Here is a 59,225-nt window from a genome sequence, read left to right as displayed (position 1 = left end):
GTCTTTGAAAGACGTGGAAGAGGATGCTGAACGGGAGGACAAGAACATCACTCCGGGAAGATGGGGTCTGCTGCCTTGGGAACCCAGGCAGAGGAGAGGGGAGCAGCTCCTCACTGGGGCTGGGGCTGGAGGAGGGCAGTGCAGGGAGTGGGTTCAGGTCCCACGAAGCCCAGCCACCGGGTCAGGGTTGAGTGCACATGGCTGGCTGAGCTCCCTGGACAGGGGACAGAGGCAGGTGCACTGGGACAAAGCCTTGGAGAGAAGAGCATAAGAGAAAAGGCAGAAAGGCAGGAGTAGTGCGGGACTCTGGGGGACAAGACAGTGGGGCCAGCAAAGGCCCTGAGTGCTGACCTCACCCCTGGCATGCCAAGAGTAACATGCCATCTGCTGCGCTTGGCCCTGGGGTAGGAGCCAAGAAGCCCACCCCAGGAACTTTCCAGAAAAGGCAAGGCTGCCCTTGATTCACAGCCATCAGAGAACCTGTTGTAGGTTCTGCACATTGCTCCCTGCAGTCCTTACAGGGATGTTTATGAGGCGCTGCCCAGTGCCGGGGTCCTGCGTGGGTCTCCCCTTCCCAAACTTGGGCTAAGTGGTCTGGGTTCCTCCTCCCAGGACTCAGGCTACTTCTACATCCCACCTGCTCCGCAGGCCCCGTTCAAGCCTCCGGCTGTGAACCCCCACTCTCTCCTGGGCCTGCCCGCCACGGCCCGCACCCACCGCCCCATTCCTGGTGTAAATCCTACTCTCTGTGGAAATCCCATGCAACCACAGAGGAAAGGAGAGACCCGTGAATAAATCTGTCTGAGGGCAGCCAGATCAGTCCTTTCATGGGAAACCGTCTCCAAGTGTGGGTGTGTAACGTTTCCACATCTATAGCCCTACAAGAAACCCGCGCGTGCATGGTTTCTATACAGACACATCTTGTTTACCTAGCCCGAGGAGAATTTCTTTGTGAGCATGAAGCTATGATACTATTTTGTGCCTCGCACAGCATCAAATCTGGAACAGGTTCTCAATGTGTGTTTGACTGATTCGTTCAAAGACCTTTCAGGGCCCGTAGTCTAGACCTGGTGGGCGGGCTCCCCTGCAGGGGGAGAGCTGGATGAGGAGAGGGAGCTTCACGCTTTACCTTAAGTGCATTTAAAATGTCTGCATTTAGGCGCCTGAGGGGCTCGGTTGGTCAAGCTACTGCCAGCTCAGGTCGTGATCCTGGGGTCCTGGGATGGAGTCCGGTGTGGAGCTCCCTGCTCAGCAGGGAGTCTGCTTCTCCCTCTGACCTTCTCCCCTCTCATGCTCTCTCTCACTCTCTCAAATAAATAAGATCTTTTTAAAAAATAAAATAAAATATCTGTATTTCAGGACGTCTGGGGGCTCAGTAGGTTAGGTGTCTGCCTTCGGCTCAGGTCATGATCCCGGGGCTCCCTGCTCAGCGGGGAGTCTGCTTCTCCCTCTGCCTCCCCCCTGCTTGTGTTTTCTCTCTCTCTCTGACAACTGTGTGAATAAAATCTTTTTTAAAAAATCTATCTATCTATTTATATCTGTATTTCTTGGGGCGCCTGGGTGGTTCAGTCTGCTAAGCATCTGCCTTCGGCTCAGGTCATGATCCCAGGGTCCTGGAATCGAGTCCCGCAGCAGGCTCTCTGCTCAGCGGGCGGCCTGCTTCTCCCTCTGCCTCTGCCCCTCTCCCACTGTCTCTCCCTCAAATGAATAAATAAAATCTTAAATAATAATAAATAAATAAAATTGCTAAAAATAAAGAAAACATCTGTATTTCTCATACAGCAGTGACTCAAACTCTCATAATCTCGCGTGTGTTCTCAGTGTGGGAGGACTGGGGCCACGTGCGGGATGCCCCAGGGGAAAACCCTGGGTGCCCCCAGGTGCTCCCGTGCGGGGAACGCCCTGCTGGACTAAAACCAACCAGCTCTGCAGATGGGCTCGGAATGGGCTGCCCTTCAGACAGGGCCTGGGAGTCTAAGCTGGGGCCTTGGGGCCGGCCTGTGTCTTAGTTCCAAGATGTTCCAAAAGCCCTTACGGCCAGAGAGGATCTGAACCTTGAACCTTCTGAGTGGAGGAGGGCTCGCTTCGCTGACGAGCCGACATCTTTTACTCGGGATCCATGAGACCCCCGGAATCTGAGGGCTGGGAGTGGCGTCCAGAGCTGGCTGAGGAGGGGCCAGCTGGGCTGTTAGACCAGCCTCATCTTGCACTCCAGAAGCCCTCTCCCTGCTTCGGCCGCACACCGGAGTCTGTTCAGGAACGGTACTGAGCTGTTTGTTCCGCAGCCTGGGGCCGGACAGAGGGGCCTCCACCTGAGCATAGCCTCACCCAAGGGACACCCATCCACCCCTGGGTCACGGTCGCCAAAGCTCCTGGCCTGGGATGGACGGTTTGGGGTTCCGTCCCACACGGAAGCATGGCTGCCCAACAGGAGTCCTGGCCCCAAGGCCGGGTCAGGGTCTTCTGCAGGCAGGGGTGGGGTTGGGTGGAAAGGACCTCTCCCAGCCCCCCTGCCTGCGCGCCCCCCTCCCCTAACTGCCTTCCCTCCGGACTGGCAGCAGCTGGGTCTGGCTTGTCCTGCACCCCCCACATCAGTCCAGTGACTGGTGCATCACCGAGGCTCAGGGAACATTTCCTTCTGAATAAGCACTCAGGGGCCAGGGTGCCCCTGCTCCTGCCATGCTCCATGAGCTCGGGCTGACCGCCCCTCCAAGCCCCACACCAGGAAGGGTTCAGACGGTCACACGGGTCTTCCCTCTAGTCCCTTCTCCATTGTCAGAGTGCAGGCAGGTCCCCTAACCTCTCTGAACTTTGCTTTTCTCTTCTGCTAAATGAGTCTCTGAGGAGCACAGGGGCTTCCCTAAGAGGGAGCTTGCCTGGCCGGGTAGTCAGACCAAGTGCACAGTGTGGCTGACCTGTGCATGGGAATGAAGGCTCTCCAGAATGCGGCCCCAGGGCTGCCCCCCACAACCCTCTCCCCGGACCTTGGCATTGGGGATGCTGCACATCGGGTGAGGGTGAGGGGTCCCGGACATGCTCTTTAGCTCTGCCCATGCGCCCTCCCACCCTCCGTGGCCTGGCCTGGCTGGGCTCCCCGGGGCCCACCCTGTGTGTGTGTCACACCTCCCTGGCAGCTTTGCAGTGTTTTTCCAGGTGGGCCCATCTGGGCGCTCACCTGGCCTGCGAGCTCCCGGGGGAGGGGGGCTGGTGGCCAGGGCCCCAGGGGTGGGCAGAACTCTGGGACCCACTCAAAGGGTGCATGAGGGCCGCGGGCTCCTGGGGGTGCCGGGGTAAGGCGCATAGCCCCCATGCAGGGTGCTGAGACAGCGGACACGGGAGGGTGTCTGTGCAAGAGCAGCCCCCGGCTTCACCGGCTCTTTCTGGAAGACTCAGTGGGGTGTCTGTGAGTCCCTGCAGATTTCTGTCAACTGCTGTATTCAAGAGGAACTGGGGGTGGGGGGCTCAGCGGGGGCGACTGACAGCTTCCCCCCAGAGCCTCAGTTTTGCCGGCAGGGAAATGGGCAAAGTGGTACCTGCCTCCCACCTTCTTCCGGGAGGTTCTCTGAGAGTTGAAGCTTTTCACGGCACTTTAAAAGGCTCAGATGAAAGGCATGGATGGGATGAAAGCTTCTTGGGGCCATATTAAGTTTCTCACAGTTTTGAAGCCCAGGAGGAGGCTGGAGGAAGTGGTCAGCTGCCGGGTACTTGTGAAGCCCCAGAGGGTGATGGGTGGGGAATTAGCATGCCAATCAGCCACACCTAGGGCAAGAGGGGGTGGGGGAGCTGGGGGCCCTTATCTGGGGCCAAAACCTGTCATTTCTCGGAGGAAGGGCCTTAAGGTAAGGTGCTGAGGACACTGGGCCCAGGAGCGGAGGCTGGAAAGGCAGGGCCTTGGACGAGGACTTCCCCTCCCCTGTGCCTCAGTTTCCCCATGTGGGAAAGGAGAAAGCCACGCAGAGGGATAGTCCCCCAACTAGGCTGCACACCCCAACCACCTAGCAAGATTTTATTTCTTTCTTTCACCTAGGAAGATTTTAAAACCTCAACTCCCAGCTGCACCCCCGACGGAATAAAGCTGAGCCTCAAGGGTGGGGGTTAGACCTTGGCATCAGAAGATTTTAAAGTTCCCTGGAGGATTCCAGTGTGTGGGCTGGTGGAGGGCTCGACCAGATTTCTAGAATTATGCCATTCACTAATCGTAAGGCACTTTTGCACCACGTGAGGAGTCTCAGGTGAGGGCCGTAAGGAGAGGGGTTCGGAAACTGAACCTGTGTGTCTGAGTGCCCTCTCAGCCGCCTATGGGAAGGCAGACCAGGACCACCCTGAAATCCCCCCAAAATCCCTCCAGCTCTCTTGTCGGCTGAGTTTCATTCTCCTCCTTGACCAATTCCTTTTTTTTTTTTTCCCAAAGATTTTATTTATTTATTTGACAGAGAGAAATCACAAGAGAGGCAGGCAGAGAGAGAGGAAGGGAAGCAGGCTCTCCGCCGAGCAGAGAGCCCGATGTGGGACTCGATCCCAGGACCCTGAGATCATGACCCGAGCGGAAGGCAGCAGCTTAACCCACTGAGCCACCCAGGCGCCCCGACCAATTCCTTTTTTAAAACAGGGCTGCAAGGAAATGATCCCATCAGGCCATGTTGGGTCCTCCGTTGCTTCTTTTCTACTGACCCTCCTTGGTGGGAACCCCGATGGGCCGTGAAAGGGGACCCCAAACCAGCGGCCAGGAGGGAGGAGGTGCAGGAACGCATCATGGCGCAGGTGGTCCACTGTAGAAGGGCCTGGCTCCTCTCCTCTCTCTGCCTGGGAGACGCCACGTCAGACCTCCTTCCTGGCCCAGCACAAGCTTGGAGGGGCACTGGCATCAGAGTCTCACCGCCTCCCACCAGGGGCTCTGGACCTGCCCCTGTGTACAGAAAGAGAACAGCAACAAGGATTCTCTGGTTGGCCAGACTTAAGTCAGGCTCCTGAAACTTCTCCCAAGTCCATCTGTGCACTTCTGTGTAAAATCCAGTTTTAGGGGACTCCTGGGTGGCTCAGTCGGTAAAGCGTCTGCCTTCAGCTCAGGTCATGATCTGAGGGTCCTGGGATCGAGCCCTGCATCAGGTTCTCAGTTCAGTGGGGAACCTGCTTCTCCCTCTCTCTCTGCCTGCCGCTCCCTCTGCTTGTGCTCTCTCTCTCTCTCTGTCAAATCGATAAATAAAATCTTTAATAAAGGGGCGCCTGGGTGGCTCAGTTGCTGGGTGTCTGCCTTCAGCTCAGGTCGTGATCCCAGGGTCCTGGGATCAAGCCCTGCATCAGGCTCCCTGCTCAACGGGAAGCCTGCTTCTCTCTCTCCTACTCCCCGAGCTTGTGTTCCCTCTCTTGCTGTGTCTCTCTCTGTCAAATAAATAAATAAAATCTTTTTTAAAAATAATAAAATAACATCCAGATTTGGCAAGGACCCTGCTGGGGTGGTTCGGCAAGAACACGCCCTCCCCCTCATCCGACCCCAACATTCTCCACTGTCCCTAGGTGATGTCCGACCCGCTTGACCTGTCTTCAGTGAGGAGCCTGTTGGGTTGATTCAGCCAGAATCCCTGCCTCACTCCATCTCACCCCCGCCAAACGTAATGGAATGTAATTTTATTTTATTCTTTTTAAAGATTTTATTTATTTATTTGACAGACAGAGATTACAAGGAGGCAGAGAGGCAGGCAGAGAGAGAGGAGGAAGCAGGCTCCCTGCTGAGCAGAGAGCCCGATGCGGGGCTCAATCCCAGGACCCTGAGATCATGACCTGAGCCGAAGGCAGAGGCCCAACCCACTGAGCCACCCAGGTGCCCCGGAATGTAATTTTAGTATTGACTTCTTAGTGATCTCCCAGGCGCTGCCCCACTTGCTCCTTGGCTGTACCCCTCACTTGCCCTTGCTGTGCTCACAGCAGAGACCAATCTCTGCCTTCCCGTGCAAAATGCAGATTGTCCCGATCATCCTGAATAAGTTCTGCCTCTCCACTTTTTTTTTTTTTAAAGATTTTATTTATTTATTTGACAGACAGAGATCACAGGTAGGCAGAGAGGCAGCCAGAGAGAGAGGAAGGGAAGCAGGCTCCCCGCTGAGCAGAGAGCCAGATGCGGGGCTGGATCCCAGGACCCTGGGATCATGACCTGAGCCAAAAGCAGAGGCTTTAACGCACTGAGCCCCCCAGGTGCCCTTGCTCTCCACTTTTAACACGTGTCAAGCATCATTTTTCTCTTTAAGGTTTATTTATTTATTTTAGAGAGAGAGCGAGAGGGTGGAGGGAGGGGCAGAGGGAGAAAGAATGTCAAGCAGACCCCATGCGGGGCTGGATCCCATGACCCTGAGATCATGACCTGAGCTGAAACCAAGAGTCAGACACTTTCCGGACGGAGCCACCCAGGCGCCCCCATCATTTTTTCTTTAACACAGAGGTCACTTTTGAGAGTCTGGCCATTTTGAGCACATGGTGCAGGGACCTCCTGACCCAGAGCGGCCCTCAGGCTGTCTGGCCCCACGGCTAAGGGACACGGGAAAAGAGTGAGTGCTATGTCTGGAGTTGCAGGGACAGAGGGAGAAGAGCAGCAGTAGCCCAGTACCCTGTGGGCTTTTCTTTCCTACCAAGTTCTTTGGCCCCTGGTCCCTCCTATTGCTACGATCACTGCCCCTCCAGGCTATTCCAGAATCTACTCCCCCTCCACGTGTGAGGCTCTATAGCAGGCCCTGGGGGACATCCCAAACCTGTGTCACATCATGCAACAAGGCTCTGATGGACTGAAGCTGGCCCTCGGCTGTCTGGGCAGCTCCCTCCTTGCCCCCTCTCTTGGGAGATGCAGCCACTTTGCCGACTGCTAAAAACCCCTACCGTGTCAGACGTGAAGCTTTTACTCTAAGATCTGCTGAGCTCTGACCAATAGCATGGGTCACCGCAGACCCAGATACAAACCTTAGGGCCCTGCACACGCACCTCGAAACCAGGCCAAAGCCCCTCCCACTGCGGACCACCTGCGCCTCCTCCCCCCTGCCGCCGGTTTGGGATCCCCTCTCAGGGGCCATCAAGGTTCCCACCAAGGAGGGTCAGTAGAAAAGAAGCAACGGAGGACCCAACACGGCCTGATGGGATCATTTCCTTGTAGCCCTGTTTTAAAAAAGGAATTGGTCAAGGAAGAGAATGAAACAAGGCAAGCTCTGCCTCTCCCTTCTCGAAACTCCTGCGGGTTTCTATCTACCCTACCCCTAAGCACACCTGGTCTCCTGCACTTGGTCTGCATTTGCAGCCAGTTGGCTTCCCTTGGCCACTCTTGCCCTCGTTCAGCTTGCCCTGGACCCAGCAACAGCTGCGCGGGAGACATGCGATCCTGGGGAACTGCAGCCTGTCGCTGATTTGGTCATAAGCCAGCCCCAGGAGACTGGCTGGGCAAATTAGGGTACATTCATAAGATAGAATATTATGCAACCATTAACTCGTTGACTGGGTGGCTCGGTCAGTTAAGCATCTGCCTTCGGCTCATGTCACGATCCCCGGGTCCTGGAATCGAGTCCCAGGTCCACTTCCTTGTTCAGCGGGGACCCTGCTTCTCCCTCTGCCTGCTTCTCCCCCCCGCTCATGCTCTCTCTCTGTGATAAATAAATAAAGTCTTAAATAATAAAAAAATAAAGTTAAAAAAATTCATCTGTTAGATGGATTCCTTCCCAAAGAAGCGACCTCAAAGGCTGCTTGCCATCCCACCTACCTTTCTCCTTGGGGCACAGGAGCCCCGCTTCCCCAATGGTTTCAAACCTTTCCCCAGGGCAGAGAATCCTCTGAGGGAAGGTTGGGATGCTGAGGCGTCAGGTTGGGGGGGGGGAGGGGGGAGGATGATGCCACAGGGAGGGTCGGTGGGTCCACGGGGCTGTTTGGACTTTGGATCCAGGATGGTGCCTCTAGTAGCTGGCAGTGACTTCACCAACCCTTAGCCCCAGGTTTCCCATCCCTGTAATTTGGGCTCTGGGCCCCCAGGTCCCTTCTAACTCCATGACTCAAACCCTTACCTAGGTTGCATGGGGAGAACAGATAACTACGCAGCAGGACCTCCTGAAACGTGGCCCCCCTGCCCTTCCCCAGGTGTGCTGGAGAGACACCTGCACACATGAGTTCAACCTGTGGGGTTTGCTATGCCCTGCACCCCCCAAAGTTCCAGAGCGTGCCTGCTTCCTGGTTAAATAGATGGGGATGCATTGGTTCGAAGGAAATCTAGACCCAGCCAAAAGGAATCCGTAGCTCTAAGTTGGAAAGAGTCATGGAAAGAAGTCCTCCTGGATATTGTGAAATGCAGAAAGCAAATTACCAAACAGGATGTACATTAGGAACACATCTGTGTTTTTTAAAAGACTCTGTGCTATATATACATGTGGATATTTGCATATGCACAGAAAAAATTTCAGGGAGGGTTGCACGAGAAGCTCTAAGCTCTGGGAAGTGGAACTGGGGCTTTTAGGGGTGGGGGAGGGGAATTTTACTTTTCACCTTCTATGGTGCCGTGTGAATATATTTTTACTCCAAATATGCACTATTTTGTGATTTCTTAAAAAGTAAATATACTACAGCGAAGTGAATAAGGAATAATGGTTATTCCTTTAGTAAGGGTGCATATTATTATTGATATTTGTAGAATTAACCCTTATCTCATAGGTATACATTTTATATTTGTAGAATTTCATTAATGCTTATCTCATTGGTATACACTTTATATCTGTTGAAATACAACATAAATGGAGATGTACAGATGATAATTAATGTTAGGAAAGATTAACAAAATTTATAAGGAGTAAAAAGAATAAGAAAATAATGCCTGCTCCCACCGCCTGGGTTTGACTGATATGCGGTCTGGCGCTCTCTCCCCTGTTCCACACCCAGACGCAAGAGCTTCATAGCCTCGCTTTCCAGGCAGCTTAAAAAAAAAAATTTTTTTTTTTTTTAAATAACTAGATATAGCCTGGCACACAGCCCTATGCCATGGGGAGGCCATAGTTATTTTAAGGTCCTTTATAAGGGAGATTTTTATTCGATTATCACCTTGATGTCTGCTTCAGCCGGGATCCTGCTGTCTGACACCTGGAAAGCCAGGCTCCTAGTCCCCACTCTGGAGCTCGTACACCACAGTTTTTCCTAGGGGTCAGGACTTCCTGCTGCTGTCTGAAGATATGCAGTGTGATGGGGCTGTCCCGATTCATCAGAGGTCCTGCCCCTGAGACCTCCCAGCAGCTGGCCACCCTGGATCCAGGGCTCCTAACGGGCAGTGCCTCCCCTCCAGGCAGTTCTGTTTTTGTCAGCCTTGGCGACAGTGATGAGCTGATCCATCTGTGGGCGGGGCAGAGGACACTGGAGGTCTGTCCTGCAAGGTTCCAAGTCTTCACCCAACCTCCCACTTCTGCTGGATTGTCCTGGAGACAAAGAGCCAGCCTGTAAGGATCTGAGTGCAAAACCCCAATTTTACAAATAAACGGTGAATTTTTTGCATGGTTTTATTTTTTATTTTTATTTATTTCTAATTTATTTTTAAGATTTCATTTATTCATTTGAGAGAGACAGAGAGAATGCAAGCAGGGGGAGCAGCAGGCAGAGGGAGAAGCAGACTCCCCAACACCGGGCTTGATCCCAGGACCCTGAGATCATGACCTGAGCTGAAGGCGGAGGCTTTAACCCCCTGAACCACCCAGGTGCCTGGCACAGTTTTAACACACGCTGATATTTCCAGGGAAGGATCTACGCATAAAGTGATTTTTTTTAGGGACGCCTGGGTGGCTCAGTGGGTTAAAGCCACTACCTTCAGCTCAGGTCTTGATCCCAGGGGATCAAGTCCCACATTGGGCTCCTTGCTCATTGGGGAGCCTGCTTCTCTCTCTGCCTCTGCCTGCCACTCTGCCTGCTTGTACTCTCTGTCTCTCTCTCTGACAAATAAATAAATAAAATCTTTTTTTTTTTAGTGGTTTTTTAGAGTTGTTCAGGATTTCGAAAATCTTATCACCCACAGCAACCCCTTTATCCATCTGCATTTGCAGCCAATGATCTCAAGGTGGTCCCACGAATGGGTGAAGCTTTGGAGTTCTTCACTAATATCCTGGAGGTCATGTCCAAATGCACACACCTTTGTTGCTTTACCTGCATTTCCACTTAATGCTACATTTAGGACGTTTAAGAAAATGATGGTGTAGCTATGCTCTTTTATTTGTGGACTGTCTTTTGGACAGCAAAAGGGATACTAAAAATGATCCGATTTATGAAGAGGCTTTGGGTCCAATAGGGTTGAGATCAACAGCACCAGAAAATATGGTACGTGCTCAAGAAATATTTGTCCAATGACTAACTTAACTATGAAAATAATCCAAGGAAGCTGACACCAGCTCCTTGCTCTGTCCTGTGCATATAGTAAGGGGCCAATGATGTATCTCCAATAAACGTGTGAAAATGATTGAGTTTTGGGAAGAAGAAGATTGCTGTACAGGTTCCATTTAAGATAAACTTGTTCAGGGTGCCTGGATGGCTCAGTCGGTTTAATGTCTGCCTTCGGCTCAGGTCGTGATCCCAGGGTTGTGCTATTGAGCCCAAGTGCCGCAGAAGATTATTTTTAATATAAAAATAGAAGATTCACATATTTTTTACAAGAATATACAATAGGAAGATTTTTTAAAGTAGCCATCATCTTCCTTCCCAGATAATCCTCCATGACGTTGAAAAAAAATTGTGTCCTGGGGACACCCGGCCGGCTCAGTTGGTGGAGCACAGGACTCCTGATCTCAGAGTCCCAAGTTCGAGCCCCATGCTGGGTGTAGTGATGACTGAACGAAATTTAACAAAATAATGCCCTGCATAAGATTAGAAAATTCAGGGATGCCTGGGTGGCTCAATGGGTTAAAGCCTCTGCCTTCGGGTCAGGTCATGATCCTGGGGTCCTGAGATCAAGCCCGGCGTCGGGCTCTCTGCTTGGCGGGGAGCCTGCTTCCTCCTCTCTCTCTCTGCCTGCCTCTCTGCTTACTTGTGATCACTGTCTGTCAAATAAATAAAACAAAAATCTTTAAAAAAAAAAAAGATTAGAAAATTCATACGGGTAGAAAATGAAGGGTTAAAGCCTCCCTCACATATCCCATATATGTTGATTTCTGTACTATATAGATATCCTAACCTGGAAGAACCATACTGTGACCATGATTCTACCCTTTGCCTTTGTAACATAGTAACACTCTTTTTTTTTTTTAAGATTATTTATTTATTTATTTATTTGACAGACAAGAGATCACAAGTAGGCAGAGAGGCAAGCAGAGAGAGAGGAGGAAGCTGACTCTCTGCTGAGCAGAGAGCCCAAAGGGGGCTCGATCCCAGGACCCTGGGATCATGACCTGAGCCGAAGATAGAGGCTTTAACCCACTGAGCCACCCAGGCGCCCCCATAGTAACATTCTTGAGCTCTTTCCATATTGGGGCATCTTTTCTTTTTTTCCTTCATTTTATTTTTAAGTGAGCTCTATACCCAACATGGGGCTCGAACTCACACCCCCGAGATCAGTAGTTGCGTGCTCTACAGACTGAGCTGGCTGGGTGCCCCCATACCAGGACATCTTTATGAGCAGGAGGTACCATTTGTGGACCGCCTGTCTCTTATTGCTGGGCAATTTGGTTACTATTAATTTTTTTCCTCTTAAAACACGGTTGGGGTGCCTGGGTGGCTGAGTGGGTTCAGTGTCTGCCTACGCTCGGTTCATGATCCCGAGGTCCTGGAATCGAGCCCTGCGTCGGGCTCTCTGCTCCATGGGGAGCCTGCTTCTCCCTCTCCCTCCACCCCTCCACCTGCTTGTGCTCCCTCTCTTGACTTCAAATAAATTAAAAAATAATAATAAAATAGATCTTTAAAAAATTGAAACTGCTGTAATAAATATTCCTGTGCCTATATCTTGGCACCCTCTTGAGGGACTGTCTGCACCCCTTTGCCAAGAGACTGGAATCAAATGTCCTCCCCTGTCAAGCCCCAGGCAAAGCCAGGGGAATGGGAGGGGGACTTTGTCTCTCCAATAGCAACCTCTGCTGGGCTTGGCCAGGAGAGCACACACTTAGAAACAACCAGATATGACTAATAGGACCCGTATCAACACGGCTCTCTGGGAGGCAGAATTCTGTGTGACTGGTTTTCTCTACGTTATTCTGTATTGATGAAATTTTCTATAACAAACGGGTATTTTTACACTTAGAAAAAAAAAGCAACCTAGACTTTGTCTTTTTTTTAACCTAGAGTTTATCTTAAATCATTTTGTTTAAAGATTTTATTTATTTATTTGACAGACAGAGATCACAAGTAGGCAGAGAGGCAGGCAGAGAGAGAAGGGGAAGCAGGCTCCCTGCTGAGCAGAGAAGATCTTCGGACCCTGGGATCATGACCTGAGCCGAAAGGCAGAGGCTTTAACCCACTGAGCCACCCAGGTGCCCCTTAAATCATTTTTTAAAAGATTTTATTTAGGACACCTGCGTGGCTCAGTCTGTTAGGCGTCTGCCTTCGGCTCAGGTCATGATCTCAGAGTCCTGGGATCGAGCATCTGGGTCCCTGCTCAGTGGGAAGCCTGCTGCTCCCTCTCCCTCTGCTGCTCCTCCTTTATAATAATACAAATTATTTTATCATTTGCAGCTGTAGAAACTAAAGCACAGAATGGTTGCGTAGCACACTCAAGATCACACAGCTGGGTTGGTGGGAGAACAGGTCCCAAAATTGTGCAGACTGGCTCTAGAGTCTTGCGTGCTTATACTATACTCCCTCCCCTTTGTTAAATAATGTTCCATTATTATAGATCTCCATGACCCTCTGTTTCTTCTGTAAAATGGGTTCATAATACCTACTTAATGTGATTTTGAGAAATGAATGAGATAAAGCATGTGAAGTGTTTGGGGGCATCATGCGTGTGAAACAAATTAACTGACCATCATTAATATTGTGGGGGGCCCTTTTTACCAGGATGGGGGTTCCAGAGGTGGGTTGTCTGTGGACCCAGTCTTACAAGGACACATTCCCTTGAGGAATGTTCTTGATCTGCCCTGCAGAGGGAGGGTGACGGCTCCAGGGGGCTTCGGCTCTGTGGCAGCAATATTCAGAGCACAGAGAAGCTGGGTTTGTGATGTCCAAACTATCCATTCGTGACACAGGCTGGCCTTGCCTGACAGCACCACTTTGAACCTATTCTGTATAGGAAATGCAAGGGCCCTGCAGAGTCAGTGAGACTCAGAGGCCCCAGGCCAGCAGGGCCAGAGGCACCTGCAGGCCTTTAGGGTGAAGTCTGATGGAGCTTCGGAGCCAGACAGACCTGGCTGCCCGCGGAGGCCCCTCCACCAGCTCTGGGTGAGGACCTGACAGGTGCTTCACCTCTGTGATTTGGTTTCCTCATCTTTAAATAAGGACAATAATGCTTATTTCAAACAGCTACTCTGAGGCTTAAATAAGACAATGTATAGAAGGGGGTTGGCCTAGCTCTTCGCACGTCCATGTTCAGGAGCCACTAGTGGCCTCTTCAAGGATCAGTTCGATCCTTCTTCCTCTGTGAGTTGCAGTTGGTCTCCTGAAACCCTTGCATTTGCTGTGAAATGTGCATGCCCTTTCAGTCAGCAAATATAGAGTGGGCACCTTCTGTCTGTGCTAGGGTCAGGCCAGGCCTGTGAGCACATCCAGAATTCGTGGGGCTTGAAGCTTCGTCAATGATGGGAGGAAGGGGAGTTCTTTAAGACAAAGAAGAGAAAAGTAGGTACAGAAATGAATATTAAGAACACAAAATGGAACCCCAATGAATCACAGATGTTGAGAAAGCTGACTGGTATGACAAAATTCAAAGGACACAGTAATACTGTGAATAATACCGATAATTATGACTGAATAGTATCCTCCTCTGGAAGGGCTGATTGAGTTTGGGTTTTACATCCATCATTTAGAGAAGTGTCATGGTGCTCACTGTCAGATCCTCCCAGAGCCCCAGCCTTTGTTCTGGCTCTGCAGGTCCCAGTCCGGGCCACAGAGGCTGTTCCCCGCCTACCGATGCCCCCACCCCCTGCTCCACCTTGGAGGTTGGCGGGGGGGGGGGGGGGGGGGGGGGGGGCGGCGGCGAGGGGGTAGGTGGAGGGAGCAGGTGTTCACCTGCGGCACTTCCGCCTCAGACCACCAGGTGGCGCCAAGGACTCCGAAGCTTAAGCATTTGTCTTCACATCCTTGGAACAGATCCTTGGAATCACGGGCCTTTCTTTTCCAGTTCGCCTCGTCCTACTGTCAGAGGAGGATACTATTCAGTCATAATTATCGGTATTATTCTGTGGATATTAGCATTTGCAAACAGGAGAATGGAAGGTTGGTCCCCATGTGGCTAATGTTGGTTACATCTCAGTAATGGGATTACTGGAGGATTGTTTTTATGAGACTGACGCGCTACCTACTGCGCTAACGAGGCACCTGGAGGATTGTTTTTAAAAATACATATTTTTGGAGCACCTGAGTGGCTCAGTGGGTTAAAGCCTCTGCCTTTGGCTCAGGTCATGTTTCAGGGTCCTGGGATCGAGCTCCGCATCAGGATCTCTGCTCAGCGGAGAGCCTGCTTCCCCTCTCTCTCTCTGACTGCCTCTCTGCCTACTTGTGATCTCTGTCTGTCAAATAAATAAAAAAATCTTTTGAAAAAGCTTATCAAAGGCATTCTTTTTTTTTCTTAAAGATTTTATTTATTTATTTGACAGAGAAAGATCACAAGTAGATAGAGAGGCAGGCAGCAAGAGAGAGAGAGAGAGAGGGAAGCAGGCTCCCTGCTGAGCAGAGAGCCTGACGTGGGGCTTGATCCCAGGACCCTGAGATCATGACCTGAGCGGAAGGCAGAGGCTTTAACCCACTGAGCCACCCAGGCGGCCGGGTTAAGAGTGTCTTGAATGTGAAGGTCAGAAAGGCGTGGTAACAGCAGCTACTGGAATCATATCTTATCTTTCCAGGTATTTAAAGCACTTTCACAGATTACAATTATTTTAGGGCCATTCCTATATTAAAATCTTGTGATGGAACCAGGGCAGAAACAATACCTACTTCTTACAGATAAAGATACAGGAAGCCAGAAAGTGGGCCTAAGGTCATGACGCCTAAAAGGTGCCAGATTCAGTCCCTCTCCCTTCCCCCACCCTGGCTGGCTCTGTGAGTTCTGGGGCACATCTTTTGGAAATCCATTTCTTTTTTTTTTTAAACATTTTGTTTATTTATTTGACAGAGAGAGAGAGATTACAAGTAGAAAGAGAGGCAGGCAGAGAGAGAGAGGGAAGCAGGCTCTCCGCTGAGCAGAGAGCCCGATGCGGAGCTCGATCCCAGGATCCTGAGATCATGACCTGAGCGGAATGCAGAGGCTTTAACCCACTGAGCCACCCAGGTGCCCCCTGGAAATCCATTTCTTCCTTGTCATGTCCTTACGCTACCCCTTCTCAGGATCTCATCATCTTGGGCTAACAGCAGCTTCCATCCTGAGCTCCCTACTGCCCGCCCCTCATCTGGGTTCTCCTTCTACTGCCTGAGGCTCACCCCGTGCCACTCCTCCCCTTGCAGCTTCTGCTCAGGCCAAGGCTAAGCAAGCATGCCAGGTTCTCATGACCCACAGGGTGTTCGCGACGGTACTCACTCTCCCTCCAAGGTCATTTCTACCTTCTTCAAATATAAACATGCATAGGGATCCACAGAAGGACCTCCTCAAACCTACTGGGCAAGATACCATTATCTCCTATGTTAGGGAGTCACAACACAAATGCCTACAGCGGCGGCAGGTGGCGCTAGCAATAGATGGCCTAGGTGTCCAATGACCCCAGCACCTCCTACAGGGTCCAGGATAAAGAGCAAGGACCGTGTCTGTCACAATGGGCGGGGGGGGGGGGGGGGGGGGGGGGGGGGAGGGGGGCAGGGCAGGGCTGGGGCTATTGTTGCAAACTTGAGACCACATGTCCCTTCTGGAGGTGGCAGCCTCCCCCTCATTGTTGTCCAGCTCCAAGGCCAGGCCGAGATCTTAAAATGCCAACCACCAGTTCCCATGCAAAACACTGTAGGTGCCCACTCTTGCAAGCCAAGGAGAAGACACTAAGTTGGCCAGCTTCCTCCTGTGAGCCTCTGGAGTGTATGCAGCCTTTCCTCTGTGTTTTAATGGAATATGGCGCACAGCAGTGGCCTGAATTTCTGAAAAGCTTACCTACTGCATGCCAGACGGGTCCTTTTCTTAGTGCTTTACGTGGATTCACACATCCCGTCTTCTCAATGGCCTAAGAGGTGGGTGCTGCCCTTACCCCCAATTTACAGAACAGGAGGCAGAAGTGAAGTCAAATGCCCAAGGTCACGCCTAAAAGAGGGCTTCTCACCGATCCCACCACTGTCCCTGGCTTCGCACACCAAGCACAGCCCCTCACCTTTGTACCTCCCCCAGCATGCCGTGTAGGAGTCACTCCTTAACCGCACGTTGAGCTGAACTGGTGTTGTACGGGTGTAATTAGACCTTAATTCATTCAGTTCAAAGTTCTGAGTGCCTACCCCTTTTCCCATCCTGTGTTAGGGACTGTGGAAGGTCAGAGGCCTAGCCTTTGCCCTCCAGGGGCTTGCAGTCCAGGGGCACAGAATGATAACCACTACGAAGGCATTCTACATTACTAAGACAGATGGCAAAACATGTATCAAGTACCGACTATCACTAGAGAAAGCAGGACATTGAACTCCATCTCTGGAAATCTAATAATATGTCACAGAGAAGATGAACATAATGTGGAGGGAACAGAGGGAAGCAGTCACCCTAGGGGGGGAAACTTCCGAAAGCATTTCAGAAAGGGTGATACGTACCTGGCAAGTGTTTGAATGAACGGAGCTCCACTGAAATCCACGGCAAAGAGGGTTGGTTGAAAAGTACCCTGGAGACCTGGGATAGAGTCCCAGTGCAGGGCTTCTGCTCAGCGGGGAGCCTGATTCTCCCTCTCCCTCTGCCCCTCTCCCCATTCATCCTCCCTCTTTCTCAAATAAATAAATCTTAAAAAAAAAAAAAAAAAGGAAGGGAAAGGGAAAGGGAAAAGGAAAAAAGAAGAGGGCTCCTGGCTGGCTCGTCAGTAGAGCACGCAACTCTTGATCTTGAAGTTGTGGGTTTGAGGCCAACGTTGGATGTAGAGATGACTTAAAAATGAAATCTTTTAAAAAAGAAGAAAAGTACACTCTTTTGTATAGGAACAGACTGGGAAAGATATTTGAAAGGTTTCGGGGAAACACCATTTGTTAATTCTCTGTCTTTACATATGAAAGAGAGAAGCATGCGAAATACAGATGGTTTCTCTGAATTGTTTTCTACTAGTCAGATTCTACTGTGACAAGGACATTAGAACAAACATCTATTGAAAAGTCTAGAAAGAGTGATGGATATGTTATCTTGATCGTGGTGAGTGGTCTTATAGGTAGATGTGTCTGTCGAAACACATCATGTTGTAGACTTGGAGTATTTGCAGTTTATTGGGCATCAATTATATCTCAATAAAACTGTGCAAAAAAGTGTCCTAGACTTTTGCTATTCCAAATGTCTACAGACAGCTGCAGCCCAGGAAGCTTATTAGAAATGCCTCCCTTCTGACTCCCTTCTCAGTTTAACAAGCCACTCAGGTGATTCGTGTGCACGGTAAAGTTTGATCTCTTGTTATAGCAAATGTCTGGAACTCACTTCCCATAATGAGTAGTTAAAGGGAAGTTATATTGCCTAATCTTTTTTAGCTCACTAAGAGCAACTAACTACCTGCAAGATAGTTCTCCATGGCTCTAGTAGGAAGAGGTGTAAATGTTTGTTACAAAGGATATGCTGATTTTTCAAGCCCCCTACAACTAGAAGCAGGTTTACCATAAATTAATGAAACTCCTTCCAGAGCTCTCGTGTACATAGCTCCTTCCAAGGACTTTGGAGGAGCCCAGCAGTATATTTACCTGGTCCAAAGTTTCTGTAAGAGTTTCTAGAGTAAGATGTTTAAGACCACTGTCCCTATGCATTCTGACTTCTGTGACTCCTCTGTGTTTGACGCTTAAGGAATGGCCAAGGGCTTCTTTGGGATCTTGCTAAAGGGACAATAAATCAATTAAGGAATACTTTTTTTTTTTTAAGATTTTATTTACTTATTTTGGAGAGAGAGAGAGAGAGTGAGCATGGGGTGGGGGGTGGGGGAGAGTTCCAAGTCAACTCAGCACACAGCGCTGAGCGCGGAGCCCAACACGGGGCTCCCACAACTCCCAACCCACGCCTCTGCGATCAGAACCTGAGCTGAAAGTGGGAGTTGGATGCTTAACCAACTGCGTCACGCAGGCGCCCAGAGTAAGGGACATGTTTAACTGGGGTTTAGTGGCATTTCTGTGCTTTGCGGTCATTTCCCCATACTGTTAAATCATCGCCGTCCGTGGGTGTAGGAATGCTTTCTGAGGTACACCTGCTGCCCATTATGCCAACTCAGCACTCCCTATGTCACAAAGGTGCAGGGCCAGAGGGCAAAAGAGCTCTGTGGTGCTCAGCCCAGAAAATATGTGAGTAGTGGTGGGGGAGACAGGATGTGAAAGCAAAGAAGAAACTAGTCCATAGAAAATCCTTCCAACCATCAAGAGTAGAGTCAGTGTGTCTGTCTGTAGGTGAAGTCACTTGTTTTATTCACCCTAACGGATCAGAACCTGTTTTAAGGGAGCAGACCAATCTTGTTCTGAAAACCACTAGGGATCAAGTAAAAGCCATACAGGAAATTGCCACCAAAGCAGCCCCAAAATACCACAGCTCATCTGTGAAAGCAACCTGATACTGGTTTTTCCAAATTTGACAATAATCTTTAAAAAGTACACACGAGGGGCGCCTGGGTGGCTCAGTGGGTTGAGCCTCTGCCTTCGGCTTGGGTCATGATCTCAGGGTCCTGGGATCGAGCCCCACATCGGGCTCCCTGCTCAGCGGGGAGCCTGCTTCCCCCTCTCTCTCTCTGCCTGCTTGTGATCTCTGTCTGTCAAATAAATAAATAAATCTTTAAAAAAAAATAAAAAGTACACACTAATAACAATGAGTTATGAAGCTGAAACATAAGCAATAATAAAATATTTTTGAGCACCATGCTGAAAAGAGCACTGACCTTTCTAATTTTTTTCTTTTAAGATTTTATTTATTTATTTGACAGAGAGAGATACAGCGAGAGAGGGAACAGAAGCAGGGGGAGTGGGAGAGGGAAAAACAGGCTCCCCACAGAGCTGCGAACCTGAGGGGTGGGGGATGGAGGGGATCCCAGGACCCTGGAGACCCTGACCTGAGTTGAAGGTATACACTTAACAACTGAGCCACCCAGGCCCCCCTCTATTTTCTTTATAGAAAATTATCACAAAATGTTGTAGGAAGAGGTGATTAAAAGTATGCAGCCAAAAAGCATGGGAAAAATTATCATAAATGGTGCCCATAAAGTCTAGACAGGTACATATATGCAATGCTGTCAAGGGTATTTTCTATCTTCTAAAAAATAAAACAATTACGTTTCTGGACTTTTGGACACCCTGTAGGAGTGTGTCAGGAAGTTAATGAATGCTTTACGGTTGTGTGTGTGATGCTTGTGGCTTAATTATTTATTTTAATTTTTAAAAGATTTTATTTATCTAAGAGAGAGATCATGAGCAGGGGCGAGGTGCAGAGGGAGAAGCAGACTCTCTGCTGAGCAGGGAGCCCAATGCAGACTCCATCCCAGGACAACAAAATCAACGAAGTGAGCCAAATGAGCTACTCAGGCGCCCGGCCTGTGGCTTTTTAAAAACTTTTCAAAGTGTCATTTGTGATTTCTCATTCTAAGTATATTTATGCACATAATTTGGGATATTTTTCTTTTTTTAAGATTTTGAGGGGCGCCTGGGTGGCTCAGTGGGTTAAAGATTTTGACAGAGAGAGAGATCACAAGTAGGCAGAGAGGCAGGCAGAGAGAGGGAGGAAGCAGGCTTCCCACTGAGCAGAGAGCCCAATGCGGGGCTCAATCCCAGGACCCTAAGACCATGACCTGAGCCGAAGGCAGAGGTTTTAACCCACTGAGCCACCCAGGCACCGGGTATTTTTCTTTTTCAAGTAGGCTCCCATGTGGAGGCTTGAACTCAGGACACTGAGACCAAGACCGGAACTGAGTTCAAGAGTCAAGAGTCGGTAGCTTAACCAACTAAGCCACCAGGTACTCCTGGGGAAAAAAATACCGGGTGAAAAAAACTCCGGGGAAAAAAAATACTGGGGTCCCCCAAATTGTACGGTTCCCACAAAACCAGGGTCTGCTGAATTAAAACAGCCGCAGAGAAGCCATTGATTTCTCTAAAGCCTCAGCTTCCTCCTAAAAACAGTCATTCGCCCAGCATTTCCTCAGCGTTGCAGTGAAGACCGAGTCAAAGTTGGGGGCAGGTTCCGGGAAATCCACGACCCTACAGGCGGGAAAGGTCTCGGCCTGGAGCGTAGGGGCGTCAGCCCACAGTCACCCCGGCCCGCCCCTCGGTGACCCCCACCCCGAGGGCCCTGCCCGCCGGCGATCCCCAGCCACGCGAGCCCTGCCTCTCCGCGACCCCCAGGCCCGCCGGCCCCGCCCCGACCGCCACTGGCCGAGGACGCGGGAGGGGAAAAGGCGGGAGAACGAAGCTCGAGGGCGGACGCGGGCAGGAGGGGCGGGGCCCTCGGGGCGGTGGGGTCGCTGAGGGGCGGGGCACGAGCCTCAGCCCCTCTCCCGGAGCCGGAGATCCTTCTCAGCGGCGGAAGTTCCGGCGTCCGTAACTGGAGGTCAGAGGTCAGCAGGAAGTCGATACGTGGCCGCCGCCTGTCCCCGCCGAGGAGGCGCAGCAGCCGGAGATGGCGGCGGTGCTGAACGCAGAGCGACTCGAGGTCTCCGTTGACGGCCTCACGCTGAGCCCGGACCCGGAGGAGCGGCCCGGCGCAGAGGGCGCTCCTCTGCTGCCGCCACCGTTGCCGCCGCCCTCGCCTCCGGGGGCAGGCCGGGGACCGGGCGCCGCCGGGGAGCCGCCGGAGCTCGGGGAGGCGGCGGCCGGGGGCGCGGCGGAGGAGGCGCGGCGGCTGGAGCAGCGCTGGGGCTTCGGCCTGGAGGAGCTGTACGGCCTGGCGCTGCGCTTCTTCAAAGGTGAGACGGCCCGGCCCCACCCCCGCCTCGGCCGCCCTGGCGAATCTGACGCGGGGCTGTGGCCAAAGCGTGACCGGGCCAGTCCCCGCCTCGCTCGCCCGGGCCGCGGCGACCGGAGCAAGTTCCGTCCTTGGGGGTCCCCGAAGTTTGTCACCGACCGCTGGGTCACACCCCTGAAAGGCCTGGAACCTCAGTGTAGCAGTCCGAGCCCTGCCTCCCGGAGGTTACGGGACGTTATATCCAATTGAGCTTCTCGGGTTTCCATGGCCGGGGTGAAGAATGAGCCTTTTCTCTTGCAGAGGATCCCGTTCTGGGATGATTTTCTGTATGGTTTTCTTCTTCTTCTTCTTTTTCCTGTCGCATTCCTTTTCTTGTTTCCTATGGTAGGCACATCAGACTCCACCGATTTTTACCCCTTTCCGGGGCAGGAAGAAATCTTCCCACAGGTTCTTTCCAGTCATTCTGCGGAACCGTAAACTCGGGATAGGACTTGCTCACCTGGCAGTTTTGATGTGGTAGAGAGGAGGAGATATTAAGCTAATAGATCCCCTCTGGCTAATCAGCCTCTAAAGGGAAGGGATGCCCACTATGTTCTAGTAACTTCTAGATGGTTAAATTGTACCTTGGAAACAGTGTGCAAGAGTCAATTCTCACTTAAGGCCTAAAAGTACCCTCTCTTGTTTCTTGCAGAATTAACTGTAAAATGTCTCTTGTCTTAGAGCACGAGTGTGTGTGTGTGTTTTAATCGGTGATTCACTGGCGGTCATACCAGTCACATGATCTTTTCAGTGGGAAAGACTGATGAGAAGCCAGTTAGTTTGATTCTTGAAGATATTTGGATTTTGAGGGGCAGATCTTCGATAGAATGAAACTTTAAAAGTGGTTGCTAGGTTTCGTATACATTCCAGAACAGCGTATTTATGACACATCTCCCAAAGGGAGGTCCTTTTGGAGTGCAGCACATACTTGAGTAACTGAAGTTGTGTAGTTATTGTAGTGATATATGCAAAAGTTCTTTGTTCTCTCCCCAAATAACTGCAAACTAATGAAAGTCTTTTCTAAATTTTCTAGAACGTTTGCTTATTCCACATTCATTGTATTTTTTATTAAAAAGATTACCCTTGAAATACTCATTGTCATTGGACAGGGAGTTCAGCTTTCTGTGCACTGGCCTGCTTGGGGAATTGGCAATAGCTAATAGGGTTTGGATCACTTGACCCTTAGGTCACTGGCTTGAATTTAGTGTTTCCTGTGGTGGTGATATATTACCACTTACATAAAAATCGTGTTTCCTATACAGTTTGTATAAATACATTTTACTTCAAATTTTTATTCTTGGGACTGACTTTTCCAGTGTTCAGGAAGATTGTGTAGTAGCACAAAGGTATCTAAGAATAGAAAAGGACCCACTTTTTATCTTAGCTTTTGCCAAATGACTAACAAAAAAATAAAGGTCGGGGCGCCTGGGTGGCTCAGTGGGTTAAGCCTCTGCCTTTGGCTAAGGTCATGATCTCAGGGTCCTGGGATCGAGCCCTGCATCTGGGTCTCTGCTCAGCAGGGAGCCTGCTTCCCTCTCTCTCTCCTCCTGCCTCTCTGCCTACTTGTGATCTCTCTCTCTCTTAAATAATCTTTAAAAAACAAAAAATCTTAAAAAGGTCATTTTATCTTCTGAGCCCATCTTATTTGAAAGTGGTAATCTTTTCTTTGAAAGATTAAAACACTGAATAATGTGCAGTATATTTAGCATTGCTTTGGGAGTCAGGAGGCCCTGGATTCTATTTACCATGTAAACTCCAAGACAGCTCGCTTTTCTGTTCCAAACTCTGTTTCCAGGTGTGTGTGTGTGTGTGTGTGTGTGTGTGTGTGTATAAAGCAGCTAGGTTAGATGAAATTTGATGTCTCAGGTTTAGGATTTGGTCTAAAGCTGACATTATTTTAACATGTTTTTTGAGAAAGTAGTAGGAGTCCTTAGGGAACCTGTAATTGGGGGCGGGGGCCTAGTTACCAGTGACCTTAGAGAAAAAAGCTGCATTGATAGGTATGGTTCATTCACTTCCTAAGTTAAGGTCTCAAAGCAGTATTCAAATACTTCAAAGGAGAAATAGCAGTGTAGCAATTAAAGCTACCTTTCTGCATGGATCATTACATAGTTGGCCATGATGAGGCCCTTAGGATAAGGGTTGAGGTTGAGGGGGGAGTCTAGAAGCAGTAAGAAGAATTATGGAAAGTACTTGAGTCAAGTGTTGCTGACTTTGTTTTAATGTGCAAATTATCCCAGTGCAATACTTGACGTTCTTATCAGTTTTATAAGGATTTTTAAAAGATCACTGTTTTGTGGTTTTTGTACCAGAATTTCAGCAAGAATCAGAAATGATATTAAATTTTATCTTCCACTGTGGAATAAATATGAATATTGAGAGCATGGCTATCCATTGAAAATAACTTGGATTGGGAATCATGAACCCTGTTTCTCATTCCATCCCTGTCACAGTGGTCACAGGCTAGTGACTGAACCCATTATGTCAACTATCTCTTAATTTTATGCAGGTAAAATAAAATAATAGATGAAAATTGGGGTGAAAGTAAGTTACATTTTTTTTTTTTTAAGATTTTATTTATCTATTTGACAGAGAGAGAGGGAACACAAGCAGGGGGAGCAGGAGAGGGAGAAGCAGGCTTCCCATCGAGCAGGGAGCCCGATGTGGCCTTGATCCCAGGACCCTGGGATCATGACCTGAGTAGAAGGCAGCCACTTAATGACTGAGCCACCCAGGCACCCGGTAAGTTAGCATTCTTACTCTCCAAACTTAAAACATTGTTGGAGTGCCGGGCTGGCTCGGTAGAGCATGTGGCTCTTTTTTTTTTTTTTAATATATTTTTAAACTTTTTTATTTTATATAAATAAATATAACTGATATGTATAAACATAGAATATATATAATGTAAATAATTTATTTATTTGACAGAGAGATCACAAATAGGCAGGGAGGCAGGCAGAGAGAGAGGGGGGGAAGCAGGCTCCCTGCTGAGCAGAGAGCCTGATGTGGGGCTTGATTCCAGGACCCTGAGATCATGACCTGAGCCGAAGGCAGAGGCTTTAACCCACTGAGCCACCCAGGCGCCCCTTTAATTTTTATTTTATTTGGGCACCCCTTTAATTTTAATTTTAATTTTATTTTTATTTGCGAGCACACAAGCAGGGGGAGCAGCAGGCAGACGGAGAGGGAGAAGCAGGCTCCCTGCTGAGCAGGGATTCCCGATTTAGAACTCGATTCCAGGACCCTGGGATCATGACCCCATCGAGGCAGATGCTTAACCCACTGAGCCACCCAGGCACCCAAGCATGTGGCTCTTGATCTTATTCTGGATGAAGTTTTATGTTAGTTTACCACTATATGTATGTTCCTTTTTGCTGTTAAGGAGCTTAGGGTCCAAAAGAGGAGTTAAAGACCCAATGACAGTTGCAATACAGTGTGAAGGATGGAAGGGGCAGATGCCATTCCCGAGAAAGGGGGACAGCCAAGAGCCATGAAAGGACAAGGCGTGTGTTGGGAAATGGCAAATAGGAAGCAGTGTGATAGAGCTGGAAAGGCACGTTGGTGTCAGATCCACAGAGGGACTTGAATGCCATTGTAAATAGCCTTTTTGTCAGTTGACAGTGAAGAACCATTGAAAGTTTTTACAGGGCGGAGCCAACTTGCCAGATTCTAGCTTAGCAGACCTCAGCTGGTGTTCTGAGCTCTTTGGGTAAGGACGTATTGGTTGGCTTTATCGTAGCCTTTATACTTCTTGGATGGAGCTAACCTGAGGAGTGGTATTTTGGTTTTTAGAGTCTTTGGGGGTGAATGTTTCCTGCTCTAATACTTAATTTCCTCATTACATGAAGCTGTTAGATGGTTGCATTCATTTAAAATTCCAGAGTATTGGGGCACCTGGGTGGCTCAGTGGGTTAAAGCCTCTGCCTTCAGCTAAGGTCATGATCCCAGGGTCCTGGGTTCGAGCCCCGCATCTGGCTCTCTGCTCAGTGGGGAGCCTGCTTCCTTCTCTCTCTCTCTCTGCCTACTTGTAATCTCTATCAAATAAATAAATAAAATCTTTTAAAAAATTTAAAAAATAGAATTCCAGAGTGTTAATTAACCCCAGTTGTTGAGCTCCTGTTCACTGTATGTCAGGTACTGCTTTGAGATAACATAATGTGTAGTATACATTACTCCATGTAATCCTCCACAGACCTTCTAGGGAGGGGGGTGTTCTGGCTTCTTAGTAAGGGAACTTGATGCAGGTCCTTCAGTTATTAGTAAGAGGCAGAGTTGATTCTCAACTTGGATTCCAAAGAGGTCTTCCTGCTACAGGAGACGACAAGTGAATAGAAACCCTGCTTTTTCTGATGGTTTTCTGAGGGAAAGACTTAGAATTACTACCCTGTTGCCTTATCACATTTTGGAACTTTTTATTTATTTTTTTTATTTTATTAAAAAAAAAAAGATTTGGGCACCTGGGTGGCTCAGTTATTGTGCATCTGCCTTTGGCTTGGGTCATAATCCCAGAGTCCTGGGATCGAGTCCCGCATCCGGCTCCTCGCTTGTCAGGGAGTCTGCTTCTCCCTTTGACCCTCACCGCACTTGTGCTTGCTCTCTCAAATAAATAAAATCTTAAAAAAAAAAAAGATTTTATTTATTTGAGAGAGAGAGAGGGAGAGCACAAAGTGGGGGATGGGGAGAGGGAGAGAGGCAAGCTCCCTGCTTAACAGGGAACCTGATGAGAGGCTTGATCCCGGGACCCTGAGATCATGACCTGAGCTGAAGGCAGATGTTCAACTGACTGAACCACCCAGGCGCCCCCTCATTTTGGAACTTTTTAAATATATTTGCTTGGAAATATTAAGGGCTAATGGAAAGATTCCTATCGTTATTATCGAGTCTCTGTAGAGACCTGGAGGAGCAAAGTGTGAGAGAACCATCTACTCTGAATTCCTACATGACACTGCTATCAGGTTTACAATTCTGAACGTAATGGGGTGGAAATTGCCTCCAAAGGGCTGAAGTAAATGTGCTCATCAAAATATTGACATGCTGAATCCCACTGCTACTAGTACAATATTAGATCTTTTGGGAGGCCCGCATTTAGCTAGTGTAATGATTTTTTTTAACTCTTGTAAATTGAAAATGGATGTGTTAATTCATTGGGGATTGAAAAATGGTGATACTCTAAATTTCTTTCACTGGAATGTATTCCTTCATATACTATTTGGTGTGGAGTATAGATTCAAACAGGAAAGGAAAAATGCTTTGCCTTTATTAGTTTTCAGAATAATGAATTGTTTCTCTGGTGGCCTTAACAGGTGACAGTTTTTATATTGTCATTAGGTACTCGTGCTTTTAAACTTTTTTTTTTTTTTTAAAGCTCTTACCGATGCTCAATACCATCTTTAGCAAGTGGGAGCCTTGTCAGATTGGCTCTTAAGTTCCTTTGACATGACTGGTAATTTTTCATAGCTTCCTTGCTGTCTGGTTTGATAAGATATTCCAGGTTATTCTTACACATTTCCTGCTTTAGCAGGAATCATCAGCCATTTGTCCGAGGAGACATGTTTCCCATTAGTGGGAAACAGCATTTGAAGAGAAGTAATCTGGGTGCTGGGAGTGGGTACTCCTTGCTGCTGGATTGGTCGTTATTTCTAGGCCTTTTCAGTAGACACACACAAGGGTGTGGGGGGCGGGTAGGTATTTTTGAGCATACGATATATAAAAGCTGCTGTTGAATTTGGAGGAACTTAAGTCTTAGACTCAGGGTCTTTCTGGACTTGATGTATTTCCAGGAGCAGTTCTGGTGATTATAGTCCTTAGTACACTCAGTGTGTTACTGCTTCTATGTGTTACTGCTTCTAGGGAAGCTGTCAGGTGGACAGGCCAAAGTGGTTGTTTCCTTTTGTCACCTTTAGGCATGCATTTACAACAACATGGAGGAATGGCCCCATTAAGGTTTTTAAAAAACATAGAGGTGTAAATTATTCTTTGATAACTTATGGGTAATTAGTGTGTGCCTCCTGGACTTCAGTGGCCTGGCCTCAGATAATTTCTTTTTTTTTTTTTTTTTTTTTTTGCCTCAGATGTGTTAATTCATTAATTCATAATTAATTCAGATAATTTCAAGTTTAACTATTACTATTGACCATCTGTTAAATTTTGAGTATTTTTTTCCTTCTTTTTTATTATCTTTACCTTTAGACATAAGCGTGTAATACTATAGGAGGACTTCTAGACCCAAGAGACAATTAAATTGTAACTGCTAGGGGCGCCTGGGTGGCTCAGGCTGTTAAGCATCAAACTTGATTTCGGCTCAGGTCCTGATCTTGGGGTCTTTGAGCCCCACGTCCGGCTCTGCCCAGTGTGGAGTCTGCTTGTCCCTCTCCCTCCCCCCACTTGCATGCTTGCTCTCTCACTCTCCTAAAATAAATAAGTAGAATCTTTTTTTTTTTTAAGATTTTTATTTATTTATTTGACAGAGATCGCAAGCAGGCAGAGAGAGAGAGGAGGAAGCAGGCTCCCTGCTGAGCAGAGGACCCTGAGATCATGACCTGAGCTGAAGGCAGAGGTTTTAACCCACTGAGCCACCTAGGTGCCCCTAAATAAGTAGAATCTTTAAAAAACCAAACAGGGCGCCTGGGTGGCTCAGTGGGTTAAGCCGCTGCCTTCGGCTCAGGTCATGATCTCAGGGTCCTGGGATCGAGTCCCGCATCGGGCTCTCTGCTCAGCGGCGAGCCTGCTTCCCTCTCTCTCTCTCTGCCTGCCTCTCTGTCTGCTTGTGATCTCTCTCTGTCAAATAAATAAATAAAATCTTTAAAAAAAAAAAAATAAAAAACCAAACAAACTAAAAAAAAAAAAAAAGGGAAAGAAATTATAGCCACTAAGAATAGTAATATCTCAGGGAAGGGGGATTAAAAAAAAAAGAATAGTGATACCTCTTAGGCATCTGATTTTTTTAATATGCTAGTTCATATTAAATTTGAGCTGAACTAAAGGTTTCCTATGAAGACTGGATTCAAGAATATATTTATACGTGTGTGTCTATATCTGTGTGTGTTTAATATAAGTGATTTTAACATCAGTGGAGGCTTCCTGTTTGTCAAATACACATTCGGAGGGGTACACAGATGATAGGTGTAGAGTGTGATGAACTTTCCCAAAGTGTACATACTCTGGTAACCAGTCCCCAGAAAGAGATAATGCTTAGAGTAGTTTCCCCCTTACCGTGCTTTGGCTCTCCCTGGTGGTCAGCTGTAGCCCAGTCAGAAGGTGGGTAGTAGCCTAGCGCTGGGTCACACATCCGGCGTCCTCACCTCACACCGTCTCATTTGTCATGGAAGCATTTTATCATCTGCTGTAATAAGGGTAAGGACAGGACAGTAAGATATCTTGAGAGAGACCACATTCACTTAACTTTTATTACAGAGTATGTTATTGTTTTATTATTTCTGTCTTACCCATCCCCTGGACCTGTTCAAGCATAAGTTAGCAATTGCAAAGTGGGTAGGTTTTGATTCCCCCTTTTTTAAAAATTATTTATTATTATTATTTATTATTATTTATTTATTATTATTATTATTATTTAATTTTCTTTGTATCTGCTGCAGGTTTTTTTTTTTTGTGGTTACCATGAAGCTTACATAGAATAGTTTATAGTTATATTAGGTTAAACTGGTAACTTCCACAGCATACAGAAACTCTGTGCTTTTCCCTTTCTCCTACTTGAGGTTACTGATGTCGTCATAGGCGACACTTTTTTACTCTGTGTGTGCAGTAACAGGTTATTGTAGGGCCACGTGGAGATGCAGAGGGGATTCGGGCTTCGGTTGTGCAGTTCAGTCACTGATGGTGAGTAGCCTCTCCGACTCGCAGATTGCCTTCTGAAATGTGGTTCATTTCATCAAACACAGACCGTAGAAGGGACAGTGAAATACTTCCTTACATCCTTTACCTTACTCTCCAGAGAGAAGAGAAAAATACAGTTTCTGTGTAAACTTACTCTAGCAGTTGAGGCGTGAGACTAAAAACCCTTTGTATAATTAATGTCAGGTGGAAGGGACTTAATGTCGATCTTTCAGAGCTTTGGGCTCGTGGTAGCTGTGATTATAATACTATTATTGAATTATGCTGCCTTATTAGAACTGTAAAGTTAAGTACTGTTGAATTTAATAAGAACATAATTTAGGGGGCACCTGGGTGGCTCAGTGGGTTAAAGCCTCTGCTTTCGGCTCAGGTCATGATCCCGGGGTCCTGGGATCGAGCCCCACATCTGGCGCTCTGCTCAGCGGGGAGCCTGCCTCCCTTCCTCTCTCTCTGGCTGCTTCTCTGACTACCTGTGATTTCTCTCTGTCAAATAAATAAATAAAATCTTAAAAAAAAATAATTTAGAAGCCATTTCTATTTTTGCTTAGAAAAAATATGTTTTGTGTATTGCATTAGTTTCCTATTACTGCTGTAACAAATTGCCACAGATTTAGTGGCTTCAGACTGCACATACTGTCTCACAGTTCTGGAGGTCAAAAGTTCAAAAGGGGTCCCCCCGGAATTTCACGGTATTAGTCCATTGCTTTCTAGCTTTCAGTATTCATACTTTTAAGATGTCTGTGGTCTTGGGGTGCCCGGGTGGCTTAGTTGGTTAAGCAGCTGCCTTCGGCTTGTGTCAGGATCTCAGGGTCCTGGGACTGAGCTCTGCACTGGGCTCCTTGCTCAGCAGGAAGCCTGCTTCTCCCTTTTCTACTCCCCTTGATTATGTTCTCTTTCTCTATCTCTCTCTGTGTCATATAAATGAAATCTTAAAAAAAAAAGATGTCTGAAGTCTTTCTTATTCCTGGTCCTGTGTATGTCACCTGTTTTTCTTCCTAGAAGTTTTTAGAATTTTCTTTTATCTCCAGTGTTCAAGAATTTCTGTTACCGTCTTTCTGTTTATTTAATTTTTTTGAACGATCATGGTCAAAGTTCAGTAGTCCTTCTGGTCTCTAAACCTGCATCCTTCATTTTTGGGAAATTTTCTTGAATTATTTCATGATCATTTCCCCTCTTTTTTCCTCTCTTCACACTCTGATACTGTTAATATCGGGTATTGGATCTTCTGAATTGAACTTTAATTCTGTTATATTTTCCACCTTTGTCTTTTTGCTGCCTTTTAGGAGATAGTCTCAACTCTATTTTCCAGCCTATGAAAGGTTTTTAAAAATTTATTTTTTACATTTTTCATTTCCCAGAGTTTGTATTCTCTAAATTGTCTTTCTTCCTGGTACCTTGTTTTGCTTAATGGCCACATCAGTTTCTGTCTCTGAGGATATTAAATGCAAATTTAGTTTTATGTTTTATTTTAAAATTTTCTTTTAGGGGGGCCTGGGTGGCTCAGTTGGTTGGGCGTCTGACTCTTAGTTTTGGCTCCAGTTATAATCTCAGGCTCATGGGATCCAGCCCTGCATCAGGCTCCACACTCAGCTTGGAATCTGCTTGAGATTCTCTCTCCCTCTGCCCCTCCTGCTCTTGCGTGCGCACGCACACACATACACACACACACTCTCTCTCTCTAATAAATTAAACAAACCAACAAACTCTTCAAAATTTTAGACTTTTTTCCATGTTGGAAGCTTTCTCAAATGTCAGGTAACACTGGGGTATTCATTCGTATAGAAGGGTAAGGCACTGAGCAGCTAATTGTAACCTTGAGCAGAGGTCTTTACTGTAGGGTGAAGAGGCAGAGGTTGCATAGAGGAGCCCTCAAACATTAGTGTGGTTCAAATCCATACCTGGAGGTTTTTTCTCCCTGCAAATACTCCAGCCTGCTTCCTGGCACGTGGGCTTAGTTGTCAGCATTCAGGAACCAGGCAGGAGAAGGGAGTGTGGCTGGGAGTTGTTTCCCATTTACTAGGGAAACTTCTGTTTCTTTGTTTGTAGTCCTGCACTTACTCCCAGCCTGGTGTCCTCCCATCTGGAGCACCTGTGATTCAGGTTCTCCAGTAAACATCAGCCCTCTGCCGAAGTTGGGGTGAGGTGGCCATCTGCATGCTTGGGGTTGCCAAACAGTGGAAGGGAGGAGTACCTGCTTCTTAAGAGTTTCAGCCAGCATTCTTGTCTCCATCTAAATTCCAGCCTTTTTTTTTTTTTTTTAAGATTTTATTTATTTATTTGACAGACAGATCACAAGTAGGCAGAGAGGCAGGCAGAGAGAGAGGAGGAAGCAGGCTCCCTGCCGAGCAGAGACCCCGATGCAGGGCTCGAATCCAGGACCCTGGGATCATGACCTGAGCTGAAGGCAGAGGCTTTAACCCACTGAGCCATCCAGGCGTCCCTAAATTCCAGCTTTAATTTTTTTTATTTTATTATTATTTTTTTTTAAAGATTTATTTATTTATTTATTTGACAGACAGAACACAAGTAGGCAGAGAGACAAAGGGAAGCAGGCTCCCCTCTGAGCAGAGAGCCCGATGCCGGCCTCCATCCCAGGACTCTGAGATTATGACCTGAGCCGAAGACAGAGGCTTCAACCCACTGAGCCACCCAGGCACCCCTAAATTCCAGCTTTTAAAGAACCTGCAGCCTTCACTTCCTGAACCTTCCTGGGGTTCTCTAAATGGCCTTCCCTATCCCTTTTCTTTGAGGCCTCTTTGAGGATCAGCGCTGACTGTGTATTTAATCCACCATGTTGAGCTAGAAGTTTATGTTTCCTATCCTTTTAATTACATTTGATTTACACTTGATCTTAGCTAAAAGGCCAAGAAGCGATTAATTACATTTGATTTAAAAAGAATAAAAATACCGAGAAAGCATTTGGCATTTGAGCTTACTTCTTCTAATTCAGAGTCAGCAAACTTTTCCTAAAAGGACCAGATAGTATTTTAGGCTTTAATGGTCACATATGGTCTGTGTTTATGTTCATTCTTTTTTTGTGTGTTCAGTTTTGCTTTTTGTTGTTGATTTACACCTTAATTAATCCTTAATGGATTGGCAGTATATTCTTAATTCCATCAGGCATAAAAAGGGCGGATGTTAAAATGACACTCAGAAATTCTGAAACTCACACATTGATGAGTCACTTTTTACGGCTGGAGGTCAGACTAACACCTTGCTGATTAATGAGTACAGTTTCCTTGTTTACTCACCAGACCCCTCTGGGCCCTCCCCCCTCCCCATTAAAATAACTGTGGTATAGTTATGTAGCTAAAAACCTGTTGGTTTCTTTTTCTTATCTGTTGGTTTCAAATCGTCTCCTTGCAGCAAATAAGAATTTGTATGTAGGGGTCAAAATTCCTATATTACATTATATTTACATGATATTACATGACTTATCAGGAAGGTGTTTGGTCTTTCAGTGAGTGAAGTTTCTGCCTGATTTTATCTTTATTTGCATTTACTTAGGTCAAAGCAACTACTTTCACAGAATCTGGGTGTCATTCCCCCCCCCCCAAGGAAAAAACAAAATCCCTAAAATACTGACTGAACAAAGCAGGAAGCTTGTGCCAAGTGCTCTGCCCCTCCTATTTTTCAGGCTCACTACACTTTCATTCTTGAGTCACCAGCCCATAATTTCTTTTAATAAGGCTCAAGATAAAATGATGTCGTTAGAATAGTTCCTTTTTGGTTGTTTTAAAAAAACAAAAACCGGGACACCTGGGGGGCTTAGTCAGTGAAGCATCTGCCTTTGGCTTGGGTCATGATCTCGGGGTCCTGGGATGAAGCACCCACATTGGGCTCCTTGCTCAGCTGGGAGCCTTCTCCCTCCCCCACTCCCTCTGCTTGTGTTCCCGCTCTCACTGTGTCTCTTTCTGGCAAATGAATAAATAAAATCTTCTTTATGAGACTGATGCTCTACCTACTGCACTAACAAGGCACCTAAATAAAATCTTTTTTAAAAAGCCTTCTTGAGGGGCGCCTGGGTGGCTGAGTGGGTTTAAGGCCTCTGCCTTCAGCTCGGATTGTGGTCCCAGGGTCCTGGGATTAAGACCCGTATTGGGCTCTCTGCTCACCGGGGAGCCTTCTTCCCCCTCTCTCTCTCTGCCTGCCTCCCTGCCTACTTGTGATCTCTGTCTGTCAAATAAATAAACAAAATCTTAAAAATAAAAAAAATAAAAAGCCTTCTTGGGCGCCTGGGTGGCTCAGCCGGTTAAAGGGCTGCCTTCAGGGGCGCCTGGGTGGCTCAGTGGGTTAAAGCCTCTGCCTTCGGCTCAGGTCATGATCTCGGGATCCTGGGATCGAGCCCCTCATCGGGCTCTCTGCTCCAGGGGAAGCCTGCTTCCTCCTCTCTCTCTCTCTGCCTGCCTCTCTGCCTAGTTGTGATTTCTCTCTGTCAAATAAATAAAATATTAAAAAAAAAAAAAAGGGCTGCCTTCAGCCCAGGTCATGATCCCAGGGTCCTCCTTGTTCAGCAGGAGCCAGCTTCTCCCTCCCTCTGCCTGCCATTCCCCCTGCTTGTTCGTCTGTCTGTCTGTCTCTCTCTCTGTCAAATAAATAAATAAAATCTTAAAAAAAAAAAAAACAAACCCAACCTCCTTAATTATATTTCAGCTAATAGAACTGTTCTTCAAATCATCACAAGTTGGTGAAAGAAGAACATTGTTCTGGGCTATGTTTCTTTTCTTTCTTTCTTTCTTTTTTTTCTTTTTTAAGTTTTTTTTTTTTAAATATTTTATTTTATTTATTTGTCAGAGAGAAGGAGAGAGAGAGAGAGCACACAGGCAGGCAGAGAGGCAGGCAGAGGTGGAGAGAGAAGCAGGCTCCCTGCTGAGCAAGGAGGCCATGTGGGACTCGATCCCAGGACCCTGGGATCATGACCCGAGCTGAAGGCAGCAGCTTAACCCACTGAGCCACCCAGGCGTCCCTCTTTTTTAAGTTTTTAACCCCAACTCACACCCTGAGATCAAGTGTGTCACATACCCCACCGACTGAACCAGCCAGGTGCCCCTGGACTGTTTCTGATAATTACCTGTGGCATAATTAGTACAAGAAAACTTTTGGTGGTTAATTTGTACGAAGTAGAGGAAGATGGTTAAGGATGGTTATGCACATCTTCAAAATTAAGGAAAGGCTTTTTGGTAAATGGTAGCCCAAAGTAGCCACTATTGTTTTACACATTTTATTTATTTTATTTTATTTTTTTAAGATTTTATTGATTTATTTGACTAAGACAGAGATCACAAGTAGGCAGAGAGGCAGGCAGAGAGAGAGAAATGGGGAAGCAGGCTCCCCGCTGAGCAGAGAGCCCAACGTGGGGCTCGATCCCGGGACCCTGGGATCATGACCTGAGCGGAAGGCAGAGGTATTAACCCACTGAGCCACCCAGGCGCCCCTAACTGTAATTTTTTAAAAGGAAGATCTATAGTATGTATAAATTGCTCACCCAAACTCTTGACATTTTATCTTTCTACGTTCTCTGTGGGTCTTTGGCCACATTTTGGGCATTTTTATATAATTCTAAACATACATAAATTTTATGTACACATATATAATTTTTCATTTTACTTTAGTTAATACATCATAGATCTGTTCTCTGAAATGCTCTATAGCCCTTATAATTGTCTTTTTAACAGCTGTGTATTGTTTCCTAGATTACTGTAATTTAAGTGTTGTGTTGTTGAATAGTTAGAATTTTATTTTTTTAAAGATTTTTATTTATTTATTTGACAGACAGAGATCACAAGTAGGCAGAGAGGCAGGCAGAGAGAGAGGAGGAAGCAGGCTCCCCGCTGCACAGAGAGCCCGATGTGGGGCTCGATCCCAGGACCCTGGGACCATGACCTTAGCTGAAGGCAGAGGCTTTAAACCTGAGCCACCCAGGCGCCCCCATGATTTTTAAAAATTTAAATAATACAATGGTAAGTAGGTATAACACCATTTTCCTTGCCAAGATAATTTTTCAAGGTTGTATTTCAGAGATTTCACTAGGAAGAGGATGAAATAGCAACTCTTTTGAGCCTGTTGGTTTTTCCATGAAAGACAATGCAAAGGTATATTTTGGTTTTGTAAACTCTAGTCCATTTTGCCTTATCTTTTTTTTCTTTTTTAAGATTTTATTTATTTATTTGACAGGGAGATCACAAGTAGGCAGAGAGGCAGGCAGACGGGGAGGGGGAGGCAGACTCCCCCCCCCCCCCCACCCCCAGCAGAGAGCCCGAACAGGGCTGGATCATGACCTGAGCTGAAGGCAGAGGATTAATCCACTGAGCCACCCACGCGCCCCTTGCTTTATCTTGATTATAGACTGTGATGGAATTTAATTCAACTGCCAGCCTAGCCTAAAGATTTGAAGCAAGTCTATTTCATTATCTTTTTTTTTTTTAAGATTTTATTTATTCATTTGACAGACAGAGATCACAAGTAGGCAGAGAGGCAGGCAGAGAGAGAGAAGAGGAAGCAGGCTCCCCGCTGAGCAGAGAGCCTGACGTGGGGCTTGATCCCAGGACCCTGAGATCATGACCTGAGCGGAAGGCAGAGGCTTTAACCCACTGAGCCACCCAGGCGCCCCTACTTCGTTACCTTTTGATCTGTTTTCTTCCAAGTCAGAAGTAAGCTCTGAAATAATCTTTTCAGTTGGGCTTTGCCTTCTGCTCACGGTCCTCCAATCAAGCCCTGAATGGGGGGGGGGGGGTCTCTGCTCAGCGGGGAGTCTGCTCTCCTCTCAGTGGGGGGTCTGGTGCTCTCTTGGCCGTCTCCCTGCTTGTGCTTCCCCCCCCCCCCCAATAAAATCTTTTAAAAGATAAAATGTTTTCTTTATCTTGGTGTAACTGTTGTACTTTGTTTACAGTAAATATCTACCTGAAATATGCACCTAGGGGCACCTGAGTGGCTCAGTCTTTGAGCATCTGCCTTCGGCTGAGGTCATGATCCCAGGGTCCTGGGATCGAGCCCCACATCAGGGTCCCTGCTTAGCAGGAAGCCTGCTTCTCCCTCCCACTCCAACTTGTGTTCCCTCTCTTGCTGTCTCTCTCTCTGTCAAATAAATAAATAAACCTTTAAAGAAAAATGTGCACCTAGCTACAGCTGTTTACTGTATTGCCGTATTATAAATTTTTAATTGAACCTCAATAATTTGTAAGTTACATGACGGCAGTGAATTTACACTTGGGCTCAACATGTATTAAGTTGCAAGTATGAATGTAAAAATACTTTTTATACTGTCCATTAAGTGAAATAGCATTCTAAGAGTTGGATTTTGAAGTGGGAGTTGCCTTTTCTTAGTAAATACAGAGCTGTGATAATCGTGTTCAAAAAGCTTTAGAGGAAGTTACTGCTCTTGATGCTAATTGTCTAGTGATACTGTTTGCTCAGTAGCAAAGACAGATGGCAGGTCCACAGATTGCTGAATTGTTTCAATTTTTATCAGGTAAGGTCAGTGCCTCAGGTTTGTCTTAATATTTATTTTTTCTAAATATTGCATGAGTTTGTTCTGACAGGAAAACAATTCAAGCGTACATAAATGGGAAGGAAACTCGTCTTCAGTCCCTGTCCAGTCATTTTGCCAGTCCTTTCCCCAGAGGCAGGCATTTGCTGTTGACAGTTGGGTTTGTTCTTCCACACCTTTGCCGTGGAAAGGTTTGGATGTCGCAAGTAAGGCTTCAGTTGTCAGAGAGACTCCTTTAGTCTCCTGTTGTGTGACTCCCAGATTTTGCTATTTGCATCTACCTTCATGTAAGGGTCCCTGGGGAATACATGTGTGGGTGTGTTTATGTGCTGTGTTTTGTCAATTCTAAGAATCCCTATTATTGTACATGCTATTATTAAGAAAGGAAAACTGCTCATGTAACTGTAGAATACTGGACCGTCAAGCCGAATCTGATTTTAGAGATGTTAAAGCGTGTGGTCGGGGGGATCCTGTATTGTTTTCTGCAACTTGCTTTGTCACTTAGTATTTCCTATAATTGCTTCATTTATACCACAGTCTGAATATATCACATTATATTTAGCAGTTTCTTTACTGAGGAACTTTGTAAATTGTTTACGGTAGCAAGGAAACCGCTGTATCCCCCTGCCTCTGTGTATTCAGGACGGATCACGGGTGGATCACAAGAATTGGAGTGACTGGGTCATGGGGTGTGCACATTTTTAGTTTTGAGATAAATTGCTAAATTGCCTTCTAAGATTTAACTAACAGTGTATACTTTCAACATTAGTATGGGAGAGTGGGTACCTCTTTGCTCCATTCTTTTTTTTTTTTTTTAAAGATTTTATTTATTTGACAGACAGAGAACACAAGTAGGCAGAGAAGCAGGCAGAGAGAGAGAGGAGGAAGCAGGCTCCCTGCTGAGCAGAGAGCCCGATGACCTGAGCGGAAGGCAGAGGCTTTAACCCACTGAGCCACCCAGGCGCCCCTCTTTGCCCCATTCTTATGAGCTCTCGATGTTACCTGACTTTGTTTGACCTATGTGACGGCAGAGGCTTTGGTATGTAATGGAAACCGTTCGCATTTCCTTGACTTGTGAGGTGGAGGATCTTGGGATGCTCCTTGGCAACTTCTGTTTTTTTTTTTTCCTCCTCCGAGTTTCCTGTTCATAACCTTTAACCCACGTTCTTGTCTCATCAGTGATTTTATTTTGGTGACTACTTTGTGCATGGATAAAATATGTAGGCAATATGTACTACCTTTTTTTTTAAGTGGCAGTCTTTTTTATTAGAACCAGTCAATAATTAATGCTACCACTTATCAGAGAAGCAGCACTGTTCTCTAAGGATTTCCCATGTTACCAGCTCCCATTTCTGTGCAGCTTTGAGTGTTGATGGCAGCCCAGTCTTCACAGGTCAAAGCTGGTTTCACTCTCCATCGCCCATTGGAAACCTGCTGAAGCCAAGCATGCTGTGGAGAAGGGAAAAGGCTCTGATAGCTGTCATTGCTGCTGTCCCATTACCTTGGGAGTAGCAGTGACTGAGAGCTTCAGGGGTGTCACAGATAGAAAAGGTCTGAGAGGAGGTTGACCTCTCGTTTCAGAGTCCCTTCACCGCATCGCACACAGTTTGTGGCCTTTCGAGGTACGCATCACCTCTTAGGTGTGATCATCTTAAAAGTGACTGATACAAAATTATTTCTTAAACTTTTAGAAAACGATTGTTACACAATTTCTGATATGTGTAGAAGATGTCAGCAGAACAGTTTGTGTATCTGACTCTTAGCTTGACAGATGGATTTCTCAGTAGAAGTTTGAACATAAATGTCGGTGCTTGGCTTCATGGGGGAAAAAAAATCCCTGCATAAAGGGTTTCTGTCTTGGGCTCTGACTATTAAAATTTAATATTTGAAATACAAATGTCACCATAAGATTTGTATTCATCACAGGCAGTGTGTGACGTTCCCTTATAGGGGACCTTCAGGATAGAACACCGAAAAGTACATTTTTTGCCAATTCTAATTGTTTTCATGTTTCTTTGTCTTACAGAAAAAGATGGCAAAGCCTTTCATCCAACTTATGAGGAAAAACTGAAGCTTGTGGCACTGCATAAGCAGGTTCTTATGGGTCCATATAATCCAGACACTTGTCCTGAGGTTGGATTCTTTGATGTGTTGGGGAATGACAGGAGGTAACCGTGTTTTGTTGTATAATGACCTTAGTGAGAGTAGTGTTGAGAAGAGCACGAAGTGAATTGGTTAAGATGCAGATAGCTGGTTCCTTAGCGTAGAGGAAGACTGAAACAGCCATTTTTGCTTGCAGTGTCTGAAATCTTCAGATATATATCTGTTTTTGAGTTGGAGATGTTTATGGGTAAATAATGTGGAACATGTTTACTCCTCTGATTATGAACGTAAGACAAGGACAACTTCATTTGATTCTTCCTAAGTGACATTAAAAGCAGCCACTTAAAGTACATAGTCACCGATCTTCTTACTGGGACGAACAGAGTTGTGATAGAAAACAATGCCCTGAGAGCTGTATTCAGTTAAGACTAAAATGTGCTAAGAGGAAGGTCAGACTCGGATACCCTTTTGCTCATATGGGAATGAGCAGCAGTGCAGCTGAAGCAGAGTTTCCGGCAGTGAGTGTGGCTTGTGTGTGACACGTCTAATTCAGTGTATCTTTCGTGCATACTTGTTGAAACTCGAGTTTGGAGCCCTTTGCTGATGGTAGAATCATTCTGCATCTTAGTTGTCATTGAGAATTGTTCACATTTGGGTTGAAATTAAATCATAGTCTTACTCTCTTAGGAAGAGGAGGTAATGACTTTCCTTGTTCTTCCCTGCAGGAGAGAATGGGCAGCCCTGGGGAGCATGTCTAGGGAGGAGGCCATGCTAGAATTTGTCAAGCTCCTACATCGCTGTTGCCATCTCTTTTCAACGTACGTCGCATCCCACAAAATAGAAAAGGAAGAGCAAGAAAAGAAAAGGTGAAGTTCGAGGACACAGCATACTTTATTCCTGTACAGCCCCAGTCCTGGTGCTTTTTTGCCTTACGGAATCACATGTCCCACTGCCCTTGGATCCCCACTTCCTTTTATCTATCTATTTATTTACTTTCAAAGATTACTTACTATTTTTAGAGATAGAGAGCATGCAAGCAGGGGGAAGGCCAGAGAGAGAAGGGAAGAGAGAATTTCAAGCAGAGTGGGTGCAGAGCCTGATGCAGGACTTGATCTCACCCCTGAGATTGTGACCTGAGCCGGAATCAAGAGTCTTACACTTAACCAACTATGCCACCCAGGCACCCCCAGATTCCCCACTTCTTACGGCAGTTGTTCAGACCTGCTGGTGTGAGCAGGTATCCATACTAGGAATTCGGGGAGGGCAGGGAGCTGCTGCTTCTGTCTGGCTGTCCCTTTGAAAGGAACCACCTGTCCATCTTATACCGAGGTTTTGAGAAAACTCCATTGTAAACTCAGCCCCTCTCCCCACCCTTACCCCTGGTCTGACACCCCCTTTGCTATTGTATCGTGGCTTTCTCCTGCACTATGTGTAGATCTCATGGAGATAGGCATATTGTCTCTGGCTCCTAGGTGGCTTATTGTTTCCAGGGGGCGGATGGGAATGCTGCTATTTATGTTGATGGGATTTTTTTTGTCGTAACTGAGTTCAACAGCATTACAGTTAACACCTTATTTTTTGTGGTTTTTTTTTTTTTTTCAAGATTTATATGTTTCAGAGAGTGCTGGTGGGGGTGGGGGCAGAGGGAGAGGGAGAGAGACTCCCCGCTCAGTGCAGAGCCCAACCAGGGCTCTAAGTCAGCAACATACAGCACTGGGTGTAATTTATTCCTATTTAAGATGATAGGAAGTAGCTTAATACATTTTCAGAAGATATTAGGGGTGCCTCAGTGGCTCAGTTGGTTAAGCAACTGCCTTCGGCTCAGGTCTTGATCCTGAAGTCCTGGGATTGAGTCCCACATCAGGCTCCCTGCTTGGCAGGGAGCCTGCTTCTCCCTCTGACCTTTTCTCCACTCATGCTCTTGCTCTTTCATTGTCTCTCTCTCTCTCTCTCTAATAAAGAAATAAAATCTTTAAAAAAAAAAAAAAAAAAGCTATTTATCCAAAGGAAAAGTCTTGATTCGGGCAACCTTCTTGGGTCCCCCTCCCTCTTTGGGAGTTTTGTACTTACTTCGCTATCACTCAATAAACCTTGCTTTGCTGCTCAAAAAAAAAAAGTTCTGATTCTTAGTGGTAAATTGAATATTTAGTAGTCATCTTAACCTGTAAAACTGCATTTTTCCTTTTAAAATGTACTTACAGGGACGCTTGGGTGGGTTAGTCATTAAGCATCTGCCTTTGGCTCAGGTCACAATCCGGGCATCCTGGGATCGATCCCTCCTGCATCAAACTCCTTGCTCAGTGGGGAGTCTCCTTCCCCCTCTGTCCTTGCCCCTGCTCCTGCGTGCGTGCGCTCGCTCGCTCGCTCTCTCAAAAGAAATAAAATCTTTTTTAAAAATGTTCCTCTGTCATGAGATGAAATTCAGCTAGCACCCTTTGAAAGCATTTAAAACTAGACTTCCTCCTACAGTTCCAGCTCTGGCTGTGGAACACACCTTGCCCTCTACCAGCCGTGACAGGTTAAAAATAGGTCATGTTATTGCTGTGTTTTGAGCCCTGGCTGTGGCTCGAATGTGCTGTTCATTACTTATAGGAGTTTGGGGAGAGAAGTGGGGTAAGTCGAGCAGTTTTCGTGGTAGGACCAAGAAATGGTGTCCCCTCAGATCCTCCGAGAGCACCTGCATCCCATCCTCTGCTGTCCTGCCCTTCATACTGTGCTCAGCTGGCTAGCGTGCCCCCCCCCCCCCGCCCCGCCTTCCTCTTGCCACGGGGCCTGTGCTCCCCGGGAGAGGGGCCGAAGGTGGGCTGGAGCTGGGTAGGGGCGGCACCTGCATTTCCAGCTCTTCTTTTTCTTTTTAAATTCAAAGCTTTGATACTTTTTAATGTTCAGAAGTAATATACAGATACATGCGATATAAATATTTTTCATTTATGGCAGTATGTGAAGCACAGACCAAAAACCTTCCCTCCTACCTTGCTTTCTAGGACACATTTAAGGTGTATCTTTTATTAAAAAAAGATTTATTTATTTAAATAAATAATAGTGCGAGTGCACATGCGCATGTCAGGGAGGGACAGAGAGAGAGAAAGTTTAGCAGACTTCTGTGTGGAGCGTGGAGCCTGGCTGGGGGCTCTGTCCGAGGACCCTGAGATCACAATGTAAGCCAAAAGCAAGAATTGGATGCTCAACCGACTATGCCACCCAGGTGCCCCCAGTTAAGATATTTCTTTGCAAACCTTTTCCTAGTCCCTGTTCTTTTCATTAAACAACCATATTAAGTGTCTGCGTGTCAGGCCACACAGTCGTGGTTTTTTTGTGGCTACGTGCCATCCTGGTGGATTATTCATTTTAGAGGCGTGCATCGAGTGCTTGTCCTATCTAGTACCATGCTCAGTGCTGCGGATGGACCGCTGGGAGATAGGCAGCCTCTGCCCTCGTGAGGCACAGACTTTAACAGAAGGGCGGGTGCAGTGCTGAATTTCTCACACAAATGGAATTACAAGCACAGCAGACAGTGGGAAGGGAAAGCCTATGACACTGTGAGCATAGGTGAGGGAAACCTGCTGGGGGTGGGCACATCGTGATCTCAGTGGTCTCTTACTAGTGGATACCTTTCTCTTCTGTGCAGCCATAATTTTTGCTGTGCTCTCACGGATTGTGAGATTGACCCCACAGGATAAATTTCTACCAGTGGAGGGGCGCCTGGGTGGCTCAGTGGATTAAGCTGCTGCCTTCAGCTCAGGTCATGATCTCAGGGTCCTGGGATCGAGCCCCGCATCGGGCTCTCTGCTCCGCGGGGAGCCTGCTTCCTCCTCTCTCTCTGCCTGCCTCTCTGCCTAATTGTGATCTCTCTCTCTGTCAAATAAATAAATAAAAAATCTTTAAAAAAAAAAAAAATTTCTACCAGTGGAGTGTATATATTTCAAATTTGATTAATACAACCACATTGTTCTCTCTGAGTTGTGTCCGTTGTCACTGGGAAAGTCTTCAATTATGTTTAAGCAGGATTCTTGGTACAGGGCTTACTGTGTGTGTTCTGGCTTACAGGAAAGAGGAGGAGGAGCGGCGGCGGCATGAAGAGGAGGAGAAAGAGCGTCTGCAGAAGGAGGAGGAGAAGCGCAGGAGAGAGGAGGAGGAGAGGCTGAGGCAGGAGGAAGAGGAGAGGAGGCGAATAGAAGAGGAGAGGCTTCGGCTGGAGCAGCAGAAGTAAGCGGGTCAGACAGCTTGTGTTTAAGCACAAGAGCTGGACCTCCACAGTCGCTGGGTGCCAGTCCTTGGGACAGCTCTGGGACATGTGCACTGGGAGGGCACACCTGCCGGCGCCTGCCATTTGTACCAGTGATCTGTCCCGTTTCCGAGAGGGCCTCAGCTCAAGCTTCAGTGGGTCGCAAAAAGGAAAGGACTCCGGGTTAGCTGCCAGGACCTAGGGGCTAGAGTGGGGATCTGAGGTGGCTTGCTCTGTCCCTGGGTCCATGTGATCTTGTCTTGCTTCCCAGCTTGTGTGTCTGTCTCCCCCCTCCCTTCTGTTGTCTGCCTTGGTGGACACAAGGCACTGGCTGGGATTGGGGAGAGCCCCAGTCCCAGAGTCCCAGGACAGGGTCTGTTCAGCGCAGCCTGTGTTAGGCGTCTGTTTCTCGTACAGGATTTGGGACCTGAAACTATTTCTCATCCAGGGCTGTGAGAGCAGCCGTGACACAGGAACTGGCTCTTCAGGAGGGAGCCATGGGGACAGGGAAGAAGGAGTTGACACTGACATGCGGGAACAAGGTCTGAGGTTTGGGGACTGGGGGTGGCATTTAGAGGAAACCAGAGAGCATGACCGTCCCTTGATGCCTCGTTACCTCTCAGCAGCTGCTTAGAAAAGCTCCTGCACTAGTTGCACACCAGTGCCTCATTCAGCTTCGGGGAGAGACGAGGAATGCTGCACCTTTGGCAGTGGGTGGTGCCCCCAGTGGGCCCAGTGTCGGGGTCTCTGCAGGAGTTTGTAAGATTTTGCTCATCCCTCTGCTTATGAATCTGTTTGGTGATAGATGGCTTTCTGGTATGTGTTAAGTTTGTCACATAACTGAGGTAGGAAGCCTGTGGTGCCTAGAGGAGAGAAAATGAGATTTAGAAAAAGAGATTACTGTCTCTGTACCAGGCATGCCCAGGTACTATTCTTCCTGTTCTGGAAGGCAGGCTAGCTTTATTTATTTGACAAGGTCGGTGAGGGGCAGAAAGAGAACAAGCAGGGAGAGTGGCAGAGGGAGAAGCAGACTCCCCATGGAGCAGGGAGCCCGATGCAGGACTCAATCCCAGGACCCTGGGATCGTGATGTGAGCCGAAGGCAGACACTTTTCCCTTGAGCCCTGCCACCCTGGCGCCCTGAAGGCAGGCCTTAAAAGCTAGAGACATGGCAAGTTTCCCTCGCTATACTGACACTTACCAGGGCCGCGTGTGACAAGTTCTGATTACTGGGTTACTGTCTTGCCTCCTCCTGCTGTTGGGGTGTTCAGGAAGCAAAGCTGTGGCCAGCAGCTGAATGCCCCCCCCCCCCGCCCTCCTGTGGATGACAGGCGCCCTCTCATAGCCTCCTGCTGTGAGGCCACTCTGCCCCGGCTGCCTGACCCTGTCCTGGCTTTTGCCGCTCCCAGCATTGTGATCACGGGCCAGGTTGCGATCACTGGCACCACCTCCCATCCAAAGCCTTCCCTCTGCCGCGCTGCGTGCCTGTAGGTGCTCCCACGCAGGTATCAGCCTCCCTCTCTGTCAGTGAGGACAGAGGCCGAGTGTCTGGGCCCGGGGCACATGATGGTGGGAAGGTCTTCTCCGCTCCGTCCTTTCGGGGAGGGACAGTGACAAATGAGGCACGAAGATGTTTCCTTTTGCCACAAGCCGTGGCCAGCGGCCGATGCGTGTGTGTTCCTTGCTATTGCAGGCAGCAGATTATGGCCGCCTTGAACTCGCAGACGGCTGCGCAGTTCCAGCAGTATGCGGCGCAGCAGTACCCCGGCAACTTCGAGCAGCAGCAGCTCCTCATCCGGCAGCTGCAGGAGCAGCATTACCAGCAGTACATGCAGCAGCTCTACCAGGTGCAGCTGGCCCAGCAGCAGGTGTGCGGGGCTGGGGGCGGGGAGGCTCGAGTACGCGCTGCCCCCACCAGCCTCAGGATATGAAGTTTCTCCTCCGGGAGACTCGGGATAGCAGATAGAGGACGTGGAAGCCAGACACGGCGGGACCTCTGCTCCTTTGTCCCGGGGCATCCGGGGTCATGTGCACCAGGTTTCATTCCAGTGAGTCTGGCGGAGACTCTGTTGCTGGTCCTGGCACTGTGAGGAATTGGGAAACTCGTTGTTTGTCCAACCATGTCCTCCAGGCTCTAATAGGCCAGGGCAGCTGCCTGTGGGAGGTCCTGTTTCCGGAGGCTGTTGGCTGGTTTTGCAGGCCAATCCTCCTGATGCCGGAGTGAGAGCGCGCTCCCCTGTGCCACAGCGCCCCCCCCCCCCCGCCCCCGGCTCCCCACTCCCAGGTACTTGGCTTCCACACAGGAGTAGGTGGCTCGGGCTGAGGAGCATGGGATGAAGAGCAAGGTGACACTTGGACTCGGTCCTGGCCTTGCCATTGTTGTGCTTGAGATCAGACAAGTTACCTACTGTTCCGATTGTTCTGCCTTTTCTCCCACTGAGCAGGAATGGGGTAGAAAATCCGGTACTGGTCCCGCTCACCTCCCTGAACTCTCAGAGGACTAAAATGAGAAGAAGTGTTGCTCTGTGAAAGTGTTGTGTGCGTATGGCAGATCACTGACCTGTGTTCATTTTTCACACTGGGCAGAGGCACTAATGCCTTCTTGGAGTGAATCTGGTGAAGTTTTACTTCTTACTTTTCACTTAGGAAGTAGTTACCATCTGTTAAACAGGCCGAGGGAAGAAAGCATGTGTCATTGCAGTTGCTCAGCATTTCTTGTCAGATGAAGTGGTCTTGGTTGCTCTGCCAACCTCTTTAAATTCTTTGAAAATTAATATCCTTACTTAAAATACCTTTTCCCTCGAGTCTTTAGCATGAGTGAGAAGTTAAAAAGCACGGCAGATTTTGTGTTTATAAGATGAAAAAGTTGTCAGGGACGCCTGGGTGGCTCAGTGGGTTAAAGCCTCTGCCTTCAGCTCAGGTCATGATCTCAGGGTTCTGGGATCGAGCCCCGCATCAGGCTTTCTGCTCAGCAGGAAGCCTGCCTCTCCCTCTCTCTCTGCCTGCCTCTCTGCCTACTTGTGATCTCTCTCTGTCAAATAAATAAATAAAATCTTTAAAAAAAAAAAAAAAAGAAAAAAAAGAAAAAGATGTCAGACCAGAGTTTATTCAAGACAATAAACTTGGCTTTTCTGAGGAATTTTTTCTCTGTCCTCGAAAGCCTGTTTTTCCTTGAGCGTACCACCCCCTCTTCCTGCTTGTAGCACTATGAGATGGGCTTTGAGATGATTTTCTGGTAGGATAACTCACACGCCCTGCCCTGTTTTTAGGTCATTTAGAGAGAACGAAGTTGGTCAAGTAGGACAAACCGGGAGTCTGTGGAAGTGAAGGGTATGGAACCCGTAATTTAGATTACAGTGATGGAACTCGGTTTTACACGTCGATTGGTGGTCTCTGAGCATGGAGAAGGAAAGGCACTAGGGAAGGAACAAGAAAACTTCAGTCCTCTAATGTAACTTTTTAGTAAATACTGAGCAAAATGAGAAAATACTAACACTGTTCGTTTGGAGGTATAGTTATATGGGTGTTTGTACGTATACCTTTCTGTGCTTTCAAAACCTTCCCAAGGTACAGATGAGAGATGATGTGAATAAATCATTATGATCTGCTGTCTGTAATAGATGTGTATTCTTGGGCAGTGGGATCCCCAGGGGAGTTGTTCACTGTGCTGGAAGGTTTCAAGTGTGGCCACTCTGGGCCTGCTAACCATCCCCAGAAATGCTTTTCTTGCTGCCCTGTCATGCAGGGAGTGTTCTGAGTGTGCCAGCATGTTTTGGCTGTATGCACTTTTTCTAGAAGCTGTACTCTTTCTAGAAAACTCTTGGGGAATGATGGAGAATCTAGGCCTTGGAAAGAGGTATTTTAAAATCTTACATGTATTACCAGCCTGTGTTAGCTGCAGAAGAAAGCGTTGTTCATGGAAGTGATTGGGTTGTAGATGATACGTTACATGTGTGTACAGATGGGCAAAAATATGTCATTATCCCTAATCCATGAGAGTATAAAGGCTTTTTTTCCTGTTATTTCTGTTTCATTTTTTAATTTTTTACTTTTGTAAACATAAGTTCATTTAGGACTTTCATGTTTTATTTACTTTTTTTTTTAAGATTTTATTTATTTATTTGACAGAGAGATCACAAGTAGGCAGAGAGGCAGGCAGAGAGAGAGGAGGAAGAGGAGGAGGAAGCAGGCTCCTTGCTGAGCAGAGATCCCCATGTGGGGCTTGATCCCAGGACTCTGGGATCATGACCCGAGCCGAAGGCAGAGGCTTTAACCCAGTGAGCCACCCAGGCGCCTCAGTCCGTAGTGTTTTAAGACAGTTATCCTTGCAGCAAGGGCGGGGGAGCGTGTCAAAAGGAGGATTCTGGGACACATATAATGTCTTGACCTGGTTGCTTATGTGGGTATGTTTGTTTTATGAAGAATGATCAGTCTGTATATTTGTATATTATCTGTGCACTTTCTCTATGTGTAATTCAAAGTTTCCCCCAAAAGTGGTTAAGTAACAACACTTAGGTATGTCTAATAATACTAATATCCATCTTGTTAGAGGGAGGAAATGTCCCCAAATAGTTGTCCTTTGTATTTAAGATGTTTTTACTCTTCCATTTTGACTTGGGACATTTTTATGAATGCACGTATTTTAATCATAATTATGTAAACAGTGATGGATTTTCATTAAGATTGTATTTAATTCTTAAGTTGATATTTTTTATAACACCATTAATAGTTTTCAGTTCAATTGTGATGCTTTTCTTTTTTTAGTTTATGGTGAAGATTTCATTAATTGATTATTTTTGTTCATAGCAGAGTAATTGCCCATATTTGATTTGTTGATTACTTTGGGGCCCCATACCAGATTTTACTAGTTACAGCTTTTGCCTTTGTGAATTTTTCTTTGTGATCATTTATTTCTACCAAGTTTAATTTTATATATTTTCAGATATTATATATTTCAGATTTTCAGATTTTATATATTTGAATTTTATCAAGTTTTATTGTTGGTTTGTTTTTTTTTTTAAAGATTTTATTTATTTGACAGAGAGAAGAGAGATCATGAGTAGGCAGAGAGGTAGGCAGAGGCAGAGAAGCAGGCTCCCTGCTGAGCAGAGAGCTGATGTGGAACTCGATTCCAGGACTCTGGGATCATAACCTGAGCCAAAGGCAGAGGCTTAACCCACTGAGCCACCCAGGTGTCCCTATTCTGTCGTTTTTTGGGTTTGTTTTTGTTTTTGTTTTTTTGTTTTTTTTTTTCAATTTTTATTTTATTTATTTATTTGACAGAGATCACAAGTAGGCAGAGAAGCAGGCAGAGAGAGAGGAGGAAGCAGGCTCCCTGCCGATCAGAAAGCCCTACTCGGGGCTCGATCCCAGGACACCGGGATCATGACTTGAGCCGAAGGCAGAGGCTTTAACCCGCTGATCCACCCAGGCACCCCATTCTGTCGGTTTTAAGAGCAAATGTTACTGTGTTCAATTTTTGCCTTTAATTGTATTTGGGGTTGATTATTTCTATCTAATTTTTCCTGGTTTTTCTAATATTTCTTAGGTCACAAAAGCGTGACCCAGGTTTTTGTCCGTGAAGATGTTTCATTATTTTTAGCTGTTGGCTTGATACTGTCCTGCTAATATTCATCATAGACAGGATAAAACTGATAAAGTCTATTAGTAATTTTTAAAAAAGATTTTATTTGACAGCGAGAGAGAGCACAAGCAGGGGGAGCAGCAGGCAGAGGGAGAAGCAGGGTCCCCACTAAGCAGGGAGCCCAATGCGGGACTCACTCCCAGGACCCTGGGAATACGACCTGAGCAGCCGCTTAACCGACTGAGCCCCATCAGGCGCCCCCATTAGTAATTTCTTGCAGCACATTGCTCTGGTAGGACAAGAACATGGGGTCAGAGTGCCTTCCAGGGTGAATGTGCCATCTTTAGCTGTCCTGGTCAGTGTGTCTTCACCGTTTCTCCACTTGTAGGCGGCCTTACAGAAGCAGCAGGAAGTAGCAGTTGCTGGGGCTTCTTTGCCCGCGTCCTCAAAAGTGAACGCAGCGGCTCCAGGAGATAGGATGCCAGTCAACGGACAGGCCAGAACTCACACTGACAACCCAGAAAAAGAAATTGAACCAGAAGCTGCAGAAGCAGCTGTGGAGAATGGACCAAAAGGTATGACTTGGCAGATGTGTGTGTCTGTCCAGATGTCATAACTGAGGTTCATGGGAAGTGAGTCAGGAGTCCGGCTTGCTGGCTTTGGAGCACATTCTGGGAGAGTTGAATGCTTTTGTACCCTTTTGAGTCTGAATCTGGTGCTTCTGGTGACCCTTAGCAAAGCAGGGAAGAGCACATCAGAGGACTTTGGATATCTTGGGTTGTGGGTTGGTTATCTGTTCCTATGTGACAAATTATGCCCAGATTTGGCAGCTTCTGGTAACAGCTTTTTAAGTGTCTCACACAGTGGGTGAGATTCCTGGGGTTTTGGGAACTGAGGAGCAGCTTAGCTGAGCGGTGGTGGTTCTGGTCCCAGGAGGGTTCATTCGTGATGTGGGCCAGAACTGGAGTCAGGTGAAGGCTCCACGGGCACCAGAGGCTCTGCTTCCACAGTGTTTTCCTCCATGACTGGCAGGCTGGTGCTGGCTCTCGGCAGGAGGCCACAGTTCCTTGCCCTGCGAAGCTTCTCCTTCGGGCTGAGTGTCCTCAACGCAGTGACTGGCTTCCTCCAGAAAACACGATGCGAGGGACCAAGACAAGTAGTGGTGTCTTTCATGCTCTAACTTTGAAAGTAGTACATCGTGCTGGCACCATATTCTGTTGGCCACACTTACTGACCCTGGGATGTTGTGGGTGGTGACCTCCGAGTGCCTGAACACCCAGACGGGGATCACAGGGTTGGGGGCGTCTTGGAGGCTGCCTACCAAATATTGCAGTATTTTTTGAGACTAAAGTACCAGAAGATAAGTTAGTGTTTTCAAAGGTCTAGCTTTATATGGGCAGCTCATTCATTCCTTCAGCAATTGACTGAAGATTTTCTGAGTGCTAAGGGAACAGCACGAGGCAGAAGGACACATGAAGTGTAAACCGTAGCCGCATACGAGCTGTGCTTGAGAGAGAGGCACTCTGTAGGTTGAGAGCTTGTGATGTGGGGACTGTGACCGAGTCACAGGGGTCAGCAGAGGCTTTCTGGGGGAGAGACGCCTGAGTGGAGAGAGCCAAAGCAAGGCTAGGCACTAACTTAGGAAGGGAAAGAGCATAGCAGGGCCGGTGGTCTGGGCGGCGGTGTGGCTCGCAAGAAAGTTGGTTTCAGACATCTGCCTTGTCTTTGTAGAGTAAGTAACAGAAAACAGCTTTGGATAAGACCTTGAAGATCCCATTGTTTAACCTCTCTTCCCTTTTATCCTTATAAGAATTTATCAATTTTTTGTTTTTTTTTTAAATAATCTCCACACCCAGCATGGGGCTCGAACCCATGACCCCAAGGTCAAGAGTTGCAGGCTCCACCGGCTGAACCGGCCAGGTGGCCCAGGTCTCCCAGTATTTTCAGATGAATCTTTTGTCGAAGGTTCTGTGACCCCGTCTAAAACCTGCTGAGGGATTGCTACACGCAGGGACGTGGCAACAGGACTTTTCCCTTTTCTGTTCGGCTCATAGCAGGGCCATCCTGTCCAGATTTTCCTGTTTCCGTGAGCTCCTTTAGAATAGCCCCTGGAACTTTGGGATCCACAGAGGTCGAGGCTTTTATTTTTTCTTTTTCTTTTTTTTTTTTTTTTAAAGATTTTATTTATTTATTTGACAGAGAGAGATCACAAGTAGATAGAGAGGCAGGCAGAGAGAGAAGGGGAAGCAGGCTCCCTGCTGAGCAGAGAACCCGATGCGGGACTCGATCCCAGGACCCCGAGATCATGACCTGAGCCGAAGGCAGCGGCCCAACCCACTGAGCCACCCAGGCACCCGTGGCTTTTATTTTTTCTTGACAAAGAGACTGAAGTAAAAGCCCAGCTTTGTGTGGATTCAGAAGTCCTACGTCCAGAGATACCCTTCATTATTAGGTTTCCCTGGTTCTAGCTAGGAGGTTTCCAAAGTCAGTCTTAAATCCGTGCTCTTACGTAATCAGAGTGTTGAAAAAAATCACTTCTATGATTGTGGATTGCATGTGTTCCTTGAGGCGTTGTGCTGACATTGGTAGAAAGTACGGGGGGACGCATTGCTGGGGAGCCCGTTTATTCTTGAGTCCCTGACCTTCAGGTAGACTCGATGGCAGGTGGCGCCTCACTGCGGCCGGTGGCGGGAAGGCGGTCCTGTGCAAGTTGGCCGCCTGCTGTAGGTGAGGGCTCGTCCTCTTCAGCGTGTGTAATTCCTGTTGCCTTTAGACTCTCTTCCAGTAATAGCAGCCCCGTCCATGTGGACACGGCCCCAGATCAAAGACTTTAAAGAGAAGATTCGGCAGGATGCAGACTCCGTGATTACAGTGGGCCGAGGAGAAGTGGTCACTGTCCGAGTCCCCACCCACGAAGAAGGATCATACCTCTTTTGGGAATTTGCTACAGACAATTATGACATTGGATTTGGGGTGTACTTTGAATGGACAGACTCTCCGAACACTGCTGTCAGCGTTCATGTCAGCGAGTCCAGTGATGACGACGAGGAGGAGGAAGGTAGAGCCGGTGGTCCGTATTGACGAGTCTTGGGTTGTGTTGGCAAAAATGGCGTGGTTCTCGTGTCAGCCACCCTTATGCTTCCTGATTAACGCTTTCTAGACAGGGATTCATCTCTTCATAAGTGGGAACTCAGCTGAAAAGGCTGGGAGACAGGCCAGCCTGCCAGGAGGGACTGGGGTCCAAACATGACATTGTTTTAACGCCGACAGGTCTGCCTGGCAGTGTGTTATGATAATGCTTCCTCAGTACAGTTTTAATTCCAGCATTTTGTGTTGGAAAGCCAAATGTGCCAGATCATTTCAAAAAATTTTAAAAGAGCAAGTGAGAAATTCTGCCAACTCTGGAATTTATTCAAATTTACAATTCTGATATTAGCTTTTTAGGTCGTTACTTTTAAGATTTTTTTTTTTTTATATAAATACAGAAACTCATACCAGAACATTGTACCTAAAAGAAATGCCAGCTGTTCTTCCCCATTTTACACGAGTATAATTTTATATTTTCACCAAGTGGACAAAACGGAGTGTTAACCAAAATAGTCTAAATCCTCTTGGTTTAGGAAGTAGGTTATAAAATGTATGCATTTTTTTTTTAAGATTTTATTTTTTTTTTTAAGATTTTATTTATTTATTTATTTGACAGAGAGAGATCACAAGTAGGCAGAGAGGCAGGCAGAGAGAGAGAGAGAGGGAAGCAGGCTCCCTGCTGAGCAGACTTAATCCCAGGACTCTGAGATTATGACCTGAGCCAAAGGCAGCGGCTTAACCCACTGAGCCACCCAGGTGCCCCTAAAATGTATGCATATTAATGGAGAAGATGGTCTCCTTAATTCTGTTTTGCAGAAAAGGTAGAGTTCAAGGCTTTGGTCCATACCCAGTGAGCACTTGAGTTCCTGGGTTGGCTTGGCTGAGGCTGGTGTGGAAGGAGTGCCCTGGCCATGGGAGTGGAGAGGCGGCCTCTGGTTCTTGGGACTAGCCAACCATTCGGGTGATGTGCGGAACAGCTGCTTGTGTTTGAAGATGGTTGGTAGCGCTTCCCAGAGATTGCATCAGGATACACTGGAAGAGGCCGTAGTCGGAGATTTGTGGAGGCAGGCTAGATGTTCAGTCCACCGTCAAGGTGCGCAGCTGGATCTGGGCCCCACGCGTGCCGCACACCAGGCCCTCTGAGTCCATGTGTGGTGACACACGTGTGGGCCTATGTTATTGAGGAGCTGCTTTGTCCCACGGAACTTTGATTTCTGCCGCTTTTATCTCTGAGGACTGGAGCCAGGTAAAGCCTGGCCCACAGATCCAGGAGTGAGGAAAGAGCAAAGCAGAGGCAAGAGAGACCCGAGCAGGTGTGCCCCAATGCCCATGGCAGGTGCCCCTGAGCAACATCAGGGCTGGCAACTGGCCTCTCTGATGTGCCACAGGGACTCCTGAAAATCAGACTGTTTGCAAATGTCTCGGACAGGAGGTGTGTGTGTGCTGACCATTGTACCGCTAAGGAGCTTTGTGGCTAGTGTAGAAGGCTCTGCTCAGAAGCACGTTGGGGTGATCTGTTTCCCCTGGCTTGCCTGGAGAGTCTCCAAAGGGAGGCTGTCCTAGTGTGAGCCCTCCGCTGACTGTCGTTTCTGGGCCAGGGATTGGGTGGGGCACCGGTGAACCGCAGCTGGGGTCCAAAGCCTCTCTGGAGGCGGGAGTCAGGCCGCACACTTGATCTTTGCTCTCAGTTGTGACGTCCCTCAGATGGAAATGGGCTTACTTGTCCTCACGCCAGCCCTAATCATAAAATGATTTCCATCTAAATCTAAGCCGTTAATACCCGTGTGAACGGGAACAACAGTGAGGATTTATTGCTCCCAAGAGTTGTTTGCAAAGAGTGCGCATAACTTTATCCTTCTTGAAGATTTAGCTCACAGACTGCATGTGTCCCCATGGCTCCTGAGGAAGGCCACCATGCCACTGTGTCTTGTCCCCACAGTGCATTTTATGGGGGTCCTTTTAGCTTGGATTAAGATGGAAGAGCAGTCCAGTCTTTTTGTTTGTTGCTTTGGGTTTTTTCCCTCCATTGGGTCTTGAAAGCTACAGGAGTTTGTTCTCTCTGCAGAAGGGTGGCTGTTACCCATCTTCCTGCTCTGATTCTTCCCTTCTTTATTGCTGCCAGGTCCCAAGTCTTTGCTTAACTTGACGAAAGGTGCATTGCTCATCTGTCCCAGTAACCTTTAGTTTTACAGGTTTTGAACAAAATCTGGATCTTGAATACCAATAATCTGTTCATGGATTTTTTTTTTAAGATTTTTAAATTTAATTTTATTTATTTGACAGACAGAGAACACAAGTAGGCAGAGAGGCAGGCGGAGAGAGAGAGGAGGAAGCAGGCTCCCCACCAAGCAGAGAGCCCGATGCGGGGCTCGATCCCAGGACCCTGGGATTGTGACCTGAGCTGAAGGCAGAGGCCTTAACCCACTGAGCTACCCAGGCACCCCTGTTCATGGATGTTCTTAAAAACAATAGTTTGCATTTTGAATGGCTCAGTATTTCTCATTTGCAAATGAAGGACATTTAAGTATTGCTGTGATGAAGCAGATCTGGTTTGGGTCTATTTATCAGAATGTCATTTGTTTTTTTAAGGAAACTTTTTTATTTTAGATTAATTTTAGATTTATAGAAAAATTGCAAAGAGTTCCTGTGTACTCTGCATACAGTTCCACTTAATGTTAACATCCGTTTGTACTGCGATACGTTCATCATCACTAATGAACCGATGTGAATACATTGTGATTCGCCAAAATCCATATGTATTCAGATATCCTTAGTTTTTATCTAATGTTCCATGATCCCAAGCAAAATGCCACATTACCGTTAGTTATCCTGTCTCCTTCAACTCCTCTCTCCCATGAGAGAGTCTCAGACTTTACTTGTTTCAGTTCCTGATAGTGACCCCTGACAGTTAACTGATGTTGTCAGAATTCACTTGCAGTGTTATGGACCCAAAGGTCTTTTATCTCCCGTGCTGTGTATTCCTAACCTGTTTGCCTGGGGTTATTTATATTTGATATGTGGAACAGGTTTTAAGCTTGTTCATAATTTCTCACTCCTGTAGGTTTCCAGAGGTATTTTTTTCCTAACCTCGTATCATTACAGTTCAGAAACTATTAAGTGGGACAAACCTAGGATCAGAGCTCCCTTTTTGCCACTGGGGTTGTCTCTGGGTTGCCATGGGCCTGTGGCGAAAGGAGTAGATTTTCAGAGTGTCTCTGAATGCCTCTCTACTGTGGTTTCCTCATTTTACTCTCTGAGGTGTACAGAACATGATAGTCCTCAGGAGTTTGATCGCCCCTTCCTAAAACAGAACTTTCATGTTGTTGAGGAAGAGGACAAGAGCATCGTTTTCCTTGTTGCTCAGATAAGCAAGGTTCTGCCTGGCGGGAGGAGTGAGGACTCGAGTGGGTGTCCCTGCGGAAGAGTGGGGCTCAGATGTGGGAGCGGTGGGCAGAGTCGAGGGAGAGAGAGGTGCTGGCTGCTTCCCCCACTAGGTAGCAGCTGCCGAGATACAGGAGTGAACAAATGAACGAGAGACGAAACTGGGACATGCTCACGGGCACATACATTGTAGAGTGGCTCCAGAGAATTCCCGAGGAGCCGTTTCTCAGAGGAAGGACGGGGTTGCAGTGCTTGAGGCAAATGTGGTTTCCCAGTTCTGTTCATTGACGAGTCTCCATTCTGTCTCACAGAAAATGTCAGTAGTGAAGCGAAAGCCAAACAGCACGCCGCCAAGCCTCTGCTGGACGAGATCGTGCCTGTCTACCGGCGGGACTGCCATGAAGAAGTGTACGCTGGCAGCCACCAGTACCCAGGGAGAGGGGTCTACCTCCTCAAGTTCGACAACTCCTACTCTCTGTGGAGGTCAAAGTCTGTCTACTACAGAGTCTATTACACTAGATAAAGATGTTGTTACAGAGTCTGGAGTCTAGGGCTGGGCAGAACACAGCATTTAGTTTGGAATTTCTTTGGACTTTTCTGGAACATTGCAGTCAGTGTTTATCCTGTTGATTTTGGTCTGACGGCTGGTGAACTCTTGTTGGAGCTCAGGGTTCCCGTGAGACCCTTTAGCATTAATACTCTGGGGCTCCGGGGATTCCTCAGAGCCCTCCAGTCCTTGGGTGCTGCCCACCAGAGTCACTAATGGATGCTGAAGTTCCAGGAGCTACGTGTTAAATCTTTAAGGTCTCCAGAATAAAACCTCCCCACGTTGACCCCACCTGGCTGATGGTGAGTCCGTTGCTGCCTGCTCCATGTGTCTTATGAGAGCCTGTAGTTACAGGGACCGCTGATGGGATGGCCTCATGTCAGTACTCTGCCTGAGGTGCAGCGGACTTTGATGAAGGTCATCATTTTTAAAACTTAAAAACTCAAGACCTCACAGATGATTGTAGACAGATTGCCTCAATTCAGTTTTGTTCTGAATGACCCAGATTGTTTTTGCTTTGAGCTCAGCTGTTCACAGTTGTAGTACAGAGAATTACTTTCTGAGATAATCTTAATGTTCAAAGCTGATTGATAACTGAACTATCAAGACACCTAGAACACCTCAGAAATCTGTCTTAGCAAGCCTGTGCTTGGTCCTTTGCTCTTCCTCTGGTACTCACTCTTCCAAGTAACAAAAGCAAAATTAACTCATTTTTGTCTCGATTGGGCTTTGTAGAGCATCTCAAATTAAAACCGTTTTCTACACAAGCATATAGGTAGGGGTTTTGTAAACTCAAATTGGCACCTACTGAAGTAAAATATATAAAATCACTTAAATGTAATTCGCTGTGTAAGGAATAACGTTGCACTAAATGGAAATCACTGCCAGAGACAGTCCATTTTCTTTTCATGTGTTAATACTTAGGCACAGAGCCTATACGATTCCAGTTTGGAATTGCTTACTAGAGAGACTTGGAAACGCATATGCCCATGCTTAAATTTTTTTATAGCTTTAATCTGTATTATGTCTTTATAGCTGGGAAGAGGTACACTTTTGTTTTTCTTACTGAAAACAAATATGGATTAATTGCCTCACGTTTGTATAAGTGATCAACTAGTGTAGAGATTCTTTTTTCAGAAGGGAGGGTGGTACAGCTAGAAAGTGACAAAGACGGCAATACACATGTTACTGTATGTTGTTACTGAAATACTTAGATTTTTACAATTTCAAATCATACATCACTTCTCGTAGGAGGGTCTCTGTTGATTAGCTGCGTTGTATACAGTTCCCTACATAAGGGGCTGTTGGTTTCTGTGTGCTGCATTTGTTTTTTAATACCTGGTTTTTTACATACCTAACTCTGTTCTCTTTTGGTTATTCGGAAACTGGATTATTTTCTCTCCTAAGCAGTGCTTAATTTGTGTTTTTTAATTTTGATTCACTAGTTCCAGCTCAGAGGTGTCCACACTGTTCTGTCCAGAACACTTTCAGGCTCTCCGTCAGCTCTCGTGTATATATGGTATAGAAACCATGGCGTTAGGCACTTCTTGGCTTTTTTTTTTTAAATGAGAAAATACTGTATTTAAAATGTAAAATAAACTTTTAAAAAGCAGGCACTAATATATATTTCTTCCAGCCTTTGATTACAGATGTGTCCTTGCACATGTGTTAAGGTGAATTATCTTCTAAAAATATCATTATTCTCGGGAGCAGTGTATGTCACTTTACATAAGCAGTGGTTCCTGTCATGTGCTCATGTCAGAACATTTTTTGGTTTTAAACTTTTTTATTGCCTTTGGCTGTTGATTAGTACAGTACAAGTGCGATTTCAAAAAGATCTTGAGAATAATATATTTAATCAATTAAAATGTTTATCTGTAATCCGTTGATGTTTCATTAATACAGTTACTCTCTGAAGCGTTAGTCCTGTATTTCCTCATTTGGGAAGGAGGAAAAGAAATGGCCCAGAAGATCTTTTTTTGTTTTAAAAAGTTAAACACCAACAACAAACTCTTTCTGACTTATCAGTTTTTGCTGGGAATTGCCCCAGTGAGTTGGATACATTTTAAAGTTTTCAGACTGCTTGGTGGAAAGGAAAGCACTGACTTTTCCTATTGAAAGGGACTTACGATTATTACCCCTACACAGCCATGTGCGTAGTGTATTTCTTGACGTTCTGGGACCGCCTGCTCTGAAATCCTCTCTGAGGTCTGGGCCCTGCAAAGCAGTCAGTATAACGTGGAGCACGAGAAACGGTTCTATAAATGACCGCCCTGAAATGCAGGCTGACTTGGACCTCAGATTTTGTTTGCTTGTGGGAGAGACAGAACAAGCTGGTTATCTTGGGGTTTTATTGCTGTGTTGGGATACCATGAATGATTAAGGAGTACGTCTTGGAAGCCATGCCACTGAGTTTGGTTCTTTTTTAATAATTCCTTTTTTTTTTTTTTTTTTACGATTTTATTTATTTATTTGACAGAGATCACAAGTAGGCAGACAGGCAGGCAGAGAGAGGAGGAAGCAGGCTCCCCGCTGAGCAGAGAGCCGGATATGGGGCTTGATCCCAGCAGCCTGAGATCATGACCTGAGCTGAAGGCAGAGGCTTTAACCCAATGAGCTACCCAGGTGCCCCTCTTTTCTTTTTTTTTTTAAGATTTTACTTTATTTGACAGAGATCACACGTAGGCAGAGAGGCAGGCAGAGAGAAAGGGAGAAGCAGGCTCCCTGCTGAGCAGAGAGTCCCAACGTGGGGCTTGATACCAGGACCCTGAGATCATGACCTTAACCTAAGGCAGAGGCGGTTAACCCACTGAGCCACCCAGACTCCCCAACCATGCCACTGAGTATTGACCATCCACCTTATGGAAGAGGAGGAGCAACCAGTTCAAAATCATAAGTGATGGCTAAAATTCTTTGGGGGATCCCAAGTGCAGCAGCCTGTGACCAAAACCAGCTTTGCGTCGTCTTTCCCTAGCTGAGCTGAGCTCAGCACTTTCATCAGCACCCTGAAAATGTGTGCCTGTGATCTCCTTGGGAGAGAGCCAGTCTGAACTTTTATTTCAAAATATGTATTAATCGGACTTGGGCTTTTATCTCACATGTATTCACTTAAGATTCTTCAGCTTGCTTATGGAGAGCTTTTTAAGATCAAGTTGACTGCTGTCCTTCCAACACCCTTCTTTGGAATTCATTACGTGATCCTTATTTCAGGTGCTTATTATGTTGCTTGATTTATTTTGTAATGAAAGAAGCATTAGCTCCATTCTTATTAGTTAAGTTTGATTTGATTAGGATACTTAATTTAGTACCAGGAAGCAAAGTGACCGACTTTTCCAGAACTGACCTTGGCGTTTGGATTCAGGCCATCAAACGTGGAGCAGTCAACTCCTTATAGTTTCACCCGAGTCTTGAGTGTGATTACTCTGTTTGGCCAGGCCCCGAACTGCTGACTTGACTAGTGAGTCTGTGGAGAGAGCCAGTCCAGATGTGATCGCACATGCTGATTTTTTTCACCTTTTGTTAATGTGACATCTGTATACTTCTAACGGTTTTTACTGAAATCATGAACTTAAATACCTCCGTTGAGATGTAGCTCTTTTTTTGGTGTGGCAGAATAGAGAGATGGAAACATGTTTCTCACAAGGTCTGCATTTTGCAACTTTGAAAATTCCAGTCTGTGTTCATAGAAAAATTTCCCTTTTACCAAGTAGAGGTCTACTCTGTTCTTTTAATCTGCTGGGTTTCTTCTGTAGAGTGGGTTTTTTACCATTTTTCTGTTAAT

General features: G+C 46.9%; 1 protein-coding gene across 2 annotated transcripts; it reads left to right on the top strand.

The window, feature by feature from the left end:
• The first annotated feature begins 20,743 nt into the window (after positions 1 to 20,743).
• ACBD3 (acyl-CoA binding domain containing 3) lies at positions 20,744 to 57,325 on the top strand. 2 transcript variants are annotated; one of them, XM_045982974.1, is made up of 8 exons: positions 20,744 to 21,143; positions 38,545 to 38,686; positions 39,347 to 39,487; positions 42,669 to 42,827; positions 44,539 to 44,713; positions 48,818 to 49,004; positions 51,203 to 51,499; positions 55,209 to 57,325. In XM_045982974.1, the coding sequence occupies exons 1-8, from the start codon at positions 20,858 to 20,860 to the stop codon at positions 55,418 to 55,420; spliced, it is 1,599 nt and encodes a 532-aa protein (XP_045838930.1). In that variant the 5' UTR covers positions 20,744 to 20,857; the 3' UTR covers positions 55,421 to 57,325. The 2 variants fall into 2 exon arrangements, with proteins under 2 accessions (XP_045838930.1, XP_045838931.1); XM_045982975.1 differs by having other exon boundaries at positions 20,758 to 21,143; positions 51,203 to 51,487.
• The last annotated feature ends 1,900 nt before the right edge of the window (positions 57,326 to 59,225 follow it).

The sequence above is a fragment of the Meles meles genome, chromosome 17 (genome assembly GCF_922984935.1).
Source record: "Meles meles chromosome 17, mMelMel3.1 paternal haplotype, whole genome shotgun sequence".
NCBI lineage: Eukaryota > Metazoa > Chordata > Mammalia > Carnivora > Mustelidae > Meles > Meles meles.
Note: the sequence above shows the minus strand (reverse complement) of the source record. Positions and strands in the feature narration are given on the sequence as shown.

Excerpts from the sequence above, each read along its gene's own strand:
- ACBD3 (XM_045982974.1), top strand. The coding sequence starts at position 20,858 with ATGGCGGCGGTGCTGAACGCAGAGCGACTCGAGGTCTCCGTTGACGGC. Across the intron at positions 21,144-38,544 it reads GGCGCTGCGCTTCTTCAAAG|AAAAAGATGGCAAAGCCTTT; the intron begins GTGAGACGGCCC and ends TTTGTCTTACAG. Across the intron at positions 42,828-44,538 it reads CTTCGGCTGGAGCAGCAGAA|GCAGCAGATTATGGCCGCCT; the intron begins GTAAGCGGGTCA and ends TTGCTATTGCAG.